The 67,659-nt window shown below is 48.5% G+C and overlaps 11 protein-coding genes across 11 annotated transcripts in view; all 11 read left to right on the top strand.

The window, feature by feature from the left end:
• Positions 1-1,051: 1,051 nt before the first annotated feature.
• On the top strand, positions 1,052-1,648 carry LOC129476773 (TATA-box binding protein associated factor 11 like protein 2-like). Its single transcript, XM_055269628.2, has one exon. It carries the CDS (start codon positions 1,052-1,054, stop codon positions 1,646-1,648), a length of 597 nt encoding a protein of 198 aa, XP_055125603.2.
• A 3,924-nt stretch (positions 1,649-5,572) lies between these two features.
• Positions 5,573-7,700, top strand: LOC134735527 (TATA-box binding protein associated factor 11 like protein 2-like). Its single transcript, XM_063630838.1, has 2 exons — positions 5,573-5,713; positions 7,110-7,700. The coding sequence occupies exons 1-2, from the start codon at positions 5,573-5,575 to the stop codon at positions 7,698-7,700; spliced, it is 732 nt and encodes a 243-aa protein (XP_063486908.1).
• A 3,925-nt stretch (positions 7,701-11,625) lies between these two features.
• On the top strand, positions 11,626-13,753 carry LOC129476737 (TATA-box binding protein associated factor 11 like protein 2-like). The gene is made up of 2 exons (XM_063630823.1): positions 11,626-11,766; positions 13,163-13,753. Exons 1-2 carry the CDS (start codon positions 11,626-11,628, stop codon positions 13,751-13,753), a joined length of 732 nt encoding a protein of 243 aa, XP_063486893.1.
• Positions 13,754-17,677: 3,924 nt separating this feature from the next.
• LOC134735523 (TATA-box binding protein associated factor 11 like protein 2-like) lies at positions 17,678-19,805 on the top strand. The gene is made up of 2 exons (XM_063630822.1): positions 17,678-17,818; positions 19,215-19,805. Exons 1-2 carry the CDS (start codon positions 17,678-17,680, stop codon positions 19,803-19,805), a joined length of 732 nt encoding a protein of 243 aa, XP_063486892.1.
• Positions 19,806-23,729: 3,924 nt separating this feature from the next.
• LOC134735522 (TATA-box binding protein associated factor 11 like protein 2-like) lies at positions 23,730-25,857 on the top strand. Its single transcript, XM_063630821.1, has 2 exons — positions 23,730-23,870; positions 25,267-25,857. The coding sequence occupies exons 1-2, from the start codon at positions 23,730-23,732 to the stop codon at positions 25,855-25,857; spliced, it is 732 nt and encodes a 243-aa protein (XP_063486891.1).
• A 3,912-nt stretch (positions 25,858-29,769) lies between these two features.
• LOC134735521 (TATA-box binding protein associated factor 11 like protein 2-like) lies at positions 29,770-31,897 on the top strand. The gene is made up of 2 exons (XM_063630820.1): positions 29,770-29,910; positions 31,307-31,897. The coding sequence occupies exons 1-2, from the start codon at positions 29,770-29,772 to the stop codon at positions 31,895-31,897; spliced, it is 732 nt and encodes a 243-aa protein (XP_063486890.1).
• A 9,976-nt stretch (positions 31,898-41,873) lies between these two features.
• LOC134735520 (TATA-box binding protein associated factor 11 like protein 2-like) lies at positions 41,874-44,001 on the top strand. Its single transcript, XM_063630819.1, has 2 exons — positions 41,874-42,014; positions 43,411-44,001. Exons 1-2 carry the CDS (start codon positions 41,874-41,876, stop codon positions 43,999-44,001), a joined length of 732 nt encoding a protein of 243 aa, XP_063486889.1.
• Positions 44,002-47,925: 3,924 nt separating this feature from the next.
• LOC134735519 (TATA-box binding protein associated factor 11 like protein 2-like) lies at positions 47,926-50,053 on the top strand. Its single transcript, XM_063630818.1, has 2 exons — positions 47,926-48,066; positions 49,463-50,053. Exons 1-2 carry the CDS (start codon positions 47,926-47,928, stop codon positions 50,051-50,053), a joined length of 732 nt encoding a protein of 243 aa, XP_063486888.1.
• A 3,924-nt stretch (positions 50,054-53,977) lies between these two features.
• On the top strand, positions 53,978-56,105 carry LOC134735518 (TATA-box binding protein associated factor 11 like protein 2-like). Its single transcript, XM_063630817.1, has 2 exons — positions 53,978-54,118; positions 55,515-56,105. Exons 1-2 carry the CDS (start codon positions 53,978-53,980, stop codon positions 56,103-56,105), a joined length of 732 nt encoding a protein of 243 aa, XP_063486887.1.
• Positions 56,106-60,029: 3,924 nt separating this feature from the next.
• Positions 60,030-62,157, top strand: LOC134735517 (TATA-box binding protein associated factor 11 like protein 2-like). The gene is made up of 2 exons (XM_063630816.1): positions 60,030-60,170; positions 61,567-62,157. The coding sequence occupies exons 1-2, from the start codon at positions 60,030-60,032 to the stop codon at positions 62,155-62,157; spliced, it is 732 nt and encodes a 243-aa protein (XP_063486886.1).
• Positions 62,158-66,081: 3,924 nt separating this feature from the next.
• LOC134735516 (TATA-box binding protein associated factor 11 like protein 2-like) overlaps positions 66,082-67,659 on the top strand; it is a 2,128-nt gene continuing 550 nt past the window's right edge. The window contains exons 1-2 of the mRNA XM_063630814.1: positions 66,082-66,222; positions 67,619-67,659. The exon at positions 67,619-67,659 is cut by the window's right edge and continues 550 nt beyond it. Of these exons, the coding sequence (XP_063486884.1) occupies positions 66,082-66,222; positions 67,619-67,659 (182 nt within the window). The remainder of the gene's footprint in view (positions 66,223-67,618) is intronic.

Genomic DNA, 67,659 nt, shown 5'->3' with positions numbered 1-67,659 from the left:
TACAATACAATACAATACGATAAAATTGAAATAATATTTTCATATTCCCGTCACCCAGCCCAGTCTATTTTCGGAGTATCAGATAAACCACTTGTTTCCCTGTGAGTCACAGATTGTTTTCTCTGACGTTTAAGATTTCTAACGTGCAACTTCATAAGATGTCTCATTTTTACTGTCAATGTTTTCTTCACTGTTGTGAAATGTGAAATTTGCGATTCAGTGAGGAAGACAGAATTCTGAAATGCCCGCTGCATTTTCCGTCCCCCCACCCCGAGAGCCTAGCCCTGACCCTGACCCTCCCTTGGGTGTGGGCGGAAACTTGAATTGAGGAGCCCGCCCAAACCCCTGATTAGATTAGGAATACCCAGAAACGATGGCTGTTATGGGCTGGGTCAACTTCAATCATCTGAGTTGTCTATAAGGGACTGAACCTCCCTGAGATTCCATTCCCCTGTGGGTGATTCCTCAGCACTGGCTGTGCAGACCCAGGGAGCTGCACAGCCCAGACCTGGGCAACACCTGTTGGAGCTCAGAGCGTCCTCCCGGCAGCTGGCAGAACAAACAAGTGGGCCTGGGTTTCAGAACCCTGAGGCATTGAATCCTGCCACGAACTCGAATCAGGTCGAAGCCAGACCCTCCTCAGGTGAAGGCAACGGCCACACAGACAGACCCATCCTGGAGGTCCCTCGTGTGACTCTGAGCACGACGCAGTCACTTTTCCTAGGAGAACTTCTGACCTGTGAGCTGGGGTTTGTTTGCAATACCCAAAATTTGTGAGAATTTATTCTGCGTTGATCTAAAACTAATCTACTCTCCATCCACAAGTTTCTCCACGTTGTGGAAGTGGGAAAACCCAGTGTGTGTGTTTGCGTGGGGGAAGGGGAGGCAGGGAGCTGTGCCCAGTTGTGCGTAAACTACGGCTCGCCGGAAACATAGCAGCCAAAATCTTGGAAAGGTTCTCAAAATCTCATTTGGGATCCATAATCAAACCACCCCAGCTGGAACTTCTGCCGCTACAGCTGCTGTCACGGAGCAGACCTGAATCTCACCCATGGAGACAGGCAGGCAAACAGGCGTGTCTGCTGAGATGTTCGCCATGCCCCAAGGTCTGACGGGCAGCAACAAGGATGGGCACCCTGCGGAACTAGATGGGCACTTGGAAGAACCCAGAGGTCAGGAAGGTGAGCTCAGCCGTCAGGATATCATGGACCTCACAGAAGGTGACAATGAAGGCTCAGCCTCAGCTCCTCCTGCAGCCAAAAGACGGAAAAGAGACACCAAAGGAAAGAAGGACAGGAAGCCCGCCGTGGATGCGGAGGAGGCTCAGAGGATGGCAACCCTGCTGTCTGCCATGTCTGAGGAGCAGCTGGCCCGCTACGAAGTGTTTCGCCGGTCAGCTTTCCCAAAAGCACGCATTGCAGGTCTGATGCAGTCTATCACTGGCAGATCGGTGCCTGAGAACGTGGCCATTGCCATGGCTGGAATAGCCAAGGTCTTCGTCGGAGAGGTGCTGGAGGAGGCCCTGGACGTGTGTGAGATGTGGGGAGAAACGCCCCCACTGCAGCCCAAGCATTTAAGGGAGGCTGTCCGCAGGTTAAAGCCCAAGGGCCTCTTCCCCAACAGCAGCTACCAAAAAATCATGTTCTAGGCCCACGGCCAGAGGGAGGGCTCTGTTGGTGCAGGCATAGTTACTGCATTCGTCTTCCAGTGACAGGACTGCGTTGGCTGGAGCTTCTGCATCTCAGTCTACCCTGGATTTACCCACGATCTTAGCGTCTTCAAATGTCAAGCTGACCTTACCTGGATGAAGACAGCAGATTGTTGCATAGTGGCCTTGGCTAAAGGCTTGGGCCTCCGACGTCACGTTGAGGCATTTTTGTATGTCTTTCTAGTTGGAAGAAGATAGGTGCCTGGGCCTTGAGCATCCTGTGGACAGGAAGCTGCATTCGGAGAGGGAAGCCCTTTCCGAGAGATTTCTGCGGTTTCGTGCTGAAGCCTGCTGTTGCCGTGCCTTAGCTTGTATGCCTATGTCTGGGTTTCAGTAAGGGAAGCCTCCAGAGATGTTTCCCAGTTGTGGTCCTGTGTGTTCCTCATGCTCATATCTATTTCTGTGAGTCATCACAAAAACAGTTAAACGCTTCTCCAAACTGCAGAAATAAAAATCACATCACGAAGCATTTTTTTCTCTCAGTTGACCCTTCTCTTATTAATGCCTACTGTGCTTTACGCCAGCAAGTGACCCTTTCCTGTTTTAGGACGTAACGTAGTGTAGATGCATCGTAGAAGTCTAGAGAGCAGCCAATTCCAAAACCACCTTTCCTTCGACGACATTTCTCATGAACCTGTATGTAGTTTCAAAGGCGTGGAGACAGCCTATTGATACTTCAGGGTTGCCACACACGGTGATATCGCCAGTGATTCCAGAGACACTGAAATTTAGTTCAAAACCTTGCTTTACCGTGTTCCTGATTTTATTCATTCTAACGATGATCCACTCCGGAAATCAAACACGAGTACAGAGACATGGGAGAATGTACTAAAATATCGGACCAAGTGGGTTCATCACGAGTGACAAAGTTATTCCACACTCTACCTGCACATGCTCTGCTGTACGTTTAGGATGCAAATGAGTAATTTTTCATTATAGAGTAAAGACCCGAGATTTATTACCGAATCACTGTGAAGCTTCCCGGCACAGCTCACAGATATCCCTGGTGCCTTTTCAGTCTGTTTACGTCTGCCATGTGCCCCCTGAATCACAGAGCATGAGCCAAAAGAATCCAAGAGACCCCATTGATCTGCTCCAATACTGAAAGGAGAATAACATGTTCTCTTTCCTCCTGAAGCAAAATATACCCCCATACGACATAGTTGTATTTCCTCATACACTCAGTTTTTCCTCTTAAAATAGGACTACTTAAAATAGTACGTAGAATCTGCCTTTGGGTATTACACAAATTTCTTATTTATTTATTTATTATTTATTTATTTATTATAATTTAGCTTTTAGGGTACATGTGCACAATGTGCAGGTTTGTTACATATGTATCCATGTGCCATGTTGATTTCCTGCACCCATTAACTCGTCATTTAGCATCAGCTATATCTCCTAATGCTGTCCCTCCCCCCTCCCCCCACCCCCCAACTGTCCCCGGAATGTGATGTTCCCCTTCCTGTGTCCATGGGTTCTCATTCTTCAATTCCCACCTATGAGTGAGAACGTGCGGTGTTTGGTTTTTTGTCCTTGCGATAGTTTACTGAGAATGATGTTTTCCAGTTTCATCCGTGTCCCTACAAAGGACACGAACTCATCAGTTTTTATGGCTGCATAGTATTCCATGGTGTATCTGTGCCACATTTTCTTAATCCAGTCTATCGTTGTTGGACATTTGGGTTGGTTCCAACTCTTTGCTATTGTGAATAGTGCCGCAATAATCATACGTGGGCATGTGTCTTTATAGCAGCATGATTTACAGAACTTTGGGTATACACCCAGTGCTGGGATGGCTGGGTCAAATGGTATTTCTGGTTCTAGATCCCTGAGGAATCGCCACACTGACTTCCACAATGTTTGAACTAGTTTACAGTCCCACCAACAGTGTAAAAGTGTTCTTATTTCTCCACATCCTCTCCAGCACCTGTTGTTTCCTGCTTTTTTAATCATGGCCGTTCTAACTGGCGTGAGATGGTATCTCACTGTGGTTTTGATTTGCATTTCTCTGATGGCCAGATTACACCAATTTCTAAACCTTACCAAGAATGGGGAAATTCTGTTTCATACCTCCATAATCTGGCCAGCTTTAGCTTTCCTTTTATTCTGCCAACTTTCTCGTAAAGGCGTACAACAAGTTAGACCGGTGCGTCTTAGAGACACAAGGAGGGTACAGGTTCTCGGCAGAACTGATGGAGACGGGAGGGCTCCCTGAAGAATCAGAGTGCTTGAGCTCCCAAAAGAAGGAAGCCCCAAGAGACTCATTACCTCCCAGTCTGTAGATGGCTCTCAGCTCCACACACAAGCTTAGAACATTTGTCATGCCCCTCGTAGAACTCAATACGTTGAGTGGGGTCTGAGTATGGCTGAACTGCTGAAGACAGAAACAAGTTCCCTTCAAGGTCTCAGAGGTCAGCTCAGGAGCAGGAACACAGCCTTGTTCTCTCAGAGAGGAAAATTGGATTAGCTGAGTGAGTTCAGTGTCCCTTCGCATTTTTTTTTGTTTTTTTTTTTCCCCTTAAGCTGTGGGATACTTGTGCAGAACGTGCAGGTTTGTTACCGAGGAATACACGTGCCATAGCGGTTTGCTGCACCAATCAACCCACCATCTGGGCTTTAAGCCCCACCTGCGTCGTTGGGTGTTTGCCCTAGTGCTCTCCTTTCCCTTGCCTCCCACCCCGCGACAGGCCACGGGGTGTGATGTTCCACTGTCTCTGTCCATGTGTTCTCACTCATCAACTCCCGCTTATGAGTGAGAACATGTGGTGTGTGGTTTTCCGTTCCTGTGTTGGTTTGCTGAGAATGATGGTCTCCCGTGTCATCCATGTCACCGCAAAGAACACGAACTCATTCTTTTTTTATGGCTACATAGTATTCCCTGGTGTATATACCGCACATATTCTTTATCCAGTCTATCACCGATGGGCATCTGGCATGGTTCCAGGTCGTTGCTCTTGTAAACTGTGCCGCAATGAACGTAGCTGTGCACGTGTCCTTACGGTAGGATCAATGACGATCCTTTGGGTATATACCCGGTAACGAGAGAGCCGGGTCCAGTGGTATTTCTGGTTCTAGATCCTTGAGGACTCGCCACACTGTCTTCCACAATGGTTGAACTGATCTGCACTCTCACAGACATTGTAAAAGTCTTTCAATATCTTGACAGCCTTGCCAGCATCTGTTGTTTCCTGACTTTTTAAAAATCGCATACGAAATCTTCTCAGTACATAATATCACATAGCCACGGCTCTCAAGGAAGAAAACTGTAGAAAGTGGTACCTCTCCAGGAGAAAGCTTCGACAGCTTTCACGGCTGACTGTATTACACGTTAACGACAATGAGGTGTTACCTGGAGCTTCACTGCTATTCTTGAAGTCTATCTCATACTGTACATCTGGAGACTTCCTCGAGAAATGTGGGCTCCGACTGGTGCTTTTAAAGTGGTGACCAGATATCTAACAAATAAAGTGACTGTACTTGACTATTTTCCCATATTTACTGTTTTGTGATAACCTGAACATCCTCACTGCCTGCCTTTGCCCTCACAAGTAATTAGCATATGCCTCAATAAAGTTTCAGCCAGCTGGCTCCACTATTCCAAGCAGATACTGTCTAGGGTCTAGTCTCTAGAAGCATAAAGTACAAAGCTTACAAGTACAACTGCACGAAAAGTTGTACCCAAGCTAGAAAGGCTTAAACGGTCCATTGATGGATTGTGTTTCCTCTGGAAGAGGGTACAAAGCAGAGCGCTAGTACACATCTATAGGGGAGAAGAGGGCAGGGCATTTATGGATGGCACACGGCTAGGTGTCTTCAAAGAGGTGCACCAGGGAAGCCTCACTGGGCTCCTGTGGGGCGCCAATGGCCGCGCTCTGGAAGCGCACGTCCCGGATGATGACCTGCGCGATGTTGCGCATCAGGCGCTGGAAGGGCAGCTTGAGGAGGAGCAGCTGCGTGGACTTCGGCTACTTTCTGAGTTTGCGCAGTGCCAGGCCTGTAGCGGTGAGGCTTCTTGATCCCTCCCGTAGGCGGCGCCCTTCTGCCGGCGGCCGCATTGGCCGGGCGTCTTCGTGGCGCCGGCCAGGCGGTGGCTTTCCCTGGCCAAGATGGTGAAACCTGCTCTCTGCTTTAAGAAATGCAAATTTCTCCCGGCGCGCTGGCGTGCACACTTAGTCCCAGCTACTCTGGAGGCGGAGTCAGGGGAGTTGCTTGGACCCAGGAGGCAGAGGCTGCAGACAGCTTACAGCAGGGCGCTGCAATCCAGCCTGGGGGACAGAGCCAGACTCTGTCTCCAAAATAAATAAATAAAACGCGATACAATACAATTCAATACAATACAATGCAATACAATACAATACGATAAAATTGAAATAATATTTTCGTATTCCCGTCACACAGCCCAGTCTATTTTTGGAGTATCACATAAACCACTTGTTTCCCTGTGAGTCAGAGATTGTTTTCTCTGACGTTTAAGTTTTCTAACGTGCAACTTCATAAGATGTCTCATTTTTACTGTCAATGTTTTCTTCACTGTTGTGAAATGTGAAATTTGCGATTCAGTGAGGAAGAGAGAATTCTGAAATGCCCGCTGCAGTTTCCGTCCCCCCACCCCGAGAGCCGAGCCCTGCCTCTGACCCTCCCTTGGGTGTGGGCGGAACCTTGAATTGAGGAGCCCGCCCAAACCCCTGATTAGATTAGGAATACCCAGAAAGGATGGCTGTTATGGGCTGGGTCAACTTCAATCATCTGAGTTGTCTATAAGGGACTGAACCTCCCTGAGATTCCATTCCCCTGTGGGTGATTCCTCAGCACTGGCTGTGCAGACCCAGGGAGCTGCCACAGCCCAGACCTGGGCAACACCTGTTGGAGCTCAGAGCGTCCTCCCGGCAGCTGGCAGAACAAACAAGTGGGCCTGGGTTTCACAACCCTGAGGCATTGAATCCTGCCACGAACTCGAATCAGGTCGAAGCCAGACCCTCCTCAGGTGAAGGCAACGGCCACACAGACAGACCCATCCTGGAGGTCCCTCGTGTGACTCTGAGCACGAGGCAGTCACTTTTCCTTGGAGAACTTCTGACCTGTGAGCTGGGGTTTGTTTGCAATACCCAAAATTTGTGAGAATTTATTCTGCGTTGATCTAAAACTAATCTACTCTCCATCCACAAGTTTCTTCACGTTGTGGAAGTGGGAAAACCCAGTGTGTGTGTTTGCGTGGGGGAAGGGGTGGCAGGGAGCTGTGCCCAGTTGTGGGTAAACTACGGCTCGCCGGAAACATAGCAGCCAAAATCTTTGAAAGGTTCTCAAAATCTCATTTGGGATCCATAATCAAACCACCCCAGCTGGAACTTCTGCTGCTACAGCTGCTGTCACGGAGCAGACCTGAATCTCACCCGTGGAGACAGGCAGGCAAACAGGCGTGTCTGCTGAGATGTTCGCCATGCCCCAAGGTCTGACGGGCAGCAACAAGGATGGGCACCCTGCGGACCTAGATGGGCACTTGGAAGAACCCAGAGGTCAGGAAGGTGAGCTCAGCCGTCAGGATGTCATGGACCTCACAGAAGGTGACAATGAAGCCTCAGCCTCAGCTCCTCCTGCAGCCAAAAGACGGAAAAGAGACACCAAAGGAAAGAAGGACAGGAAGCCCGCCGTGGATGCGGAGGAGGCTCAGAGGATGGCAACCCTGCTGTCTGCCATGTCTGAGGAGCAGCTGGCCCGCTACGAAGTGTTTCGCCGGTCAGCTTTCCCAAAAGCACGCATTGCAGGTCTGATGCAGTCTATCACTGGCAGATCGGTGCCTGAGAACGTGGCCATTGCCATGGCTGGAATAGCCAAGGTCTTCGTCGGAGAGGTGCTGGAGGAGGCCCTGGACGTGTGTGAGATGTGGGGAGAAACGCCCCCACTGCAGCCCAAGCATTTAAGGGAGGCTGTCCGCAGGTTAAAGCCCAAGGGCCTCTTCCCCAACAGCAGCTACCAAAAAATCATGTTCTAGGCCCACGGCCAGAGGGAGGGCTCTGTTGGTGCAGGCATAGTTACTGCATTCGTCTTCCAGTGACAGGACTGCGTTGGCTGGAGCTTCTGCATCTCAGTCTACCCTGGATTTACCCACGATCTTAGCGTCTTCAAATGTCAAGCTGACCTTACCTGGATGAAGACAGCAGATTGTTGCATAGTGGCCTTGGCTAAAGGCTTGGGCCTCCGACGTCACGTTGAGGCATTTTTGTATGTCTTTCTAGTTGGAAGAAGATAGGTGCCTGGGCCTTGAGCATCCTGTGGACAGGAAGCTGCATTCGGAGAGGGAAGCCCTTTCCGAGAGATTTCTGCGGTTTCGTGCTGAAGCCTGCTGTTGCCGTGTCTTAGCTTGTATGCCTATGTCTGGGTTTCAGTAAGGGAAGCCTCCAGAGATGTTTCCCAGTTGTGGTCCTGTGTGTTCCTCATGCTCATATCTATTTCTGTGAGTCATCACAAAAACAGTTAAACGCTTCTCCAAACTGCAGAAATAAAAATCACATCACGAAGCATTTTTTTCTCTCAGTTGACCCTTCTCTTATTAATGCCTACTGTGCTTTACGCCAGCAAGTGACCCTTTCCTGTTTTAGGACGTAACGTAGTGTAGATGCATCGTAGAAGTCTAGAGAGCAGCCAATTCCAAAACCACCTTTCCTTCGACGACATTTCTCATGAACCTGTATGTAGTTTCAAAGGCGTGGAGACAGCCTATTGATACTTCAGGGTTGCCACACACGGTGATATCGCCAGTGATTCCAGAGACACTGAAATTTAGTTCAAAACCTTGCTTTACCGTGTTCCTGATTTTATTCATTCTAACGATGATCCACTCCGGAAATCAAACACGAGTACAGAGACATGGGAGAATGTACTAAAATATCGGACCAAGTGGGTTCATCACGAGTGACAAAGTTATTCCACACTCTACCTGCACATGCTCTGCTGTACGTTTAGGATGCAAATGAGTAATTTTTCATTATAGAGTAAAGACCCGAGATTTATTACCGAATCACTGTGAAGCTTCCCGGCACAGCTCACAGATATCCCTGGTGCCTTTTCAGTCTGTTTACGTCTGCCATGTGCCCCCTGAATCACAGAGCATGAGCCAAAAGAATCCAAGAGACCCCATTGATCTGCTCCAATACTGAAAGGAGAATAACATGTTCTCTTTCCTCCTGAAGCAAAATATACCCCCATACGACATAGTTGTATTTCCTCATACACTCAGTTTTTCCTCTTAAAATAGGACTACTTAAAATAGTACGTAGAATCTGCCTTTGGGTATTACACAAATTTCTTATTTATTTATTTATTATTTATTTATTTATTATAATTTAGCTTTTACGGTACATGTGCACAATGTGCAGGTTTGTTACATATGTATCCATGTGCCAGGTTGATTTCCTGCACCCATTAACTCGTCATTTAGCATCAGCTATATCTCCTAATGCTGTCCCTCCCCCCTCCCCCCACCCCCCAACTGTCCCCGGAATGTGATGTTCCCCTTCCTGTGTCCATGGGTTCTCATTCTTCAATTCCCACCTATGAGTGAGAACGTGCGGTGTTTGGTTTTTTGTCCTTGCGATAGTTTACTGAGAATGATGTTTTCCAGTTTCATCCGTGTCCCTACAAAGGACACGAACTCATCAGTTTTTATGGCTGCATAGTATTCCATGGTGTATCTGTGCCACATTTTCTTAATCCAGTCTATCGTTGTTGGACATTTGGGTTGGTTCCAACTCTTTGCTATTGTGAATAGTGCCGCAATAATCATACGTGGGCATGTGTCTTTATAGCAGCATGATTTATAGAACTTTGGGTATACACCCAGTGCTGGGATGGCTGGGTCAAATGGTATTTCTGGTTCTAGATCCCTGAGGAATCGCCACACTGACTTCCACAATGTTTGAACTAGTTTACAGTCCCACCAACAGTGTAAAAGTGTTCTTATTTCTCCACATCCTCTCCAGCACCTGTTGTTTCCTGCTTTTTTAATCATGGCCGTTCTAACTGGCGTGAGATGGTATCTCACTGTGGTTTTGATTTGCATTTCTCTGATGGCCAGATTACACAAATTTCTAAACCTTACCAAGAATGGGGAAATTCTGTTTCATACCTCCATAATCTGGCCTGCTTTAGCTTTCCTTTTATTCTGCCAACTTTCTCGTAAAGGCGTACAACAAGTTAGACCGGTGCGTCTTAGAGACACAAGGAGGGTACAGGTTCTCGGCAGAACTGATGGAGACGGGAGGGCTCCCTGAGGAATCAGAGTGCTTGAGCTCCCAAAAGAAGGAAGCCCCAAGAGACTCATTACCTCCCAGTCTGTAGATGGCTCTCAGCTCCACACACAAGCTTAGAACATTTGTCATGCCCCTCGTAGAACTCAATACGTTGAGTGGGGTCTGAGTAAGGCTGAACTGCTGAAGACAGAAACAAGTTCCCTTCAAGGTCTCAGAGGTCAGCTCAGGAGCAGGAACACAGCCTTGTTCTCTCAGAGAGGAAAATTGGATTAGCTGAGTGAGTTCAGTGTCCCTTCGCATTTTTTTTTGTTTTTTTTTTTTCCCCTTAAGCTGTGGGATACTTGTGCAGAACGTGCAGGTTTGTTACCGAGGAATACACGTGCCATAGCGGTTTGCTGCACCAATCAACCCACCATCTGGGCTTTAAGCCCCACCTGCGTCGTTGGGTGTTTGCCCTAGTGCTCTCCTTTCCCTTGCCTCCCACCCCGCGACAGGCCACGGGGTGTGATGTTCCACTGTCTCTGTCCATGTGTTCTCACTCATCAACTCCCGCTTATGAGTGAGAACATGTGGTGTGTGGTTTTCCGTTCCTGTGTTGGTTTGCTGAGAATGATGGTCTCCCGTGTCATCCATGTCACCGCAAAGAACACGAACTCATTCTTTTTTTATGGCTACATAGTATTCCCTGGTGTATATACCGCACATATTCTTTATCCAGTCTATCACCGATGGGCATCTGGCATGGTTCCAGGTCGTTGCTCTTGTAAACTGTGCCGCAATGAACGTAGCTGTGCACGTGTCCTTACGGTAGGATCAATGACGATCCTTTGGGTATATACCCGGTAACGAGAGAGCCGGGTCCAGTGGTATTTCTGGTTCTAGATCCTTGAGGACTCGCCACACTGTCTTCCACAATGGTTGAACTGATCTGCACTCTCACAGACATTGTAAAAGTCTTTCAATATCTTGACAGCCTTGCCAGCATCTGTTGTTTCCTGACTTTTTAAAAATCGCATACGAAATCTTCTCAGTACATAATATCACATAGCCACGGCTCTCAAGGAAGAAAACTGTAGAAAGTGGTACCTCTCCAGGAGAAAGCTTCGACAGCTTTCACGGCTGACTGTATTACACGTTAACGACAATGAGGTGTTACCTGGAGCTTCACTGCTATTCTTGAAGTCTATCTCATACTGTACATCTGGAGACTTCCTCGAGAAATGTGGGCTCCGACTGGTGCTTTTAAAGTGGTGACCAGATATCTAACAAATAAAGTGACTGTACTTGACTATTTTCCCATATTTACTGTTTTGTGATAACCTGAACATCCTCACTGCCTGCCTTTGCCCTCACAAGTAATTAGCATATGCCTCAATAAAGTTTCAGCCAGCTGGCTCCACTATTCCAAGCAGATACTGTCTAGGGTCTAGTCTCTAGAAGCATAAAGTACAAAGCTTACAAGTACAACTGCACGAAAAGTTGTACCCAAGCTAGAAAGGCTTAAACGGTCCATTGATGGATTGTGTTTCCTCTGGAAGAGGGTACAAGGCAGAGCGCTAGTACACATCTATAGGGGAGAAGAGGGCAGGGCATTTATGGATGGCACACGGCTAGGTGTCTTCAAAGAGGTGCACCAGGGAAGCCTCACTGGGCTCCTGTGGGGCGCCAATGGCCGCGCTCTGGAAGCGCACGTCCCGGATGATGACCTGCGCGATGTTGCGCATCAGGCGCTGGAAGGGCAGCTTGAGGAGGAGCAGCTGCGTGGACTTCGGCTACTTTCTGAGTTTGCGCAGTGCCAGGCCTGTAGCGGTGAGGCTTCTTGATCCCTCCCGTAGGCGGCGCCCTTCTGCCGGCGGCTGCATTGGCCGGGCGTCTTCGTGGCGCCGGCCAGGCGGTGGCTTTCCCTGGCCAAGATGGTGAAACCTGCTCTCTGCTTTAAGAAATGCAAATTTCTCCCGGCGCGCTGGCGTGCACACTTAGTCCCAGCTACTCTGGAGGCGGAGTCAGGGGAGTTGCTTGGACCCAGGAGGCAGAGGCTGCAGACAGCTTACAGCAGGGCACTGCAATCCAGCCTGGGGGACAGAGCCAGACTCTGTCTCCAAAATAAATAAATAAAACGCGATACAATACAATTCAATACAATACAATGCAATACAATACAATACGATAAAATTGAAATAATATTTTCGTATTCCCGTCACACAGCCCAGTCTATTTTTGGAGTATCACATAAACCACTTGTTTCCCTGTGAGTCAGAGATTGTTTTCTCTGACGTTTAAGTTTTCTAACGTGCAACTTCATAAGATGTCTCATTTTTACTGTCAATGTTTTCTTCACTGTTGTGAAATGTGAAATTTGCGATTCAGTGAGGAAGAGAGAATTCTGAAATGCCCGCTGCAGTTTCCGTCCCCCCACCCCGAGAGCCGAGCCCTGCCTCTGACCCTCCCTTGGGTGTGGGCGGAACCTTGAATTGAGGAGCCCGCCCAAACCCCTGATTAGATTAGGAATACCCAGAAACGATGGCTGTTATGGGCTGGGTCAACTTCAATCATCTGAGTTGTCTATAAGGGACTGAACCTCCCTGAGATTCCATTCCCCTGTGGGTGATTCCTCAGCACTGGCTGTGCAGACCCAGGGAGCTGCCACAGCCCAGACCTGGGCAACACCTGTTGGAGCTCAGAGCGTCCTCCCGGCAGCTGGCAGAACAAACAAGTGGGCCTGGGTTTCACAACCCTGAGGCATTGAATCCTGCCACGAACTCGAATCAGGTCGAAGCCAGACCCTCCTCAGGTGAAGGCAACGGCCACACAGACAGACCCATCCTGGAGGTCCCTCGTGTGACTCTGAGCACGAGGCAGTCACTTTTCCTTGGAGAACTTCTGACCTGTGAGCTGGGGTTTGTTTGCAATACCCAAAATTTGTGAGAATTTATTCTGCGTTGATCTAAAACTAATCTACTCTCCATCCACAAGTTTCTCCACGTTGTGGAAGTGGGAAAACCCAGTGTGTGTGTTTGCGTGGGGGAAGGGGTGGCAGGGAGCTGTGCCCAGTTGTGGGTAAACTACGGCTCGCCGGAAACATAGCAGCCAAAATCTTTGAAAGGTTCTCAAAATCTCATTTGGGATCCATAATCAAACCACCCCAGCTGGAACTTCTGCTGCTACAGCTGCTGTCACGGAGCAGACCTGAATCTCACCCGTGGAGACAGGCAGGCAAACAGGTGTGTCTGCTGAGATGTTCGCCATGCCCCAAGGTCTGACGGGCAGCAACAAGGATGGGCACCCTGCGGACCTAGATGGGCACTTGGAAGAACCCAGAGGTCAGGAAGGTGAGCTCAGCCGTCAGGATGTCATGGACCTCACAGAAGGTGACAATGAAGCCTCAGCCTCAGCTCCTCCTGCAGCCAAAAGACGGAAAAGAGACACCAAAGGAAAGAAGGACAGGAAGCCCGCCGTGGATGCGGAGGAGGCTCAGAGGATGGCAACCCTGCTGTCTGCCATGTCTGAGGAGCAGCTGGCCCGCTACGAAGTGTTTCGCCGGTCAGCTTTCCCAAAAGCACGCATTGCAGGTCTGATGCAGTCTATCACTGGCAGATCGGTGCCTGAGAACGTGGCCATTGCCATGGCTGGAATAGCCAAGGTCTTCGTCGGAGAGGTGCTGGAGGAGGCCCTGGACGTGTGTGAGATGTGGGGAGAAACGCCCCCACTGCAGCCCAAGCATTTAAGGGAGGCTGTCCGCAGGTTAAAGCCCAAGGGCCTCTTCCCCAACAGCAGCTACCAAAAAATCATGTTCTAGGCCCACGGCCAGAGGGAGGGCTCTGTTGGTGCAGGCATAGTTACTGCATTCGTCTTCCAGTGACAGGACTGCGTTGGCTGGAGCTTCTGCATCTCAGTCTACCCTGGATTTACCCACGATCTTAGCGTCTTCAAATGTCAAGCTGACCTTACCTGGATGAAGACAGCAGATTGTTGCATAGTGGCCTTGGCTAAAGGCTTGGGCCTCCGACGTCACGTTGAGGCATTTTTGTATGTCTTTCTAGTTGGAAGAAGATAGGTGCCTGGGCCTTGAGCATCCTGTGGACAGGAAGCTGCATTCGGAGAGGGAAGCCCTTTCCGAGAGATTTCTGCGGTTTCGTGCTGAAGCCTGCTGTTGCCGTGTCTTAGCTTGTATGCCTATGTCTGGGTTTCAGTAAGGGAAGCCTCCAGAGATGTTTCCCAGTTGTGGTCCTGTGTGTTCCTCATGCTCATATCTATTTCTGTGAGTCATCACAAAAACAGTTAAACGCTTCTCCAAACTGCAGAAATAAAAATCACATCACGAAGCATTTTTTTCTCTCAGTTGACCCTTCTCTTATTAATGCCTACTGTGCTTTACGCCAGCAAGTGACCCTTTCCTGTTTTAGGACGTAACGTAGTGTAGATGCATCGTAGAAGTCTAGAGAGCAGCCAATTCCAAAACCACCTTTCCTTCGACGACATTTCTCATGAACCTGTATGTAGTTTCAAAGGCGTGGAGACAGCCTATTGATACTTCAGGGTTGCCACACACGGTGATATCGCCAGTGATTCCAGAGACACTGAAATTTAGTTCAAAACCTTGCTTTACCGTGTTCCTGATTTTATTCATTCTAACGATGATCCACTCCGGAAATCAAACACGAGTACAGAGACATGGGAGAATGTACTAAAATATCGGACCAAGTGGGTTCATCACGAGTGACAAAGTTATTCCACACCCTACCTGCACATGCTCTGCTGTACGTTTAGGATGCAAATGAGTAATTTTTCATTATAGAGTAAAGACCCGAGATTTATTACCGAATCACTGTGAAGCTTCCCGGCACAGCTCACAGATATCCCTGGTGCCTTTTCAGTCTGTTTACGTCTGCCATGTGCCCCCTGAATCACAGAGCATGAGCCAAAAGAATCCAAGAGACCCCATTGATCGGCTCCAATACTGAAAGGAGAATAACATGTTCTCTTTCCTCCTGAAGCAAAATATACCCCCATACGACATAGTTGTATTTCCTCATACACTCAGTTTTTCCTCTTAAAATAGGACTACTTAAAATAGTACGTAGAATCTGCCTTTGGGTATTACACAAATTTCTTATTTATTTATTTATTATTTATTTATTTATTATAATTTAGCTTTTAGGGTACATGTGCACAATGTGCAGGTTTGTTACATATGTATCCATGTGCCAGGTTGATTTCCTGCACCCATTAACTCGTCATTTAGCATCAGCTATATCTCCTAATGCTGTCCCTCCCCCCTCCCCCCACCCCCCAACTGTCCCCGGAATGTGATGTTCCCCTTCCTGTGTCCATGGGTTCTCATTCTTCAATTCCCACCTATGAGTGAGAACGTGCGGTGTTTGGTTTTTTGTCCTTGCGATAGTTTACTGAGAATGATGTTTTCCAGTTTCATCCGTGTCCCTACAAAGGACACGAACTCATCAGTTTTTATGGCTGCATAGTATTCCATGGTGTATCTGTGCCACATTTTCTTAATCCAGTCTATCGTTGTTGGACATTTGGGTTGGTTCCAACTCTTTGCTATTGTGAATAGTGCCGCAATAATCATACGTGGGCATGTGTCTTTATAGCAGCATGATTTATAGAAGTTTGGGTATACACCCAGTGCTGGGATGGCTGGGTCAAATGGTATTTCTGGTTCTAGATCCCTGAGGAATCGCCACACTGACTTCCACAATGTTTGAACTAGTTTACAGTCCCACCAACAGTGTAAAAGTGTTCTTATTTCTCCACATCCTCTCCAGCACCTGTTGTTTCCTGCTTTTTTAATCATGGCCGTTCTAACTGGCGTGAGATGGTATCTCACTGTGGTTTTGATTTGCATTTCTCTGATGGCCAGATTACACAAATTTCTAAACCTTACCAAGAATGGGGAAATTCTGTTTCATACCTCCATAATCTGGCCTGCTTTAGCTTTCCTTTTATTCTGCCAACTTTCTCGTAAAGGCGTACAACAAGTTAGACCGGTGCGTCTTAGAGACACAAGGAGGGTACAGGTTCTCGGCAGAACTGATGGAGACGGGAGGGCTCCCTGAGGAATCAGAGTGCTTGAGCTCCCAAAAGAAGGAAGCCCCAAGAGACTCATTACCTCCCAGTCTGTAGATGGCTCTCAGCTCCACACACAAGCTTAGAACATTTGTCATGCCCCTCGTAGAACTCAATACGTTGAGTGGGGTCTGAGTAAGGCTGAACTGCTGAAGACAGAAACAAGTTCCCTTCAAGGTCTCAGAGGTCAGCTCAGGAGCAGGAACACAGCCTTGTTCTCTCAGAGAGGAAAATTGGATTAGCTGAGTGAGTTCAGTGTCCCTTCGCATTTTTTTTTGTTTTTTTTTTTCCCCTTAAGCTGTGGGATACTTGTGCAGAACGTGCAGGTGTGTTACCGAGGAATACACGTGCCATAGCGGTTTGCTGCACCAATCAACCCACCATCTGGGCTTTAAGCCCCACCTGCGTCGTTGGGTGTTTGCCCTAGTGCTCTCCTTTCCCTTGCCTCCCACCCCGCGACAGGCCACGGGGTGTGATGTTCCACTGTCTCTGTCCATGTGTTCTCACTCATCAACTCCCGCTTATGAGTGAGAACATGTGGTGTGTGGTTTTCCGTTCCTGTGTTGGTTTGCTGAGAATGATGGTCTCCCGTGTCATCCATGTCACCGCAAAGAACACGAACTCATTCTTTTTTTATGGCTACATAGTATTCCCTGGTGTATATACCGCACATATTCTTTATCCAGTCTATCACCGATGGGCATCTGGCATGGTTCCAGGTCGTTGCTCTTGTAAACTGTGCCGCAATGAACGTAGCTGTGCACGTGTCCTTACGGTAGGATCAATGACGATCCTTTGGGTATATACCCGGTAACGAGAGAGCCGGGTCCAGTGGTATTTCTGGTTCTAGATCCTTGAGGACTCGCCACACTGTCTTCCACAATGGTTGAACTGATCTGCACTCTCACAGACATTGTAAAAGTCTTTCAATATCTTGACAGCCTTGCCAGCATCTGTTGTTTCCTGACTTTTTAAAAATCGCATACGAAATCTTCTCAGTACATAATATCACATAGCCACGGCTCTCAAGGAAGAAAACTGTAGAAAGTGGTACCTCTCCAGGAGAAAGCTTCGACAGCTTTCACGGCTGACTGTATTACACGTTAACGACAATGAGGTGTTACCTGGAGCTTCACTGCTATTCTTGAAGTCTATCTCATACTGTACATCTGGAGACTTCCTCGAGAAATGTGGGCTCCGACTGGTGCTTTTAAAGTGGTGACCAGATATCTAACAAATAAAGTGACTGTACTTGACTATTTTCCCATATTTACTGTTTTGTGATAACCTGAACATCCTCACTGCCTGCCTTTGCCCTCACAAGTAATTAGCATATGCCTCAATAAAGTTTCAGCCAGCTGGCTCCACTATTCCAAGCAGATACTGTCTAGGGTCTAGTCTCTAGAAGCATAAAGTACAAAGCTTACAAGTACAACTGCACGAAAAGTTGTACCCAAGCTAGAAAGGCTTAAACGGTCCATTGATGGATTGTGTTTCCTCTGGAAGAGGGTACAAAGCAGAGCGCTAGTACACATCTATAGGGGAGAAGAGGGCAGGGCATTTATGGATGGCACACGGCTAGGTGTCTTCAAAGAGGTGCACCAGGGAAGCCTCACTGGGCTCCTGTGGGGCGCCAATGGCCGCGCTCTGGAAGCGCACGTCCCGGATGATGACCTGCGCGATGTTGCGCATCAGGCGCTGGAAGGGCAGCTTGAGGAGGAGCAGCTGCGTGGACTTCGGCTACTTTCTGAGTTTGCGCAGTGCCAGGCCTGTAGCGGTGAGGCTTCTTGATCCCTCCCGTAGGCGGCGCCCTTCTGCCGGCGGCCGCATTGGCCGGGCGTCTTCGTGGCGCCGGCCAGGCGGTGGCTTTCCCTGGCCAAGATGGTGAAACCTGCTCTCTGCTTTAAGAAATGCAAATTTCTCCCGGCGCGCTGGCGTGCACACTTAGTCCCAGCTACTCTGGAGGCGGAGTCAGGGGAGTTGCTTGGACCCAGGAGGCAGAGGCTGCAGACAGCTTACAGCAGGGCGCTGCAATCCAGCCTGGGGGACAGAGCCAGACTCTGTCTCCAAAATAAATAAATAAAACGCGATACAATACAATTCAATACAATACAATGCAATACAATACAATACGATAAAATTGAAATAATATTTTCGTATTCCCGTCACACAGCCCAGTCTATTTTTGGAGTATCACATAAACCACTTGTTTCCCTGTGAGTCAGAGATTGTTTTCTCTGACGTTTAAGTTTTCTAACGTGCAACTTCATAAGATGTCTCATTTTTACTGTCAATGTTTTCTTCACTGTTGTGAAATGTGAAATTTGCGATTCAGTGAGGAAGAGAGAATTCTGAAATGCCCGCTGCAGTTTCCGTCCCCCCACCCCGAGAGCCGAGCCCTGCCTCTGACCCTCCCTTGGGTGTGGGCGGAACCTTGAATTGAGGAGCCCGCCCAAACCCCTGATTAGATTAGGAATACCCAGAAACGATGGCTGTTATGGGCTGGGTCAACTTCAATCATCTGAGTTGTCTATAAGGGACTGAACCTCCCTGAGATTCCATTCCCCTGTGGGTGATTCCTCAGCACTGGCTGTGCAGACCCAGGGAGCTGCCACAGCCCAGACCTGGGCAACACCTGTTGGAGCTCAGAGCGTCCTCCCGGCAGCTGGCAGAACAAACAAGTGGGCCTGGGTTTCACAACCCTGAGGCATTGAATCCTGCCACGAACTCGAATCAGGTCGAAGCCAGACCCTCCTCAGGTGAAGGCAACGGCCACACAGACAGACCCATCCTGGAGGTCCCTCGTGTGACTCTGAGCACGAGGCAGTCACTTTTCCTTGGAGAACTTCTGACCTGTGAGCTGGGGTTTGTTTGCAATACCCAAAATTTGTGAGAATTTATTCTGCGTTGATCTAAAACTAATCTACTCTCCATCCACAAGTTTCTCCACGTTGTGGAAGTGGGAAAACCCAGTGTGTGTGTTTGCGTGGGGGAAGGGGTGGCAGGGAGCTGTGCCCAGTTGTGGGTAAACTACGGCTCGCCGGAAACATAGCAGCCAAAATCTTTGAAAGGTTCTCAAAATCTCATTTGGGATCCATAATCAAACCACCCCAGCTGGAACTTCTGCTGCTACAGCTGCTGTCACGGAGCAGACCTGAATCTCACCCGTGGAGACAGGCAGGCAAACAGGTGTGTCTGCTGAGATGTTCGCCATGCCCCAAGGTCTGACGGGCAGCAACAAGGATGGGCACCCTGCGGACCTAGATGGGCACTTGGAAGAACCCAGAGGTCAGGAAGGTGAGCTCAGCCGTCAGGATGTCATGGACCTCACAGAAGGTGACAATGAAGCCTCAGCCTCAGCTCCTCCTGCAGCCAAAAGACGGAAAAGAGACACCAAAGGAAAGAAGGACAGGAAGCCCGCCGTGGATGCGGAGGAGGCTCAGAGGATGGCAACCCTGCTGTCTGCCATGTCTGAGGAGCAGCTGGCCCGCTACGAAGTGTTTCGCCGGTCAGCTTTCCCAAAAGCACGCATTGCAGGTCTGATGCAGTCTATCACTGGCAGATCGGTGCCTGAGAACGTGGCCATTGCCATGGCTGGAATAGCCAAGGTCTTCGTCGGAGAGGTGCTGGAGGAGGCCCTGGACGTGTGTGAGATGTGGGGAGAAACGCCCCCACTGCAGCCCAAGCATTTAAGGGAGGCTGTCCGCAGGTTAAAGCCCAAGGGCCTCTTCCCCAACAGCAGCTACCAAAAAATCATGTTCTAGGCCCACGGCCAGAGGGAGGGCTCTGTTGGTGCAGGCATAGTTACTGCATTCGTCTTCCAGTGACAGGACTGCGTTGGCTGGAGCTTCTGCATCTCAGTCTACCCTGGATTTACCCACGATCTTAGCGTCTTCAAATGTCAAGCTGACCTTACCTGGATGAAGACAGCAGATTGTTGCATAGTGGCCTTGGCTAAAGGCTTGGGCCTCCGACGTCACGTTGAGGCATTTTTGTATGTCTTTCTAGTTGGAAGAAGATAGGTGCCTGGGCCTTGAGCATCCTGTGGACAGGAAGCTGCATTCGGAGAGGGAAGCCCTTTCCGAGAGATTTCTGCGGTTTCGTGCTGAAGCCTGCTGTTGCCGTGTCTTAGCTTGTATGCCTATGTCTGGGTTTCAGTAAGGGAAGCCTCCAGAGATGTTTCCCAGTTGTGGTCCTGTGTGTTCCTCATGCTCATATCTATTTCTGTGAGTCATCACAAAAACAGTTAAACGCTTCTCCAAACTGCAGAAATAAAAATCACATCACGAAGCATTTTTTTCTCTCAGTTGACCCTTCTCTTATTAATGCCTACTGTGCTTTACGCCAGCAAGTGACCCTTTCCTGTTTTAGGACGTAACGTAGTGTAGATGCATCGTAGAAGTCTAGAGAGCAGCCAATTCCAAAACCACCTTTCCTTCGACGACATTTCTCATGAACCTGTATGTAGTTTCAAAGGCGTGGAGACAGCCTATTGATACTTCAGGGTTGCCACACACGGTGATATCGCCAGTGATTCCAGAGACACTGAAATTTAGTTCAAAACCTTGCTTTACCGTGTTCCTGATTTTATTCATTCTAACGATGATCCACTCCGGAAATCAAACACGAGTACAGAGACATGGGAGAATGTACTAAAATATCGGACCAAGTGGGTTCATCACGAGTGACAAAGTTATTCCACACCCTACCTGCACATGCTCTGCTGTACGTTTAGGATGCAAATGAGTAATTTTTCATTATAGAGTAAAGACCCGAGATTTATTACCGAATCACTGTGAAGCTTCCCGGCACAGCTCACAGATATCCCTGGTGCCTTTTCAGTCTGTTTACGTCTGCCATGTGCCCCCTGAATCACAGAGCATGAGCCAAAAGAATCCAAGAGACCCCATTGATCTGCTCCAATACTGAAAGGAGAATAACATGTTCTCTTTCCTCCTGAAGCAAAATATACCCCCATACGACATAGTTGTATTTCCTCATACACTCAGTTTTTCCTCTTAAAATAGGACTACTTAAAATAGTACGTAGAATCTGCCTTTGGGTATTACACAAATTTCTTATTTATTTATTTATTATTTATTTATTTATTATAATTTAGCTTTTAGGGTACATGTGCACAATGTGCAGGTTTGTTACATATGTATCCATGTGCCAGGTTGATTTCCTGCACCCATTAACTCGTCATTTAGCATCAGCTATATCTCCTAATGCTGTCCCTCCCCCCTCCCCCCACCCCCCAACTGTCCCCGGAATGTGATGTTCCCCTTCCTGTGTCCATGGGTTCTCATTCTTCAATTCCCACCTATGAGTGAGAACGTGCGGTGTTTGGTTTTTTGTCCTTGCGATAGTTTACTGAGAATGATGTTTTCCAGTTTCATCCGTGTCCCTACAAAGGACACGAACTCATCATTTTTTATGGCTGCATAGTATTCCATGGTGTATCTGTGCCACATTTTCTTAATCCAGTCTATCGTTGTTGGACATTTGGGTTGGTTCCAACTCTTTGCTATTGTGAATAGTGCCGCAATAATCATACGTGGGCATGTGTCTTTATAGCAGCATGATTTATAGAAGTTTGGGTATACACCCAGTGCTGGGATGGCTGGGTCAAATGGTATTTCTGGTTCTAGATCCCTGAGGAATCGCCACACTGACTTCCACAATGTTTGAACTAGTTTACAGTCCCACCAACAGTGTAAAAGTGTTCTTATTTCTCCACATCCTCTCCAGCACCTGTTGTTTCCTGCTTTTTTAATCATGGCCGTTCTAACTGGCGTGAGATGGTATCTCACTGTGGTTTTGATTTGCATTTCTCTGATGGCCAGATTACACAAATTTCTAAACCTTACCAAGAATGGGGAAATTCTGTTTCATACCTCCATAATCTGGCCTGCTTTAGCTTTCCTTTTATTCTGCCAACTTTCTCGTAAAGGCGTACAACAAGTTAGACCGGTGCGTCTTAGAGACACAAGGAGGGTACAGGTTCTCGGCAGAACTGATGGAGACGGGAGGGCTCCCTGAGGAATCAGAGTGCTTGAGCTCCCAAAAGAAGGAAGCCCCAAGAGACTCATTACCTCCCAGTCTGTAGATGGCTCTCAGCTCCACACACAAGCTTAGAACATTTGTCATGCCCCTCGTAGAACTCAATACGTTGAGTGGGGTCTGAGTAAGGCTGAACTGCTGAAGACAGAAACAAGTTCCCTTCAAGGTCTCAGAGGTCAGCTCAGGAGCAGGAACACAGCCTTGTTCTCTCAGAGAGGAAAATTGGATTAGCTGAGTGAGTTCAGTGTCCCTTCGCATTTTTTTTTGTTTTTTTTTTTCCCCTTAAGCTGTGGGATACTTGTGCAGAACGTGCAGGTGTGTTACCGAGGAATACACGTGCCATAGCGGTTTGCTGCACCAATCAACCCACCATCTGGGCTTTAAGCCCCACCTGCGTCGTTGGGTGTTTGCCCTAGTGCTCTCCTTTCCCTTGCCTCCCACCCCGCGACAGGCCACGGGGTGTGATGTTCCACTGTCTCTGTCCATGTGTTCTCACTCATCAACTCCCGCTTATGAGTGAGAACATGTGGTGTGTGGTTTTCCGTTCCTGTGTTGGTTTGCTGAGAATGATGGTCTCCCGTGTCATCCATGTCACCGCAAAGAACACGAACTCATTCTTTTTTTATGGCTACATAGTATTCCCTGGTGTATATACCGCACATATTCTTTATCCAGTCTATCACCGATGGGCATCTGGCATGGTTCCAGGTCGTTGCTCTTGTAAACTGTGCCGCAATGAACGTAGCTGTGCACGTGTCCTTACGGTAGGATCAATGACGATCCTTTGGGTATATACCCGGTAACGAGAGAGCCGGGTCCAGTGGTATTTCTGGTTCTAGATCCTTGAGGACTCGCCACACTGTCTTCCACAATGGTTGAACTGATCTGCACTCTCACAGACATTGTAAAAGTCTTTCAATATCTTGACAGCCTTGCCAGCATCTGTTGTTTCCTGACTTTTTAAAAATCGCATACGAAATCTTCTCAGTACATAATATCACATAGCCACGGCTCTCAAGGAAGAAAACTGTAGAAAGTGGTACCTCTCCAGGAGAAAGCTTCGACAGCTTTCACGGCTGACTGTATTACACGTTAACGACAATGAGGTGTTACCTGGAGCTTCACTGCTATTCTTGAAGTCTATCTCATACTGTACATCTGGAGACTTCCTCGAGAAATGTGGGCTCCGACTGGTGCTTTTAAAGTGGTGACCAGATATCTAACAAATAAAGTGACTGTACTTGACTATTTTCCCATATTTACTGTTTTGTGATAACCTGAACATCCTCACTGCCTGCCTTTGCCCTCACAAGTAATTAGCATATGCCTCAATAAAGTTTCAGCCAGCTGGCTCCACTATTCCAAGCAGATACTGTCTAGGGTCTAGTCTCTAGAAGCATAAAGTACAAAGCTTACAAGTACAACTGCACGAAAAGTTGTACCCAAGCTAGAAAGGCTTAAACGGTCCATTGATGGATTGTGTTTCCTCTGGAAGAGGGTACAAGGCAGAGCGCTAGTACACATCTATAGGGGAGAAGAGGGCAGGGCATTTATGGATGGCACACGGCTAGGTGTCTTCAAAGAGGTGCACCAGGGAAGCCTCACTGGGCTCCTGTGGGGCGCCAATGGCCGCGCTCTGGAAGCGCACGTCCCGGATGATGACCTGCGCGATGTTGCGCATCAGGCGCTGGAAGGGCAGCTTGAGGAGGAGCAGCTGCGTGGACTTCGGCTACTTTCTGAGTTTGCGCAGTGCCAGGCCTGTAGCGGTGAGGCTTCTTGATCCCTCCCGTAGGCGGCGCCCTTCTGCCGGCGGCCGCATTGGCCGGGCGTCTTCGTGGCGCCGGCCAGGCGGTGGCTTTCCCTGGCCAAGATGGTGAAACCTGCTCTCTGCTTTAAGAAATGCAAATTTCTCCCGGCGCGCTGGCGTGCACACTTAGTCCCAGCTACTCTGGAGGCGGAGTCAGGGGAGTTGCTTGGACCCAGGAGGCAGAGGCTGCAGACAGCTTACAGCAGGGCGCTGCAATCCAGCCTGGGGGACAGAGCCAGACTCTGTCTCCAAAATAAATAAATAAAACGCGATACAATACAATTCAATACAATACAATGCAATACAATACAATACGATAAAATTGAAATAATATTTTCGTATTCCCGTCACACAGCCCAGTCTATTTTTGGAGTATCACATAAACCACTTGTTTCCCTGTGAGTCAGAGATTGTTTTCTCTGACGTTTAAGTTTTCTAACGTGCAACTTCATAAGATGTCTCATTTTTACTGTCAATGTTTTCTTCACTGTTGTGAAATGTGAAATTTGCGATTCAGTGAGGAAGAGAGAATTCTGAAATGCCCGCTGCAGTTTCCGTCCCCCCACCCCGAGAGCCGAGCCCTGCCTCTGACCCTCCCTTGGGTGTGGGCGGAACCTTGAATTGAGGAGCCCGCCCAAACCCCTGATTAGATTAGGAATACCCAGAAAGGATGGCTGTTATGGGCTGGGTCAACTTCAATCATCTGAGTTGTCTATAAGGGACTGAACCTCCCTGAGATTCCATTCCCCTGTGGGTGATTCCTCAGCACTGGCTGTGCAGACCCAGGGAGCTGCCACAGCCCAGACCTGGGCAACACCTGTTGGAGCTCAGAGCGTCCTCCCGGCAGCTGGCAGAACAAACAAGTGGGCCTGGGTTTCACAACCCTGAGGCATTGAATCCTGCCACGAAGTCGAATCAGGTCGAAGCCAGACCCTCCTCAGGTGAAGGCAACGGCCACACAGACAGACCCATCCTGGAGGTCCCTCGTGTGACTCTGAGCACGAGGCAGTCACTTTTCCTTGGAGAACTTCTGACCTGTGAGCTGGGGTTTGTTTGCAATACCCAAAATTTGTGAGAATTTATTCTGCGTTGATCTAAAACTAATCTACTCTCCATCCACAAGTTTCTCCACGTTGTGGAAGTGGGAAAACCCAGTGTGTGTGTTTGCGTGGGGGAAGGGGTGGCAGGGAGCTGTGCCCAGTTGTGGGTAAACTACGGCTCGCCGGAAACATAGCAGCCAAAATCTTTGAAAGGTTCTCAAAATCTCATTTGGGATCCATAATCAAACCACCCCAGCTGGAACTTCTGCTGCTACAGCTGCTGTCACGGAGCAGACCTGAATCTCACCCGTGGAGACAGGCAGGCAAACAGGTGTGTCTGCTGAGATGTTCGCCATGCCCCAAGGTCTGACGGGCAGCAACAAGGATGGGCACCCTGCGGACCTAGATGGGCACTTGGAAGAACCCAGAGGTCAGGAAGGTGAGCTCAGCCGTCAGGATGTCATGGACCTCACAGAAGGTGACAATGAAGCCTCAGCCTCAGCTCCTCCTGCAGCCAAAAGACGGAAAAGAGACACCAAAGGAAAGAAGGACAGGAAGCCCGCCGTGGATGCGGAGGAGGCTCAGAGGATGGCAACCCTGCTGTCTGCCATGTCTGAGGAGCAGCTGGCCCGCTACGAAGTGTTTCGCCGGTCAGCTTTCCCAAAAGCACGCATTGCAGGTCTGATGCAGTCTATCACTGGCAGATCGGTGCCTGAGAACGTGGCCATTGCCATGGCTGGAATAGCCAAGGTCTTCGTCGGAGAGGTGCTGGAGGAGGCCCTGGACGTGTGTGAGATGTGGGGAGAAACGCCCCCACTGCAGCCCAAGCATTTAAGGGAGGCTGTCCGCAGGTTAAAGCCCAAGGGCCTCTTCCCCAACAGCAGCTACCAAAAAATCATGTTCTAGGCCCACGGCCAGAGGGAGGGCTCTGTTGGTGCAGGCATAGTTACTGCATTCGTCTTCCAGTGACAGGACTGCGTTGGCTGGAGCTTCTGCATCTCAGTCTACCCTGGATTTACCCACGATCTTAGCGTCTTCAAATGTCAAGCTGACCTTACCTGGATGAAGACAGCAGATTGTTGCATAGTGGCCTTGGCTAAAGGCTTGGGCCTCCGACGTCACGTTGAGGCATTTTTGTATGTCTTTCTAGTTGGAAGAAGATAGGTGCCTGGGCCTTGAGCATCCTGTGGACAGGAAGCTGCATTCGGAGAGGGAAGCCCTTTCCGAGAGATTTCTGCGGTTTCGTGCTGAAGCCTGCTGTTGCCGTGTCTTAGCTTGTATGCCTATGTCTGGGTTTCAGTAAGGGAAGCCTCCAGAGATGTTTCCCAGTTGTGGTCCTGTGTGTTCCTCATGCTCATATCTATTTCTGTGAGTCATCACAAAAACAGTTAAACGCTTCTCCAAACTGCAGAAATAAAAATCACATCACGAAGCATTTTTTTCTCTCAGTTGACCCTTCTCTTATTAATGCCTACTGTGCTTTACGCCAGCAAGTGACCCTTTCCTGTTTTAGGACGTAACGTAGTGTAGATGCATCGTAGAAGTCTAGAGAGCAGCCAATTCCAAAACCACCTTTCCTTCGACGACATTTCTCATGAACCTGTATGTAGTTTCAAAGGCGTGGAGACAGCCTATTGATACTTCAGGGTTGCCACACACGGTGATATCGCCAGTGATTCCAGAGACACTGAAATTTAGTTCAAAACCTTGCTTTACCGTGTTCCTGATTTTATTCATTCTAACGATGATCCACTCCGGAAATCAAACACGAGTACAGAGACATGGGAGAATGTACTAAAATATCGGACCAAGTGGGTTCATCACGAGTGACAAAGTTATTCCACACCCTACCTGCACATGCTCTGCTGTACGTTTAGGATGCAAATGAGTAATTTTTCATTATAGAGTAAAGACCCGAGATTTATTACCGAATCACTGTGAAGCTTCCCGGCACAGCTCACAGATATCCCTGGTGCCTTTTCAGTCTGTTTACGTCTGCCATGTGCCCCCTGAATCACAGAGCATGAGCCAAAAGAATCCAAGAGACCCCATTGATCTGCTCCAATACTGAAAGGAGAATAACATGTTCTCTTTCCTCCTGAAGCAAAATATACCCCCATACGACATAGTTGTATTTCCTCATACACTCAGTTTTTCCTCTTAAAATAGGACTACTTAAAATAGTACGTAGAATCTGCCTTTGGGTATTACACAAATTTCTTATTTATTTATTTATTATTTATTTATTTATTATAATTTAGCTTTTAGGGTACATGTGCACAATGTGCAGGTTTGTTACATATGTATCCATGTGCCAGGTTGATTTCCTGCACCCATTAACTCGTCATTTAGCATCAGCTATATCTCCTAATGCTGTCCCTCCCCCCTCCCCCCACCCCCCAACTGTCCCCGGAATGTGATGTTCCCCTTCCTGTGTCCATGGGTTCTCATTCTTCAATTCCCACCTATGAGTGAGAACGTGCGGTGTTTGGTTTTTTGTCCTTGCGATAGTTTACTGAGAATGATGTTTTCCAGTTTCATCCGTGTCCCTACAAAGGACACGAACTCATCATTTTTTATGGCTGCATAGTATTCCATGGTGTATCTGTGCCACATTTTCTTAATCCAGTCTATCGTTGTTGGACATTTGGGTTGGTTCCAACTCTTTGCTATTGTGAATAGTGCCGCAATAATCATACGTGGGCATGTGTCTTTATAGCAGCATGATTTATAGAACTTTGGGTATACACCCAGTGCTGGGATGGCTGGGTCAAATGGTATTTCTGGTTCTAGATCCCTGAGGAATCGCCACACTGACTTCCACAATGTTTGAACTAGTTTACAGTCCCACCAACAGTGTAAAAGTGTTCTTATTTCTCCACATCCTCTCCAGCACCTGTTGTTTCCTGCTTTTTTAATCATGGCCGTTCTAACTGGCGTGAGATGGTATCTCACTGTGGTTTTGATTTGCATTTCTCTGATGGCCAGATTACACAAATTTCTAAACCTTACCAAGAATGGGGAAATTCCGTTTCATACCTCCATAATCTGGCCTGCTTTAGCTTTCCTTTTATTCTGCCAACTTTCTCGTAAAGGCGTACAACAAGTTAGACCGGTGCGTCTTAGAGACACAAGGAGGGTACAGGTTCTCGGCAGAACTGATGGAGACGGGAGGGCTCCATGAGGAATCAGAGTGCTTGAGCTCCCAAAAGAAGGAAGCCCCAAGAGACTCATTACCTCCCAGTCTGTAGATGGCTCTCAGCTCCACACACAAGCTTAGAACATTTGTCATGCCCCTCGTAGAACTCAGTACGTTGAGTGGGGTCTGAGTAAGGCTGAACTGCTGAAGACAGAAACAAGTTCCCATCAAGGTCTCAGAGGTCACCTCAGGAGCAGGAACACAGCGTTGTTCTCTCAGAGAGGAAAATTGGATTAGCTGAGTGAGTTCAGTGTCCCTACGCATTTTTTTTTTTTTTCCCCTGAAACTCTGGGATACTTGTGCAGAACGTGCAGGTTTGTTACCGAGGAATACACGTGCCATAGCGGTTTGCTGTACCAATCAACCCACCATCTGGGCTTTAAGCCCCACCTGCGTTGGCTGTTTGCCCTAGTGCTTTCCTTTCCCTTGCCTTCCACCCCACGACAGGGAACGGGGTGTGATGTTCCACTGTCTCTGTCCATGTGTTCTCACTCATCAACTCCCGGTTATGAGTGAGAACATGTGGTGGGTGGCTTTCCGTTCCTCTGTTGGTTTGCTGAGAATGATGGTCTCCCGTGTCATCCATGTCACCGCAAAGAACCCGAACTCATTCTTTTTTATGGCTACATAGTATTCCCTGGTGTATGTACCGCACATATTCTTTATCCAGTCTATCACCGATGGGCTCTGGGATGGTTCCAGGTCTTTGCTCTTGTAAACTGTGCCGCAATGAACGTCGCTGTGCACGTGTCCTTACGGTAGGATCAATGACGATCCTTTGGGTATATACAAGGTAACGAGAGAGCCGGGTCCAATGGTATTTCTGGTTCTAGAACCTTGAGGACTCGCCACACTGTCTTCCACAATGGTTGAACTGATCTGCACTCTCACAGACCTTGTGAAAGTCTTTCAATATCTTGACAGCCTTGCCAGCATCTGTTGTTTCCTGACTTTTTAAAAATCGCGTACGAAATCTTCTCAGTACATAATATCACGTAGCCACGGCTCTCAAGGAAGAAAACTGTAGAAAGTGGTACCTCTCCAGGAGAAAGCTTCGACAGCTTTCACGGCTGACTGTATTACACGTTAACGACAATGAGGTGTTACCTGGAGCTTCACTGCTATTCTTGAAGTCTATCTCGTACTGTACATCTGGAGACTTCCTCGAGAAATGTGGGCTCCGACTGGTGCTTTTAAAGTGGTGAACAGATATCTAACAAATAAAGTGACTGTACTTGACTATTTTCCCATATTTACTGTTTTGTGATAACCTGAACATTCTCACTGCCTGCCTTTGCCCTCACAAGTAATTAGCATATGCCTCAATAAAGTTTCAGCCAGCTGGCTCCACTATTCCAAGCAGATACTGTCTAGGGTCTAGTCTCTAGAAGCATAAAGTACAAAGCTTACAAGTACAACTGCACGAAAAGTTGTACCCAAGCTAGAAAGGCTTAAACGGTCCATTGATGGATTGTGTTTCCTCTGGAAGAGGGTACAAAGCAGAGCGCTAGTACACATCTATAGGGGAGAAGAGGGCAGGGCATTTATGGATGGCACACGGCTAGGTGTCTTCAAAGAGGTGCACCAGGGAAGCCTCACTGGGCTCCTGTGGGGCGCCAATGGCCGCGCTCTGGAAGCGCACGTCCCGGATGATGACCTGCGCGATGTTGCGCATCAGGCGCTGGAAGGGCAGCTTGAGGAGGAGCAGCTGCGTGGACTTCGGCTACTTTCTGAGTTTGCGCAGTGCCAGGCCTGTAGCGGTGAGGCTTCTTGATCCCTCCCGTAGGCGGCGCCCTTCTGCCGGCGGCTGCATTGGCCGGGCGTCTTCGTGGCGCCGGCCAGGCGGTGGCTTTCCCTGGCCAAGATGGTGAAACCTGCTCTCTGCTTTAAGAAATGCAAATTTCTCCCGGCGCGCTGGCGTGCACACTTAGTCCCAGCTACTCTGGAGGCGGAGTCAGGGGAGTTGCTTGGACCCAGGAGGCAGAGGCTGCAGACAGCTTACAGCAGGGCACTGCAATCCAGCCTGGGGGACAGAGCCAGACTCTGTCTCCAAAATAAATAAATAAATCGCGATACAATACAATTCAATACAATACAATGCAATACAATACAATACGATAAAATTGAAATAATATTTTCGTATTCCCGTCACACAGCCCAGTCTATTTTTGGAGTATCACATAAACCACTTGTTTCCCTGTGAGTCAGAGATTGTTTTCTCTGACGTTTAAGTTTTCTAACGTGCAACTTCATAAGATGTCTCATTTTTACTGTCAATGTTTTCTTCACTGTTGTGAAATGTGAAATTTGCGATTCAGTGAGGAAGAGAGAATTCTGAAATGCCCGCTGCAGTTTCCGTCCCCCCACCCCGAGAGCCGAGCCCTGCCTCTGACCCTCCCTTGGGTGTGGGCGGAACCTTGAATTGAGGAGCCCGCCCAAACCCCTGATTAGATTAGGAATACCCAGAAAGGATGGCTGTTATGGGCTGGGTCAACTTCAATCATCTGAGTTGTCTATAAGGGACTGAACCTCCCTGAGATTCCATTCCCCTGTGGGTGATTCCTCAGCACTGGCTGTGCAGACCCAGGGAGCTGCCACAGCCCAGACCTGGGCAACACCTGTTGGAGCTCAGAGCGTCCTCCCGGCAGCTGGCAGAACAAACAAGTGGGCCTGGGTTTCACAACCCTGAGGCATTGAATCCTGCCACGAACTCGAATCAGGTCGAAGCCAGACCCTCCTCAGGTGAAGGCAACGGCCACACAGACAGACCCATCCTGGAGGTCCCTCGTGTGACTCTGAGCACGAGGCAGTCACTTTTCCTTGGAGAACTTCTGACCTGTGAGCTGGGGTTTGTTTGCAATACCCAAAATTTGTGAGAATTTATTCTGCGTTGATCTAAAACTAATCTACTCTCCATCCACAAGTTTCTCCACGTTGTGGAAGTGGGAAAACCCAGTGTGTGTGTTTGCGTGGGGGAAGGGGTGGCAGGGAGCTGTGCCCAGTTGTGGGTAAACTACGGCTCGCCGGAAACATAGCAGCCAAAATCTTTGAAAGGTTCTCAAAATCTCATTTGGGATCTATAATCAAACCACCCCAGCTGGAACTTCTGCTGCTACAGCTGCTGTCACGGAGCAGACCTGAATCTCACCCGTGGAGACAGGCAGGCAAACAGGTGTGTCTGCTGAGATGTTCGCCATGCCCCAAGGTCTGACGGGCAGCAACAAGGATGGGCACCCTGCGGACCTAGATGGGCACTTGGAAGAACCCAGAGGTCAGGAAGGTGAGCTCAGCCGTCAGGATGTCATGGACCTCACAGAAGGTGACAATGAAGCCTCAGCCTCAGCTCCTCCTGCAGCCAAAAGACGGAAAAGAGACACCAAAGGAAAGAAGGACAGGAAGCCCGCCGTGGATGCGGAGGAGGCTCAGAGGATGGCAACCCTGCTGTCTGCCATGTCTGAGGAGCAGCTGGCCCGCTACGAAGTGTTTCGCCGGTCAGCTTTCCCAAAAGCACGCATTGCAGGTCTGATGCAGTCTATCACTGGCAGATCGGTGCCTGAGAACGTGGCCATTGCCATGGCTGGAATAGCCAAGGTCTTCGTCGGAGAGGTGCTGGAGGAGGCCCTGGACGTGTGTGAGATGTGGGGAGAAACGCCCCCACTGCAGCCCAAGCATTTAAGGGAGGCTGTCCGCAGGTTAAAGCCCAAGGGCCTCTTCCCCAACAGCAGCTACCAAAAAATCATGTTCTAGGCCCACGGCCAGAGGGAGGGCTCTGTTGGTGCAGGCATAGTTACTGCATTCGTCTTCCAGTGACAGGACTGCGTTGGCTGGAGCTTCTGCATCTCAGTCTACCCTGGATTTACCCACGATCTTAGCGTCTTCAAATGTCAAGCTGACCTTACCTGGATGAAGACAGCAGATTGTTGCATAGTGGCCTTGGCTAAAGGCTTGGGCCTCCGACGTCACGTTGAGGCATTTTTGTATGTCTTTCTAGTTGGAAGAAGATAGGTGCCTGGGCCTTGAGCATCCTGTGGACAGGAAGCTGCATTCGGAGAGGGAAGCCCTTTCCGAGAGATTTCTGCGGTTTCGTGCTGAAGCCTGCTGTTGCCGTGTCTTAGCTTGTATGCCTATGTCTGGGTTTCAGTAAGGGAAGCCTCCAGAGATGTTTCCCAGTTGTGGTCCTGTGTGTTCCTCATGCTCATATCTATTTCTGTGAGTCATCACAAAAACAGTTAAACGCTTCTCCAAACTGCAGAAATAAAAATCACATCACGAAGCATTTTTTTCTCTCAGTTGACCCTTCTCTTATTAATGCCTACTGTGCTTTACGCCAGCAAGTGACCCTTTCCTGTTTTAGGACGTAACGTAGTGTAGATGCATCGTAGAAGTCTAGAGAGCAGCCAATTCCAAAACCACCTTTCCTTCGACGACATTTCTCATGAACCTGTATGTAGTTTCAAAGGCGTGGAGACAGCCTATTGATACTTCAGGGTTGCCACACACGGTGATATCGCCAGTGATTCCAGAGACACTGAAATTTAGTTCAAAACCTTGCTTTACCGTGTTCCTGATTTTATTCATTCTAACGATGATCCACTCCGGAAATCAAACACGAGTACAGAGACATGGGAGAATGTACTAAAATATCGGACCAAGTGGGTTCATCACGAGTGACAAAGTTATTCCACACCCTACCTGCACATGCTCTGCTGTACGTTTAGGATGCAAATGAGTAATTTTTCATTATAGAGTAAAGACCCGAGATTTATTACCGAATCACTGTGAAGCTTCCCGGCACAGCTCACAGATATCCCTGGTGCCTTTTCAGTCTGTTTACGTCTGCCATGTGCCCCCTGAATCACAGAGCATGAGCCAAAAGAATCCAAGAGACCCCATTGATCGGCTCCAATACTGAAAGGAGAATAACATGTTCTCTTTCCTCCTGAAGCAAAATATACCCCCATACGACATAGTTGTATTTCCTCATACACTCAGTTTTTCCTCTTAAAATAGGACTACTTAAAATAGTACGTAGAATCTGCCTTTGGGTATTACACAAATTTCTTATTTATTTATTTATTATTTATTTATTTATTATAATTTAGCTTTTAGGGTACATGTGCACAATGTGCAGGTTTGTTACATATGTATCCATGTGCCATGTTGATTTCCTGCACCCATTAACTCGTCATTTAGCATCAGCTATATCTCCTAATGCTGTCCCTCCCCCCTCCCCCCACCCCCCAACTGTCCCCGGAATGTGATGTTCCCCTTCCTGTGTCCATGGGTTCTCATTCTTCAATTCCCACCTATGAGTGAGAACGTGCGGTGTTTGGTTTTTTGTCCTTGCGATAGTTTACTGAGAATGTTGTTTTCCAGTTTCATCCGTGTCCCTACAAAGGACACGAACTCATCATTTTTTATGGCTGCATAGTATTCCATGGTGTATCTGTGCCACATTTTCTTAATCCAGTCTATCGTTGTTGGACATTTGGGTTGGTTCCAACTCTTTGCTATTGTGAATAGTGCCGCAATAATCATACGTGGGCATGTGTCTTTATAGCAGCATGATTTATAGAAGTTTGGGTATACACCCAGTGCTGGGATGGCTGGGTCAAATGGTATTTCTGGTTCTAGATCCCTGAGGAATCGCCACACTGACTTCCACAATGTTTGAACTAGTTTACAGTCCCACCAACAGTGTAAAAGTGTTCTTATTTCTCCACATCCTCTCCAGCACCTGTTGTTTCCTGCTTTTTTAATCATGGCCGTTCTAACTGGCGTGAGATGGTATCTCACTGTGGTTTTGATTTGCATTTCTCTGATGGCCAGATTACACAAATTTCTAAACCTTACCAAGAATGGGGAAATTCTGTTTCATACCTCCATAATCTGGCCTGCTTTAGCTTTCCTTTTATTCTGCCAACTTTCTCGTAAAGGCGTACAACAAGTTAGACCGGTGCGTCTTAGAGACACAAGGAGGGTACAGGTTCTCGGCAGAACTGATGGAGACGGGAGGGCTCCCTGAGGAATCAGAGTGCTTGAGCTCCCAAAAGAAGGAAGCCCCAAGAGACTCATTACCTCCCAGTCTGTAGATGGCTCTCAGCTCCACACACAAGCTTAGAACATTTGTCATGCCCCTCGTAGAACTCAATACGTTGAGTGGGGTCTGAGTAAGGCTGAACTGCTGAAGACAGAAACAAGTTCCCTTCAAGGTCTCAGAGGTCAGCTCAGGAGCAGGAACACAGCCTTGTTCTCTCAGAGAGGAAAATTGGATTAGCTGAGTGAGTTCAGTGTCCCTTCGCATTTTTTTTTGTTTTTTTTTTTCCCCTTAAGCTGTGGGATACTTGTGCAGAACGTGCAGGTGTGTTACCGAGGAATACACGTGCCATAGCGGTTTGCTTCACCAATCAACCCACCATCTGGGCTTTAAGCCCCACCTGCGTCGTTGGGTGTTTGCCCTAGTGCTCTCCTTTCCCTTGCCTCCCACCCCGCGACAGGCCACGGGGTGTGATGTTCCACTGTCTCTGTCCATGTGTTCTCACTCATCAACTCCCGCTTATGAGTGAGAACATGTGGTGTGTGGTTTTCCGTTCCTGTGTTGGTTTGCTGAGAATGATGGTCTCCCGTGTCATCCATGTCACCGCAAAGAACACGAACTCATTCTTTTTTTATGGCTACATAGTATTCCCTGGTGTATATACCGCACATATTCTTTATCCAGTCTATCACCGATGGGCATCTGGCATGGTTCCAGGTCGTTGCTCTTGTAAACTGTGCCACAATGAACGTAGCTGTGCACGTGTCCTTACGGTAGGATCAATGACGATCCTTTGGGTATATACCCGGTAACGAGAGAGCCGGGTCCAGTGGTATTTCTGGTTCTAGATCCTTGAGGACTCGCCACACTGTCTTCCACAATGGTTGAACTGATCTGCACTCTCACAGACATTGTAAAAGTCTTTCAATATCTTGACAGCCTTGCCAGCATCTGTTGTTTCCTGACTTTTTAAAAATCGCATACGAAATCTTCTCAGTACATAATATCACATAGCCACGGCTCTCAAGGAAGAAAACTGTAGAAAGTGGTACCTCTCCAGGAGAAAGCTTCGACAGCTTTCACGGCTGACTGTATTACACGTTAACGACAATGAGGTGTTACCTGGAGCTTCACTGCTATTCTTGAAGTCTATCTCATACTGTACATCTGGAGACTTCCTCGAGAAATGTGGGCTCCGACTGGTGCTTTTAAAGTGGTGACCAGATATCTAACAAATAAAGTGACTGTACTTGACTATTTTCCCATATTTACTGTTTTGTGATAACCTGAACATCCTCACTGCCTGCCTTTGCCCTCACAAGTAATTAGCATATGCCTCAATAAAGTTTCAGCCAGCTGGCTCCACTATTCCAAGCAGATACTGTCTAGGGTCTAGTCTCTAGAAGCATAAAGTACAAAGCTTACAAGTACAACTGCACGAAAAGTTGTACCCAAGCTAGAAAGGCTTAAACGGTCCATTGATGGATTGTGTTTCCTCTGGAAGAGGGTACAAGGCAGAGCGCTAGTACACATCTATAGGGGAGAAGAGGGCAGGGCATTTATGGATGGCACACGGCCAGGTGTCTTCAAAGAGGTGCACCAGGCAAGCCTCACTGGGCTCCTGTGGGGCGCCAATGGCCGCGCTCTGGAAGCGCACGTCCCGGATGATGACCTGCGCGATGTTGCGCATCAGGCGCTGGAAGGGCAGCTTGAGGAGGAGCAGCTGCGTGGACTTCGGCTACTTTCTGAGTTTGCGCAGTGCCAGGCCTGTAGCGGTGAGGCTTCTTGATCCCTCCCGTAGGCGGCGCCCTTCTGCCGGCGGCTGCATTGGCCGGGCGTCTTCGTGGCGCCGGCCAGGCGGTGGCTTTCCCTGGCCAAGATGGTGAAACCTGCTCTCTGCTTTAAGAAATGCAAATTTCTCCCGGCGCGGTGGCGTGCACACTTAGTCCCAGCTACTCTGGAGGCGGAGTCAGGGGAGTTGCTTGGACCCAGGAGGCAGAGGCTGCAGACAGCTTACAGCAGGGCACTGCAATCCAGCCTGGGGGACAGAGCCAGACTCTGTCTCCAAAATAAATAAATAAAACGCGATACAATACAATTCAATACAATACAATGCAATACAATACAATACGATAAAATTGAAATAATATTTTCGTATTCCCGTCACACAGCCCAGTCTATTTTTGGAGTATCACATAAACCACTTGTTTCCCTGTGAGTCAGAGATTGTTTTCTCTGACGTTTAAGTTTTCTAACGTGCAACTTCATAAGATGTCTCATTTTTACTGTCAATGTTTTCTTCACTGTTGTGAAATGTGAAATTTGCGATTCAGTGAGGAAGAGAGAATTCTGAAATGCCCGCTGCAGTTTCCGTCCCCCCACCCCGAGAGCCGAGCCCTGCCTCTGACCCTCCCTTGGGTGTGGGCGGAACCTTGAATTGAGGAGCCCGCCCAAACCCCTGATTAGATTAGGAATACCCAGAAACGATGGCTGTTATGGGCTGGGTCAACTTCAATCATCTGAGTTGTCTATAAGGGACTGAACCTCCCTGAGATTCCATTCCCCTGTGGGTGATTCCTCAGCACTGGCTGTGCAGACCCAGGGAGCTGCCACAGCCCAGACCTGGGCAACACCTGTTGGAGCTCAGAGCGTCCTCCCGGCAGCTGGCAGAACAAACAAGTGGGCCTGGGTTTCACAACCCTGAGGCATTGAATCCTGCCACGAACTCGAATCAGGTCGAAGCCAGACCCTCCTCAGGTGAAGGCAACGGCCACACAGACAGACCCATCCTGGAGGTCCCTCGTGTGACTCTGAGCACGAGGCAGTCACTTTTCCTTGGAGAACTTCTGACCTGTGAGCTGGGGTTTGTTTGCAATACCCAAAATTTGTGAGAATTTATTCTGCGTTGATCTAAAACTAATCTACTCTCCATCCACAAGTTTCTCCACGTTGTGGAAGTGGGAAAACCCAGTGTGTGTGTTTGCGTGGGGGAAGGGGTGGCAGGGAGCTGTGCCCAGTTGTGGGTAAACTACGGCTCGCCGGAAACATAGCAGCCAAAATCTTTGAAAGGTTCTCAAAATCTCATTTGGGATCCATAATCAAACCACCCCAGCTGGAACTTCTGCTGCTACAGCTGCTGTCACGGAGCAGACCTGAATCTCACCCGTGGAGACAGGCAGGCAAACAGGTGTGTCTGCTGAGATGTTCGCCATGCCCCAAGGTCTGACGGGCAGCAACAAGGATGGGCACCCTGCGGACCTAGATGGGCACTTGGAAGAACCCAGAGGTCAGGAAGGTGAGCTCAGCCGTCAGGATGTCATGGACCTCACAGAAGGTGACAATGAAGCCTCAGCCTCAGCTCCTCCTGCAGCCAAAAGACGGAAAAGAGACACCAAAGGAAAGAAGGACAGGAAGCCCGCCGTGGATGCGGAGGAGGCTCAGAGGATGGCAACCCTGCTGTCTGCCATGTCTGAGGAGCAGCTGGCCCGCTACGAAGTGTTTCGCCGGTCAGCTTTCCCAAAAGCACGCATTGCAGGTCTGATGCAGTCTATCACTGGCAGATCGGTGCCTGAGAACGTGGCCATTGCCATGGCTGGAATAGCCAAGGTCTTCGTCGGAGAGGGGCTGGAGGAGGCCCTGGACGTGTGTGAGATGTGGGGAGAAACGCCCCCACTGCAGCCCAAGCATTTAAGGGAGGCTGTCCGCAGGTTAAAGCCCAAGGGCCTCTTCCCCAACAGCAGCTACCAAAAAATCATGTTCTAGGCCCACGGCCAGAGGGAGGGCTCTGTTGGTGCAGGCATAGTTACTGCATTCGTCTTCCAGTGACAGGACTGCGTTGGCTGGAGCTTCTGCATCTCAGTCTACCCTGGATTTACCCACGATCTTAGCGTCTTCAAATGTCAAGCTGACCTTACCTGGATGAAGACAGCAGATTGTTGCATAGTGGCCTTGGCTAAAGGCTTGGGCCTCCGACGTCACGTTGAGGCATTTTTGTATGTCTTTCTAGTTGGAAGAAGATAGGTGCCTGGGCCTTGAGCATCCTGTGGACAGGAAGCTGCATTCGGAGAGGGAAGCCCTTTCCGAGAGATTTCTGCGGTTTCGTGCTGAAGCCTGCTGTTGCCGTGTCTTAGCTTGTATGCCTATGTCTGGGTTTCAGTAAGGGAAGCCTCCAGAGATGTTTCCCAGTTGTGGTCCTGTGTGTTCCTCATGCTCATATCTATTTCTGTGAGTCATCACAAAAACAGTTAAACGCTTCTCCAAACTGCAGAAATAAAAATCACATCACGAAGCATTTTTTTCTCTCAGTTGACCCTTCTCTTATTAATGCCTACTGTGCTTTACGCCAGCAAGTGACCCTTTCCTGTTTTAGGACGTAACGTAGTGTAGATGCATCGTAGAAGTCTAGAGAGCAGCCAATTCCAAAACCACCTTTCCTTCGACGACATTTCTCATGAACCTGTATGTAGTTTCAAAGGCGTGGAGACAGCCTATTGATACTTCAGGGTTGCCACACACGGTGATATCGCCAGTGATTCCAGAGACACTGAAATTTAGTTCAAAACCTTGCTTTACCGTGTTCCTGATTTTATTCATTCTAACGATGATCCACTCCGGAAATCAAACACGAGTACAGAGACATGGGAGAATGTACTAAAATATCGGACCAAGTGGGTTCATCACGAGTGACAAAGTTATTCCACACTCTACCTGCACATGCTCTGCTGTACGTTTAGGATGCAAATGAGTAATTTTTCATTATAGAGTAAAGACCCGAGATTTATTACCGAATCACTGTGAAGCTTCCCGGCACAGCTCACAGATATCCCTGGTGCCTTTTCAGTCTGTTTACGTCTGCCATGTGCCCCCTGAATCACAGAGCATGAGCCAAAAGAATCCAAGAGACCCCATTGATCGGCTCCAATACTGAAAGGAGAATAACATGTTCTCTTTCCTCCTGAAGCAAAATATACCCCCATACGACATAGTTGTATTTCCTCATACACTCAGTTTTTCCTCTTAAAATAGGACTACTTAAAATAGTACGTAGAATCTGCCTTTGGGTATTACACAAATTTCTTATTTATTTATTTATTATTTATTTATTTATTATAATTTAGCTTTTAGGGTACATGTGCACAATGTGCAGGTTTGTTACATATGTATCCATGTGCCAGGTTGATTTCCTGCACCCATTAACTCGTCATTTAGCATCAGCTATATCTCCTAATGCTGTCCCTCCCCCCTCCCCCCACCCCCCAACTGTCCCCGGAATGTGATGTTCCCCTTCCTGTGTCCATGGGTTCTCATTCTTCAATTCCCACCTATGAGTGAGAACGTGCGGTGTTTGGTTTTTTGTCCTTGCGATAGTTTACTGAGAATGATGTTTTCCAGTTTCATCCGTGTCCCTACAAAGGACACGAACTCATCATTTTTTATGGCTGCATAGTATTCCATGGTGTATCTGTGCCACATTTTCTTAATCCAGTCTATCGTTGTTGGACATTTGGGTTGGTTCCAACTCTTTGCTATTGTGAATAGTGCCGCAATAATCATACGTGGGCATGTGTCTTTATAGCAGCATGATTTATAGAAGTTTGGGTATACACCCAGTGCTGGGATGGCTGGGTCAAATGGTATTTCTGGTTCTAGATCCCTGAGGAATCGCCACACTGACTTCCACAATGTTTGAACTAGTTTACAGTCCCACCAACAGTGTAAAAGTGTTCTTATTTCTCCACATCCTCTCCAGCACCTGTTGTTTCCTGCTTTTTTAATCATGGCCGTTCTAACTGGCGTGAGATGGTATCTCACTGTGGTTTTGATTTGCATTTCTCTGATGGCCAGATTACACAAATTTCTAAACCTTACCAAGAATGGGGAAATTCTGTTTCATACCTCCATAATCTGGCCTGCTTTAGCTTTCCTTTTATTCTGCCAACTTTCTCGTAAAGGCGTACAACAAGTTAGACCGGTGCGTCTTAGAGACACAAGGAGGGTACAGGTTCTCGGCAGAACTGATGGAGACGGGAGGGCTCCCTGAGGAATCAGAGTGCTTGAGCTCCCAAAAGAAGGAAGCCCCAAGAGACTCATTACCTCCCAGTCTGTAGATGGCTCTCAGCTCCACACACAAGCTTAGAACATTTGTCATGCCCCTCGTAGAACTCAATACGTTGAGTGGGGTCTGAGTAAGGCTGAACTGCTGAAGACAGAAACAAGTTCCCTTCAAGGTCTCAGAGGTCAGCTCAGGAGCAGGAACACAGCCTTGTTCTCTCAGAGAGGAAAATTGGATTAGCTGAGTGAGTTCAGTGTCCCTTCGCATTTTTTTTTGTTTTTTTTTTTCCCCTTAAGCTGTGGGATACTTGTGCAGAACGTGCAGGTGTGTTACCGAGGAATACACGTGCCATAGCGGTTTGCTGCACCAATCAACCCACCATCTGGGCTTTAAGCCCCACCTGCGTCGTTGGGTGTTTGCCCTAGTGCTCTCCTTTCCCTTGCCTCCCACCCCGCGACAGGCCACGGGGTGTGATGTTCCACTGTCTCTGTCCATGTGTTCTCACTCATCAACTCCCGCTTATGAGTGAGAACATGTGGTGTGTGGTTTTCCCTTCCTGTGTTGGTTTGCTGAGAATGATGGTCTCCCGTGTCATCCATGTCACCGCAAAGAACACGAACTCATTCTTTTTTTATGGCTACATAGTATTCCCTGGTGTATATACCGCACATATTCTTTATCCAGTCTATCACCGATGGGCATCTGGCATGGTTCCAGGTCGTTGCTCTTGTAAACTGTGCCGCAATGAACGTAGCTGTGCACGTGTCCTTACGGTAGGATCAATGACGATCCTTTGGGTATATACCCGGTAACGAGAGAGCCGGGTCCAGTGGTATTTCTGGTTCTAGATCCTTGAGGACTCGCCACACTGTCTTCCACAATGGTTGAACTGATCTGCACTCTCACAGACATTGTAAAAGTCTTTCAATATCTTGACAGCCTTGCCAGCATCTGTTGTTTCCTGACTTTTTAAAAATCGCATACGAAATCTTCTCAGTACATAATATCACATAGCCACGGCTCTCAAGGAAGAAAACTGTAGAAAGTGGTACCTCTCCAGGAGAAAGCTTCGACAGCTTTCACGGCTGACTGTATTACACGTTAACGACAATGAGGTGTTACCTGGAGCTTCACTGCTATTCTTGAAGTCTATCTCATACTGTACATCTGGAGACTTCCTCGAGAAATGTGGGCTCCGACTGGTGCTTTTAAAGTGGTGACCAGATATCTAACAAATAAAGTGACTGTACTTGACTATTTTCCCATATTTACTGTTTTGTGATAACCTGAACATCCTCACTGCCTGCCTTTGCCCTCACAAGTAATTAGCATATGCCTCAATAAAGTTTCAGCCAGCTGGCTCCACTATTCCAAGCAGATACTGTCTAGGGTCTAGTCTCTAGAAGCATAAAGTACAAAGCTTACAAGTACAACTGCACGAAAAGTTGTACCCAAGCTAGAAAGGCTTAAACGGTCCATTGATGGATTGTGTTTCCTCTGGAAGAGGGTACAAGGCAGAGCGCTAGTACACATCTATAGGGGAGAAGAGGGCAGGGCATTTATGGATGGCACACGGCTAGGTGTCTTCAAAGAGGTGCACCAGGGAAGCCTCACTGGGCTCCTGTGGGGCGCCAATGGCCGCGCTCTGGAAGCGCACGTCCCGGATGATGACCTGCGCGATGTTGCGCATCAGGCGCTGGAAGGGCAGCTTGAGGAGGAGCAGCTGCGTGGACTTCGGCTACTTTCTGAGTTTGCGCAGTGCCAGGCCTGTAGCGGTGAGGCTTCTTGATCCCTCCCGTAGGCGGCGCCCTTCTGCCGGCGGCCGCATTGGCCGGGCGTCTTCGTGGCGCCGGCCAGGCGGTGGCTTTCCCTGGCCAAGATGGTGAAACCTGCTCTCTGCTTTAAGAAATGCAAATTTCTCCCGGCGCGCTGGCGTGCACACTTAGTCCCAGCTACTCTGGAGGCGGAGTCAGGGGAGTTGCTTGGACCCAGGAGGCAGAGGCTGCAGACAGCTTACAGCAGGGCGCTGCAATCCAGCCTGGGGGACAGAGCCAGACTCTGTCTCCAAAATAAATAAATAAAACGCGATACAATACAATTCAATACAATACAATGCAATACAATACAATACGATAAAATTGAAATAATATTTTCGTATTCCCGTCACACAGCCCAGTCTATTTTTGGAGTATCACATAAACCACTTGTTTCCCTGTGAGTCAGAGATTGTTTTCTCTGACGTTTAAGTTTTCTAACGTGCAACTTCATAAGATGTCTCATTTTTACTGTCAATGTTTTCTTCACTGTTGTGAAATGTGAAATTTGCGATTCAGTGAGGAAGAGAGAATTCTGAAATGCCCGCTGCAGTTTCCGTCCCCCCACCCCGAGAGCCGAGCCCTGCCTCTGACCCTCCCTTGGGTGTGGGCGGAACCTTGAATTGAGGAGCCCGCCCAAACCCCTGATTAGATTAGGAATACCCAGAAAGGATGGCTGTTATGGGCTGGGTCAACTTCAATCATCTGAGTTGTCTATAAGGGACTGAACCTCCCTGAGATTCCATTCCCCTGTGGGTGATTCCTCAGCACTGGCTGTGCAGACCCAGGGAGCTGCCACAGCCCAGACCTGGGCAACACCTGTTGGAGCTCAGAGCGTCCTCCCGGCAGCTGGCAGAACAAACAAGTGGGCCTGGGTTTCACAACCCTGAGGCATTGAATCCTGCCACGAACTCGAATCAGGTCGAAGCCAGACCCTCCTCAGGTGAAGGCAACGGCCACACAGACAGACCCATCCTGGAGGTCCCTCGTGTGACTCTGAGCACGAGGCAGTCACTTTTCCTTGGAGAACTTCTGACCTGTGAGCTGGGGTTTGTTTGCAATACCCAAAATTTGTGAGAATTTATTCTGCGTTGATCTAAAACTAATCTACTCTCCATCCACAAGTTTCTCCACGTTGTGGAAGTGGGAAAACCCAGTGTGTGTGTTTGCGTGGGGGAAGGGGTGGCAGGGAGCTGTGCCCAGTTGTGGGTAAACTACGGCTCGCCGGAAACATAGCAGCCAAAATCTTTGAAAGGTTCTCAAAATCTCATTTGGGATCCATAATCAAACCACCCCAGCTGGAACTTCTGCTGCTACAGCTGCTGTCACGGAGCAGACCTGAATCTCACCCGTGGAGACAGGCAGGCAAACAGGTGTGTCTGCTGAGATGTTCGCCATGCCCCAAGGTCTGACGGGCAGCAACAAGGATGGGCACCCTGCGGACCTAGATGGGCACTTGGAAGAACCCAGAGGTCAGGAAGGTGAGCTCAGCCGTCAGGATGTCATGGACCTCACAGAAGGTGACAATGAAGCCTCAGCCTCAGCTCCTCCTGCAGCCAAAAGACGGAAAAGAGACACCAAAGGAAAGAAGGACAGGAAGCCCGCCGTGGATGCGGAGGAGGCTCAGAGGATGGCAACCCTGCTGTCTGCCATGTCTGAGGAGCAGCTGGCCCGCTACGAAGTGTTTCGCCGGTCAGCTTTCCCAAAAGCACGCATTGCAGGTCTGATGCAGTCTATCACTGGCAGATCGGTGCCTGAGAACGTGGCCATTGCCATGGCTGGAATAGCCAAGGTCTTCGTCGGAGAGGTGCTGGAGGAGGCCCTGGACGTGTGTGAGATGTGGGGAGAAACGCCCCCACTGCAGCCCAAGCATTTAAGGGAGGCTGTCCGCAGGTTAAAGCCCAAGGGCCTCTTCCCCAACAGCAGCTACCAAAAAATCATGTTCTAGGCCCACGGCCAGAGGGAGGGCTCTGTTGGTGCAGGCATAGTTACTGCATTCGTCTTCCAGTGACAGGACTGCGTTGGCTGGAGCTTCTGCATCTCAGTCTACCCTGGATTTACCCACGATCTTAGCGTCTTCAAATGTCAAGCTGACCTTACCTGGATGAAGACAGCAGATTGTTGCATAGTGGCCTTGGCTAAAGGCTTGGGCCTCCGACGTCACGTTGAGGCATTTTTGTATGTCTTTCTAGTTGGAAGAAGATAGGTGCCTGGGCCTTGAGCATCCTGTGGACAGGAAGCTGCATTCGGAGAGGGAAGCCCTTTCCGAGAGATTTCTGCGGTTTCGTGCTGAAGCCTGCTGTTGCCGTGTCTTAGCTTGTATGCCTATGTCTGGGTTTCAGTAAGGGAAGCCTCCAGAGATGTTTCCCAGTTGTGGTCCTGTGTGTTCCTCATGCTCATATCTATTTCTGTGAGTCATCACAAAAACAGTTAAACGCTTCTCCAAACTGCAGAAATAAAAATCACATCACGAAGCGTTTTTTTCTCTCAGTTGACCCTTCTCTTATTAATGCCTACTGTGCTTTACGCCAGCAAGTGACCCTTTCCTGTTTTAGGACGTAACGTAGTGTAGATGCATCGTAGAAGTCTAGAGAGCAGCCAATTCCAAAACCACCTTTCCTTCGACGACATTTCTCATGAACCTGTATGTAGTTTCAAAGGCGTGGAGACAGCCTATTGATACTTCAGGGTTGCCACACACGGTGATATCGCCAGTGATTCCAGAGACACTGAAATTTAGTTCAAAACCTTGCTTTACCGTGTTCCTGATTTTATTCATTCTAACGATGATCCACTCCGGAAATCAAACACGAGTACAGAGACATGGGAGAATGTACTAAAATATCGGACCAAGTGGGTTCATCACGAGTGACAAAGTTATTCCACACCCTACCTGCACATGCTCTGCTGTACGTTTAGGATGCAAATGAGTAATTTTTCATTATAGAGTAAAGACCCGAGATTTATTACCGAATCACTGTGAAGCTTCCCGGCACAGCTCACAGATATCCCTGGTGCCTTTTCAGTCTGTTTACGTCTGCCATGTGCCCCCTGAATCACAGAGCATGAGCCAAAAGAATCCAAGAGACCCCATTGATCTGCTCCAATACTGAAAGGAGAATAACATGTTCTCTTTCCTCCTGAAGCAAAATATACCCCCATACGACATAGTTGTATTTCCTCATACACTCAGTTTTTCCTCTTAAAATAGGACTACTTAAAATAGTACGTAGAATCTGCCTTTGGGTATTACACAAATTTCTTATTTATTTATTTATTATTTATTTATTTATTATAATTTAGCTTTTAGGGTACATGTGCACAATGTGCAGGTTTGTTACATATGTATCCATGTGCCAGGTTGATTTCCTGCACCCATTAACTCGTCATTTAGCATCAGCTATATCTCCTAATGCTGTCCCTCCCCCCTCCCCCCACCCCCCAACTGTCCCCGGAATGTGATGTTCCCCTTCCTGTGTCCATGGGTTCTCATTCTTCAATTCCCACCTATGAGTGAGAACGTGCGGTGTTTGGTTTTTTGTCCTTGCGATAGTTTACTGAGAATGATGTTTTCCAGTTTCATCCGTGTCCCTACAAAGGACACGAACTCATCAGTTTTTATGGCTGCATAGTATTCCATGGTGTATCTGTGCCACATTTTCTTAATCCAGTCTATCGTTGTTGGACATTTGGGTTGGTTCCAACTCTTTGCTATTGTGAATAGTGCCGCAATAATCATACGTGGGCATGTGTCTTTATAGCAGCATGATTTATAGAACTTTGGGTATACACCCAGTGCTGGGATGGCTGGGTCAAATGGTATTTCTGGTTCTAGATCCCTGAGGAATCGCCACACTGACTTCCACAATGTTTGAACTAGTTTACAGTCCCACCAACAGTGTAAAAGTGTTCTTATTTCTCCACATCCTCTCCAGCACCTGTTGTTTCCTGCTTTTTTAATCATGGCCGTTCTAACTGGCGTGAGATGGTATCTCACTGTGGTTTTGATTTGCATTTCTCTGATGGCCAGATTACACAAATTTCTAAACCTTACCAAGAATGGGGAAATTCTGTTTCATACCTCCATAATCTGGCCTGCTTTAGCTTTCCTTTTATTCTGCCAACTTTCTCGTAAAGGCGTACAACAAGTTAGACCGGTGCGTCTTAGAGACACAAGGAGGGTACAGGTTCTCGGCAGAACTGATGGAGACGGGAGGGCTCCCTGAGGAATCAGAGTGCTTGAGCTCCAAAAAGAAGGAAGCCCCAAGAGACTCATTACCTCCCAGTCTGTAGATGGCTCTCAGCTCCACACACAAGCTTAGAACATTTGTCATGCCCCTCGTAGAACTCAATACGTTGAGTGGGGTCTGAGTAAGGCTGAACTGCTGAAGACAGAAACAAGTTCCCTTCAAGGTCTCAGAGGTCAGCTCAGGAGCAGGAACACAGCCTTGTTCTCTCAGAGAGGAAAATTGGATTAGCTGAGTGAGTTCAGTGTCCCTTCGCATTTTTTTTTGTTTTTTTTTTTCCCCTTAAGCTGTGGGATACTTGTGCAGAACGTGCAGGTGTGTTACCGAGGAATACACGTGCCATAGCGGTTTGCTGCACCAATCAACCCACCATCTGGGCTTTAAGCCCCACCTGCGTCGTTGGGTGTTTGCCCTAGTGCTCTCCTTTCCCTTGCCTCCCACCCCGCGACAGGCCACGGGGTGTGATGTTCCACTGTCTCTGTCCGTGTGTTCTCACTCATCAACTCCCGCTTATGAGTGAGAACATGTGGTGTGTGGTTTTCCGTTCCTGTGTTGGTTTGCTGAGAATGATGGTCTCCCGTGTCATCCATGTCACCGCAAAGAACACGAACTCATTCTTTTTTTATGGCTACATAGTATTCCCTGGTGTATATACCGCACATATTCTTTATCCAGTCTATCACCGATGGGCATCTGGCATGGTTCCAGGTCGTTGCTCTTGTAAACTGTGCCGCAATGAACGTAGCTGTGCACGTGTCCTTACGGTAGGATCAATGACGATCCTTTGGGTATATACCCGGTAACGAGAGAGCCGGGTCCAGTGGTATTTCTGGTTCTAGATCCTTGAGGACTCGCCACACTGTCTTCCACAATGGTTGAACTGATCTGCACTCTCACAGACATTGTAAAAGTCTTTCAATATCTTGACAGCCTTGCCAGCATCTGTTGTTTCCTGACTTTTTAAAAATCGCATACGAAATCTTCTCAGTACATAATATCACATAGCCACGGCTCTCAAGGAAGAAAACTGTAGAAAGTGGTACCTCTCCAGGAGAAAGCTTCGACAGCTTTCACGGCTGACTGTATTACACGTTAACGACAATGAGGTGTTACCTGGAGCTTCACTGCTATTCTTGAAGTCTATCTCATACTGTACATCTGGAGACTTCCTCGAGAAATGTGGGCTCCGACTGGTGCTTTTAAAGTGGTGACCAGATATCTAACAAATAAAGTGACTGTACTTGACTATTTTCCCATATTTACTGTTTTGTGATAACCTGAACATCCTCACTGCCTGCCTTTGCCCTCACAAGTAATTAGCATATGCCTCAATAAAGTTTCAGCCAGCTGGCTCCACTATTCCAAGCAGATACTGTCTAGGGTCTAGTCTCTAGAAGCATAAAGTACAAAGCTTACAAGTACAACTGCACGAAAAGTTGTACCCAAGCTAGAAAGGCTTAAACGGTCCATTGATGGATTGTGTTTCCTCTGGAAGAGGGTACAAAGCAGAGCGCTAGTACACATCTATAGGGGAGAAGAGGGCAGGGCATTTATGGATGGCACACGGCTAGGTGTCTTCAAAGAGGTGCACCAGGGAAGCCTCACTGGGCTCCTGTGGGGCGCCAATGGCCGCGCTCTGGAAGCGCACGTCCCGGATGATGACCTGCGCGATGTTGCGCATCAGGCGCTGGAAGGGCAGCTTGAGGAGGAGCAGCTGCGTGGACTTCGGCTACTTTCTGAGTTTGCGCAGTGCCAGGCCTGTAGCGGTGAGGCTTCTTGATCCCTCCCGTAGGCGGCGCCCTTCTGCCGGCGGCTGCATTGGCCGGGCGTCTTCGTGGCGCCGGCCAGGCGGTGGCTTTCCCTGGCCAAGATGGTGAAACCTGCTCTCTGCTTTAAGAAATGCAAATTTCTCCCGGCGCGCTGGCGTGCACACTTAGTCCCAGCTACTCTGGAGGCGGAGTCAGGGGAGTTGCTTGGACCCAGGAGGCAGAGGCTGCAGACAGCTTACAGCAGGGCACTGCAATCCAGCCTGGGGGACAGAGCCAGACTCTGTCTCCAAAATAAATAAATAAAACGCGATACAATACAATTCAATACAATACAATGCAATACAATACAATACGATAAAATTGAAATAATATTTTCGTATTCCCGTCACACAGCCCAGTCTATTTTTGGAGTATCACATAAACCACTTGTTTCCCTGTGAGTCAGAGATTGTTTTCTCTGACGTTTAAGTTTTCTAACGTGCAACTTCATAAGATGTCTCATTTTTACTGTCAATGTTTTCTTCACTGTTGTGAAATGTGAAATTTGCGATTCAGTGAGGAAGAGAGAATTCTGAAATGCCCGCTGCAGTTTCCGTCCCCCCACCCCGAGAGCCGAGCCCTGCCTCTGACCCTCCCTTGGGTGTGGGCGGAACCTTGAATTGAGGAGCCCGCCCAAACCCCTGATTAGATTAGGAATACCCAGAAAGGATGGCTGTTATGGGCTGGGTCAACTTCAATCATCTGAGTTGTCTATAAGGGACTGAACCTCCCTGAGATTCCATTCCCCTGTGGGTGATTCCTCAGCACTGGCTGTGCAGACCCAGGGAGCTGCCACAGCCCAGACCTGGGCAACACCTGTTGGAGCTCAGAGCGTCCTCCCGGCAGCTGGCAGAACAAACAAGTGGGCCTGGGTTTCACAACCCTGAGGCATTGAATCCTGCCACGAACTCGAATCAGGTCGAAGCCAGACCCTCCTCAGGTGAAGGCAACGGCCACACAGACAGACCCATCCTGGAGGTCCCTCGTGTGACTCTGAGCACGAGGCAGTCACTTTTCCTTGGAGAACTTCTGACCTGTGAGCTGGGGTTTGTTTGCAATACACAAAATTTGTGAGAATTTATTCTGCGTTGATCTAAAACTAATCTACTCTCCATCCACAAGTTTCTCCACGTTGTGGAAGTGGGAAAACCCAGTGTGTGTGTTTGCGTGGGGGAAGGGGTGGCAGGGAGCTGTGCCCAGTTGTGGGTAAACTACGGCTCGCCGGAAACATAGCAGCCAAAATCTTTGAAAGGTTCTCAAAATCTCATTTGGGATCCATAATCACACCACCCCAGCTGGAACTTCTGCTGCTACAGCTGCTGTCACGGAGCAGACCTGAATCTCACCCGTGGAGACAGGCAGGCAAACAGGTGTGTCTGCTGAGATGTTCGCCATGCCCCAAGGTCTGACGGGCAGCAACAAGGATGGGCAACCTGCGGACCTAGATGGGCACTTGGAAGAACCCAGAGGTCAGGAAGGTGAGCTCAGCCGTCAGGATGTCATGGACCTCACAGAAGGTGACAATGAAGCCTCAGCCTCAGCTCCTCCTGCAGCCAAAAGACGGAAAAGAGACACCAAAGGAAAGAAGGACAGGAAGCCCGCCGTGGATGCGGAGGAGGCTCAGAGGATGGCAACCCTGCTGTCTGCCATGTCTGAGGAGCAGCTGGCCCGCTACGAAGTGTTTCGCCGGTCAGCTTTCCCAAAAGCACGCATTGCAGGTCTGATGCAGTCTATCACTGGCAGATCGGTGCCTGAGAACGTGGCCATTGCCATGGCTGGAATAGCCAAGGTCTTCGTCGGAGAGGTGCTGGAGGAGGCCCTGGACGTGTGTGAGATGTGGGGAGAAACGCCCCCACTGCAGCCCAAGCATTTAAGGGAGGCTGTCCGCAGGTTAAAGCCCAAGGGCCTCTTCCCCAACAGCAGCTACCAAAAAATCATGTTCTAGGCCCACGGCCAGAGGGAGGGCTCTGTTGGTGCAGGCATAGTTACTGCATTCGTCTTCCAGTGACAGGACTGCGTTGGCTGGAGCTTCTGCATCTCAGTCTACCCTGGATTTACCCACGATCTTAGCGTCTTCAAATGTCAAGCTGACCTTACCTGGATGAAGACAGCAGATTGTTGCATAGTGGCCTTGGCTAAAGGCTTGGGCCTCCGACGTCACGTTGAGGCATTTTTGTATGTCTTTCTAGTTGGAAGAAGATAGGTGCCTGGGCCTTGAGCATCCTGTGGACAGGAAGCTGCATTCGGAGAGGGAAGCCCTTTCCGAGAGATTTCTGCGGTTTCGTGCTGAAGCCTGCTGTTGCCGTGTCTTAGCTTGTATGCCTATGTCTGGGTTTCAGTAAGGGAAGCCTCCAGAGATGTTTCCCAGTTGTGGTCCTGTGTGTTCCTCATGCTCATATCTATTTCTGTGAGTCATCACAAAAACAGTTAAACGCTTCTCCAAACTGCAGAAATAAAAATCACATCACGAAGCATTTTTTTCTCTCAGTTGACCCTTCTCTTATTAATGCCTACTGTGCTTTACGCCAGCAAGTGACCCTTTCCTGTTTTAGGACGTAACGTAGTGTAGATGCATCGTAGAAGTCTAGAGAGCAGCCAATTCCAAAACCACCTTTCCTTCGACGACATTTCTCATGAACCTGTATGTAGTTTCAAAGGCGTGGAGACAGCCTATTGATACTTCAGGGTTGCCACACACGGTGATATCGCCAGTGATTCCAGAGACACTGAAATTTAGTTCAAAACCTTGCTTTACCGTGTTCCTGATTTTATTCATTCTAACGATGATCCACTCCGGAAATCAAACACGAGTACAGAGACATGGGAGAATGTACTAAAATATCGGACCAAGTGGGTTCATCACGAGTGACAAAGTTATTCCACACCCTACCTGCACATGCTCTGCTGTACGTTTAGGATGCAAATGAGTAATTTTTCATTATAGAGTAAAGACCCGAGATTTATTACCGAATCACTGTGAAGCTTCCCGGCACAGCTCACAGATATCCCTGGTGCCTTTTCAGTCTGTTTACGTCTGCCATGTGCCCCCTGAATCACAGAGCATGAGCCAAAAGAATCCAAGAGACCCCATTGATCTGCTCCAATACTGAAAGGAGAATAACATGTTCTCTTTCCTCCTGAAGCAAAATATACCCCCATACGACATAGTTGTATTTCCTCATACACTCAGTTTTTCCTCTTAAAATAGGACTACTTAAAATAGTACGTAGAATCTGCCTTTGGGTATTACACAAATTTCTTATTTATTTATTTATTATTTATTTATTTATTATAATTTAGCTTTTAGGGTACATGTGCACAATGTGCAGGTTTGTTACATATGTATCCATGTGCCAGGTTGATTTCCTGCACCCATTAACTCGTCATTTAGCATCAGCTATATCTCCTAATGCTGTCCCTCCCCCCTCCCCCCACCCCCCAACTGTCCCCGGAATGTGATGTTCCCCTTCCTGTGTCCATGGGTTCTCATTCTTCAATTCCCACCTATGAGTGAGAACGTGCGGTGTTTGGTTTTTTGTCCTTGCGATAGTTTACTGAGAATGATGTTTTCCAGTTTCATCCGTGTCCCTACAAAGGACACGAACTCATCAGTTTTTATGGCTGCATAGTATTCCATGGTGTATCTGTGCCACATTTTCTTAATCCAGTCTATCGTTGTTGGACATTTGGGTTGGTTCCAACTCTTTGCTATTGTGAATAGTGCCGCAATAATCATACGTGGGCATGTGTCTTTATAGCAGCATGATTTATAGAACTTTGGGTATACACCCAGTGCTGGGATGGCTGGGTCAAATGGTATTTCTGGTTCTAGATCCCTGAGGAATCGCCACACTGACTTCCACAATGTTTGAACTAGTTTACAGTCCCACCAACAGTGTAAAAGTGTTCTTATTTCTCCACATCCTCTCCAGCACCTGTTGTTTCCTGCTTTTTTAATCATGGCCGTTCTAACTGGCGTGAGATGGTATCTCACTGTGGTTTTGATTTGCATTTCTCTGATGGCCAGATTACACAAATTTCTAAACCTTACCAAGAATGGGGAAATTCTGTTTCATACCTCCATAATCTGGCCTGCTTTAGCTTTCCTTTTATTCTGCCAACTTTCTCGTAAAGGCGTACAACAAGTTAGACCGGTGCGTCTTAGAGACACAAGGAGGGTACAGGTTCTCGGCAGAACTGATGGAGACGGGAGGGCTCCCTGAGGAATCAGAGTGCTTGAGCTCCAAAAAGAAGGAAGCCCCAAGAGACTCATTACCTCCCAGTCTGTAGATGGCTCTCAGCTCCACACACAAGCTTAGAACATTTGTCATGCCCCTCGTAGAACTCAATACGTTGAGTGGGGTCTGAGTAAGGCTGAACTGCTGAAGACAGAAACAAGTTCCCTTCAAGGTCTCAGAGGTCAGCTCAGGAGCAGGAACACAGCCTTGTTCTCTCAGAGAGGAAAATTGGATTAGCTGAGTGAGTTCAGTGTCCCTTCGCATTTTTTTTTGTTTTTTTTTTTCCCCTTAAGCTGTGGGATACTTGTGCAGAACGTGCAGGTGTGTTACCGAGGAATACACGTGCCATAGCGGTTTGCTGCACCAATCAACCCACCATCTGGGCTTTAAGCCCCACCTGCGTCGTTGGGTGTTTGCCCTAGTGCTCTCCTTTCCCTTGCCTCCCACCCCGCGACAGGCCACGGGGTGTGATGTTCCACTGTCTCTGTCCGTGTGTTCTCACTCATCAACTCCCGCTTATGAGTGAGAACATGTGGTGTGTGGTTTTCCGTTCCTGTGTTGGTTTGCTGAGAATGATGGTCTCCCGTGTCATCCATGTCACCGCAAAGAACACGAACTCATTCTTTTTTTATGGCTACATAGTATTCCCTGGTGTATATACCGCACATATTCTTTATCCAGTCTATCACCGATGGGCATCTGGCATGGTTCCAGGTCGTTGCTCTTGTAAACTGTGCCGCAATGAACGTAGCTGTGCACGTGTCCTTACGGTAGGATCAATGACGATCCTTTGGGTATATACCCGGTAACGAGAGAGCCGGGTCCAGTGGTATTTCTGGTTCTAGATCCTTGAGGACTCGCCACACTGTCTTCCACAATGGTTGAACTGATCTGCACTCTCACAGACATTGTAAAAGTCTTTCAATATCTTGACAGCCTTGCCAGCATCTGTTGTTTCCTGACTTTTTAAAAATCGCATACGAAATCTTCTCAGTACATAATATCACATAGCCACGGCTCTCAAGGAAGAAAACTGTAGAAAGTGGTACCTCTCCAGGAGAAAGCTTCGACAGCTTTCACGGCTGACTGTATTACACGTTAACGACAATGAGGTGTTACCTGGAGCTTCACTGCTATTCTTGAAGTCTATCTCATACTGTACATCTGGAGACTTCCTCGAGAAATGTGGGCTCCGACTGGTGCTTTTAAAGTGGTGACCAGATATCTAACAAATAAAGTGACTGTACTTGACTATTTTCCCATATTTACTGTTTTGTGATAACCTGAACATCCTCACTGCCTGCCTTTGCCCTCACAAGTAATTAGCATATGCCTCAATAAAGTTTCAGCCAGCTGGCTCCACTATTCCAAGCAGATACTGTCTAGGGTCTAGTCTCTAGAAGCATAAAGTACAAAGCTTACAAGTACAACTGCACGAAAAGTTGTACCCAAGCTAGAAAGGCTTAAACGGTCCATTGATGGATTGTGTTTCCTCTGGAAGAGGGTACAAAGCAGAGCGCTAGTACACATCTATAGGGGAGAAGAGGGCAGGGCATTTATGGATGGCACACGGCTAGGTGTCTTCAAAGAGGTGCACCAGGGAAGCCTCACTGGGCTCCTGTGGGGCGCCAATGGCCGCGCTCTGGAAGCGCACGTCCCGGATGATGACCTGCGCGATGTTGCGCATCAGGCGCTGGAAGGGCAGCTTGAGGAGGAGCAGCTGCGTGGACTTCGGCTACTTTCTGAGTTTGCGCAGTGCCAGGCCTGTAGCGGTGAGGCTTCTTGATCCCTCCCGTAGGCGGCGCCCTTCTGCCGGCGGCTGCATTGGCCGGGCGTCTTCGTGGCGCCGGCCAGGCGGTGGCTTTCCCTGGCCAAGATGGTGAAACCTGCTCTCTGCTTTAAGAAATGCAAATTTCTCCCGGCGCGCTGGCGTGCACACTTAGTCCCAGCTACTCTGGAGGCGGAGTCAGGGGAGTTGCTTGGACCCAGGAGGCAGAGGCTGCAGACAGCTTACAGCAGGGCACTGCAATCCAGCCTGGGGGACAGAGCCAGACTCTGTCTCCAAAATAAATAAATAAAACGCGATACAATACAATTCAATACAATACAATGCAATACAATACAATACGATAAAATTGAAATAATATTTTCGTATTCCCGTCACACAGCCCAGTCTATTTTTGGAGTATCACATAAACCACTTGTTTCCCTGTGAGTCAGAGATTGTTTTCTCTGACGTTTAAGTTTTCTAACGTGCAACTTCATAAGATGTCTCATTTTTACTGTCAATGTTTTCTTCACTGTTGTGAAATGTGAAATTTGCGATTCAGTGAGGAAGAGAGAATTCTGAAATGCCCGCTGCAGTTTCCGTCCCCCCACCCCGAGAGCCGAGCCCTGCCTCTGACCCTCCCTTGGGTGTGGGCGGAACCTTGAATTGAGGAGCCCGCCCAAACCCCTGATTAGATTAGGAATACCCAGAAAGGATGGCTGTTATGGGCTGGGTCAACTTCAATCATCTGAGTTGTCTATAAGGGACTGAACCTCCCTGAGATTCCATTCCCCTGTGGGTGATTCCTCAGCACTGGCTGTGCAGACCCAGGGAGCTGCCACAGCCCAGACCTGGGCAACACCTGTTGGAGCTCAGAGCGTCCTCCCGGCAGCTGGCAGAACAAACAAGTGGGCCTGGGTTTCACAACCCTGAGGCATTGAATCCTGCCACGAACTCGAATCAGGTCGAAGCCAGACCCTCCTCAGGTGAAGGCAACGGCCACACAGACAGACCCATCCTGGAGGTCCCTCGTGTGACTCTGAGCACGAGGCAGTCACTTTTCCTTGGAGAACTTCTGACCTGTGAGCTGGGGTTTGTTTGCAATACACAAAATTTGTGAGAATTTATTCTGCGTTGATCTAAAACTAATCTACTCTCCATCCACAAGTTTCTCCACGTTGTGGAAGTGGGAAAACCCAGTGTGTGTGTTTGCGTGGGGGAAGGGGTGGCAGGGAGCTGTGCCCAGTTGTGGGTAAACTACGGCTCGCCGGAAACATAGCAGCCAAAATCTTTGAAAGGTTCTCAAAATCTCATTTGGGATCCATAATCAAACCACCCCAGCTGGAACTTCTGCTGCTACAGCTGCTGTCACGGAGCAGACCTGAATCTCACCCGTGGAGACAGGCAGGCAAACAGGTGTGTCTGCTGAGATGTTCGCCATGCCCCAAGGTCTGACGGGCAGCAACAAGGATGGGCAACCTGCGGACCTAGATGGGCACTTGGAAGAACCCAGAGGTCAGGAAGGTGAGCTCAGCCGTCAGGATGTCATGGACCTCACAGAAGGTGACAATGAAGCCTCAGCCTCAGCTCCTCCTGCAGCCAAAAGACGGAAAAGAGACACCAAAGGAAAGAAGGACAGGAAGCCCGCCGTGGATGCGGAGGAGGCTCAGAGGATGGCAACCCTGCTGTCTGCCATGTCTGAGGAGCAGCTGGCCCGCTACGAAGTGTTTCGCCGGTCAGCTTTCCCAAAAGCACGCATTGCAGGTCTGATGCAGTCTATCACTGGCAGATCGGTGCCTGAGAACGTGGCCATTGCCATGGCTGGAATAGCCAAGGTCTTCGTCGGAGAGGTGCTGGAGGAGGCCCTGGACGTGTGTGAGATGTGGGGAGAAACGCCCCCACTGCAGCCCAAGCATTTAAGGGAGGCTGTCCGCAGGTTAAAGCCCAAGGGCCTCTTCCCCAACAGCAGCTACCAAAAAATCATGTTCTAGGCCCACGGCCAGAGGGAGGGCTCTGTTGGTGCAGGCATAGTTACTGCATTCGTCTTCCAGTGACAGGACTGCGTTGGCTGGAGCTTCTGCATCTCAGTCTACCCTGGATTTACCCACGATCTTAGCGTCTTCAAATGTCAAGCTGACCTTACCTGGATGAAGACAGCAGATTGTTGCATAGTGGCCTTGGCTAAAGGCTTGGGCCTCCGACGTCACGTTGAGGCATTTTTGTATGTCTTTCTAGTTGGAAGAAGATAGGTGCCTGGGCCTTGAGCATCCTGTGGACAGGAAGCTGCATTCGGAGAGGGAAGCCCTTTCCGAGAGATTTCTGCGGTTTCGTGCTGAAGCCTGCTGTTGCCGTGTCTTAGCTTGTATGCCTATGTCTGGGTTTCAGTAAGGGAAGCCTCCAGAGATGTTTCCCAGTTGTGGTCCTGTGTGTTCCTCATGCTCATATCTATTTCTGTGAGTCATCACAAAAACAGTTAAACGCTTCTCCAAACTGCAGAAATAAAAATCACATCACGAAGCATTTTTTTCTCTCAGTTGACCCTTCTCTTATTAATGCCTACTGTGCTTTACGCCAGCAAGTGACCCTTTCCTGTTTTAGGACGTAACGTAGTGTAGATGCATCGTAGAAGTCTAGAGAGCAGCCAATTCCAAAACCACCTTTCCTTCGACGACATTTCTCATGAACCTGTATGTAGTTTCAAAGGCGTGGAGACAGCCTATTGATACTTCAGGGTTGCCACACACGGTGATATCGCCAGTGATTCCAGAGACACTGAAATTTAGTTCAAAACCTTGCTTTACCGTGTTCCTGATTTTATTCATTCTAACGATGATCCACTCCGGAAATCAAACACGAGTACAGAGACATGGGAGAATGTACTAAAATATCGGACCAAGTGGGTTCATCACGAGTGACAAAGTTATTCCACACCCTACCTGCACATGCTCTGCTGTACGTTTAGGATGCAAATGAGTAATTTTTCATTATAGAGTAAAGACCCGAGATTTATTACCGAATCACTGTGAAGCTTCCCGGCACAGCTCACAGATATCCCTGGTGCCTTTTCAGTCTGTTTACGTCTGCCATGTGCCCCCTGAATCACAGAGCATGAGCCAAAAGAATCCAAGAGACCCCATTGATCTGCTCCAATACTGAAAGGAGAATAACATGTTCTCTTTCCTCCTGAAGCAAAATATACCCCCATACGACATAGTTGTATTTCCTCATACACTCAGTTTTTCCTCTTAAAATAGGACTACTTAAAATAGTACGTAGAATCTGCCTTTGGGTATTACACAAATTTCTTATTTATTTATTTATTATTTATTTATTTATTATAATTTAGCTTTTAGGGTACATGTGCACAATGTGCAGGTTTGTTACATATGTATCCATGTGCCAGGTTGATTTCCTGCACCCATTAACTCGTCATTTAGCATCAGCTATATCTCCTAATGCTGTCCCTCCCCCCTCCCCCCACCCCCCAACTGTCCCCGGAATGTGATGTTCCCCTTCCTGTGTCCATGGGTTCTCATTCTTCAATTCCCACCTATGAGTGAGAACGTGCGGTGTTTGGTTTTTTGTCCTTGCGATAGTTTACTGAGAATGATGTTTTCCAGTTTCATCCGTGTCCCTACAAAGGACACGAACTCATCAGTTTTTATGGCTGCATAGTATTCCATGGTGTATCTGTGCCACATTTTCTTAATCCAGTCTATCGTTGTTGGACATTTGGGTTGGTTCCAACTCTTTGCTATTGTGAATAGTGCCGCAATAATCATACGTGGGCATGTGTCTTTATAGCAGCATGATTTATAGAACTTTGGGTATACACCCAGTGCTGGGATGGCTGGGTCAAATGGTATTTCTGGTTCTAGATCCCTGAGGAATCGCCACACTGACTTCCACAATGTTTGAACTAGTTTACAGTCCCACCAACAGTGTAAAAGTGTTCTTATTTCTCCACATCCTCTCCAGCACCTGTTGTTTCCTGCTTTTTTAATCATGGCCGTTCTAACTGGCGTGAGATGGTATCTCACTGTGGTTTTGATTTGCATTTCTCTGATGGCCAGATTACACAAATTTCTAAACCTTACCAAGAATGGGGAAATTCTGTTTCATACCTCCATAATCTGGCCTGCTTTAGCTTTCCTTTTATTCTGCCAACTTTCTCGTAAAGGCGTACAACAAGTTAGACCGGTGCGTCTTAGAGACACAAGGAGGGTACAGGTTCTCGGCAGAACTGATGGAGACGGGAGGGCTCCCTGAGGAATCAGAGTGCTTGAGCTCCAAAAAGAAGGAAGCCCCAAGAGACTCATTACCTCCCAGTCTGTAGATGGCTCTCAGCTCCACACACAAGCTTAGAACATTTGTCATGCCCCTCGTAGAACTCAATACGTTGAGTGGGGTCTGAGTAAGGCTGAACTGCTGAAGACAGAAACAAGTTCCCTTCAAGGTCTCAGAGGTCAGCTCAGGAGCAGGAACACAGCCTTGTTCTCTCAGAGAGGAAAATTGGATTAGCTGAGTGAGTTCAGTGTCCCTTCGCATTTTTTTTTGTTTTTTTTTTTCCCCTTAAGCTGTGGGATACTTGTGCAGAACGTGCAGGTGTGTTACCGAGGAATACACGTGCCATAGCGGTTTGCTGCACCAATCAACCCACCATCTGGGCTTTAAGCCCCACCTGCGTCGTTGGGTGTTTGCCCTAGTGCTCTCCTTTCCCTTGCCTCCCACCCCGCGACAGGCCACGGGGTGTGATGTTCCACTGTCTCTGTCCGTGTGTTCTCACTCATCAACTCCCGCTTATGAGTGAGAACATGTGGTGTGTGGTTTTCCCTTCCTGTGTTGGTTTGCTGAGAATGATGGTCTCCCGTGTCATCCATGTCACCGCAAAGAACACGAACTCATTCTTTTTTTATGGCTACATAGTATTCCCTGGTGTATATACCGCACATATTCTTTATCCAGTCTATCACCGATGGGCATCTGGCATGGTTCCAGGTCGTTGCTCTTGTAAACTGTGCCGCAATGAACGTAGCTGTGCACGTGTCCTTACGGTAGGATCAATGACGATCCTTTGGGTATATACCCGGTAACGAGAGAGCCGGGTCCAGTGGTATTTCTGGTTCTAGATCCTTGAGGACTCGCCACACTGTCTTCCACAATGGTTGAACTGATCTGCACTCTCACAGACATTGTAAAAGTCTTTCAATATCTTGACAGCCTTGCCAGCATCTGTTGTTTCCTGACTTTTTAAAAATCGCATACGAAATCTTCTCAGTACATAATATCACATAGCCACGGCTCTCAAGGAAGAAAACTGTAGAAAGTGGTACCTCTCCAGGAGAAAGCTTCGACAGCTTTCACGGCTGACTGTATTACACGTTAACGACAATGAGGTGTTACCTGGAGCTTCACTGCTATTCTTGAAGTCTATCTCATACTGTACATCTGGAGACTTCCTCGAGAAATGTGGGCTCCGACTGGTGCTTTTAAAGTGGTGACCAGATATCTAACAAATAAAGTGACTGTACTTGACTATTTTCCCATATTTACTGTTTTGTGATAACCTGAACATCCTCACTGCCTGCCTTTGCCCTCACAAGTAATTAGCATATGCCTCAATAAAGTTTCAGCCAGCTGGCTCCACTATTCCAAGCAGATACTGTCTAGGGTCTAGTCTCTAGAAGCATAAAGTACAAAGCTTACAAGTACAACTGCACGAAAAGTTGTACCCAAGCTAGAAAGGCTTAAACGGTCCATTGATGGATTGTGTTTCCTCTGGAAGAGGGTACAAGGCAGAGCGCTAGTACACATCTATAGGGGAGAAGAGGGCAGGGCATTTATGGATGGCACACGGCTAGGTGTCTTCAAAGAGGTGCACCAGGGAAGCCTCACTGGGCTCCTGTGGGGCGCCAATGGCCGCGCTCTGGAAGCGCACGTCCCGGATGATGACCTGCGCGATGTTGCGCATCAGGCGCTGGAAGGGCAGCTTGAGGAGGAGCAGCTGCGTGGACTTCGGCTACTTTCTGAGTTTGCGCAGTGCCAGGCCTGTAGCGGTGAGGCTTCTTGATCCCTCCCGTAGGCGGCGCCCTTCTGCCGGCGGCTGCATTGGCCGGGCGTCTTCGTGGCGCCGGCCAGGCGGTGGCTTTCCCTGGCCAAGATGGTGAAACCTGCTCTCTGCTTTAAGAAATGCAAATTTCTCCCGGCGCGCTGGCGTGCACACTTAGTCCCAGCTACTCTGGAGGCGGAGTCAGGGGAGTTGCTTGGACCCAGGAGGCAGAGGCTGCAGACAGCTTACAGCAGGGCACTGCAATCCAGCCTGGGGGACAGAGCCAGACTCTGTCTCCAAAATAAATAAATAAAACGCGATACAATACAATTCAATACAATACAATGCAATACAATACAATACGATAAAATTGAAATAATATTTTCGTATTCCCGTCACACAGCCCAGTCTATTTTTGGAGTATCACATAAACCACTTGTTTCCCTGTGAGTCAGAGATTGTTTTCTCTGACGTTTAAGGTTTCTAACGTGCAACTTCATAAGATGTCTCATTTTTACTGTCAATGTTTTCTTCACTGTTGTGAAATGTGAAATTTGCGATTCAGTGAGGAAGAGAGAATTCTGAAATGCCCGCTGCAGTTTCCGTCCCCCCACCCCGAGAGCCGAGCCCTGCCTCTGACCCTCCCTTGGGTGTGGGCGGAACCTTGAATTGAGGAGCCCGCCCAAACCCCTGATTAGATTAGGAATACCCAGAAAGGATGGCTGTTATGGGCTGGGTCAACTTCAATCATCTGAGTTGTCTATAAGGGACTGAACCTCCCTGAGATTCCATTCCCCTGTGGGTGATTCCTCAGCACTGGCTGTGCAGACCCAGGGAGCTGCCACAGCCCAGACCTGGGCAACACCTGTTGGAGCTCAGAGCGTCCTCCCGGCAGCTGGCAGAACAAACAAGTGGGCCTGGGTTTCACAACCCTGAGGCATTGAATCCTGCCACGAACTCGAATCAGGTCGAAGCCAGACCCTCCTCAGGTGAAGGCAACGGCCACACAGACAGACCCATCCTGGAGGTCCCTCGTGTGACTCTGAGCACGAGGCAGTCACTTTTCCTTGGAGAACTTCTGACCTGTGAGCTGGGGTTTGTTTGCAATACCCAAAATTTGTGAGAATTTATTCTGCGTTGATCTAAAACTAATCTACTCTCCATCCACAAGTTTCTCCACGTTGTGGAAGTGGGAAAACCCAGTGTGTGTGTTTGCGTGGGGGAAGGGGTGGCAGGGAGCTGTGCCCAGTTGTGGGTAAACTACGGCTCGCCGGAAACATAGCAGCCAAAATCTTTGAAAGGTTCTCAAAATCTCATTTGGGATCTATAATCAAACCACCCCAGCTGGAACTTCTGCTGCTACAGCTGCTGTCACGGAGCAGACCTGAATCTCACCCGTGGAGACAGGCAGGCAAACAGGTGTGTCTGCTGAGATGTTCGCCATGCCCCAAGGTCTGACGGGCAGCAACAAGGATGGGCACCCTGCGGACCTAGATGGGCACTTGGAAGAACCCAGAGGTCAGGAAGGTGAGCTCAGCCGTCAGGATGTCATGGACCTCACAGAAGGTGACAATGAAGCCTCAGCCTCAGCTCCTCCTGCAGCCAAAAGACGGAAAAGAGACACCAAAGGAAAGAAGGACAGGAAGCCCGCCGTGGATGCGGAGGAGGCTCAGAGGATGGCAACCCTGCTGTCTGCCATGTCTGAGGAGCAGCTGGCCCGCTACGAAGTGTTTCGCCGGTCAGCTTTCCCAAAAGCACGCATTGCAGGTCTGATGCAGTCTATCACTGGCAGATCGGTGCCTGAGAACGTGGCCATTGCCATGGCTGGAATAGCCAAGGTCTTCGTCGGAGAGGTGCTGGAGGAGGCCCTGGACGTGTGTGAGATGTGGGGAGAAACGCCCCCACTGCAGCCCAAGCATTTAAGGGAGGCTGTCCGCAGGTTAAAGCCCAAGGGCCTCTTCCCCAACAGCAGCTACCAAAAAATCATGTTCTAGGCCCACGGCCAGAGGGAGGGCTCTGTTGGTGCAGGCATAGTTACTGCATTCGTCTTCCAGTGACAGGACTGCGTTGGCTGGAGCTTCTGCATCTCAGTCTACCCTGGATTTACCCACGATCTTAGCGTCTTCAAATGTCAAGCTGACCTTACCTGGATGAAGACAGCAGATTGTTGCATAGTGGCCTTGGCTAAAGGCTTGGGCCTCCGACGTCACGTTGAGGCATTTTTGTATGTCTTTCTAGTTGGAAGAAGATAGGTGCCTGGGCCTTGAGCATCCTGTGGACAGGAAGCTGCATTCGGAGAGGGAAGCCCTTTCCGAGAGATTTCTGCGGTTTCGTGCTGAAGCCTGCTGTTGCCGTGTCTTAGCTTGTATGCCTATGTCTGGGTTTCAGTAAGGGAAGCCTCCAGAGATGTTTCCCAGTTGTGGTCCTGTGTGTTCCTCATGCTCATATCTATTTCTGTGAGTCATCACAAAAACAGTTAAACGCTTCTCCAAACTGCAGAAATAAAAATCACATCACGAAGCATTTTTTTCTCTCAGTTGACCCTTCTCTTATTAATGCCTACTGTGCTTTACGCCAGCAAGTGACCCTTTCCTGTTTTAGGACGTAACGTAGTGTAGATGCATCGTAGAAGTCTAGAGAGCAGCCAATTCCAAAACCACCTTTCCTTCGACGACATTTCTCATGAACCTGTATGTAGTTTCAAAGGCGTGGAGACAGCCTATTGATACTTCAGGGTTGCCACACACGGTGATATCGCCAGTGATTCCAGAGACACTGAAATTTAGTTCAAAACCTTGCTTTACCGTGTTCCTGATTTTATTCATTCTAACGATGATCCACTCCGGAAATCAAACACGAGTACAGAGACATGGGAGAATGTACTAAAATATCGGACCAAGTGGGTTCATCACGAGTGACAAAGTTATTCCACACCCTACCTGCACATGCTCTGCTGTACGTTTAGGATGCAAATGAGTAATTTTTCATTATAGAGTAAAGACCCGAGATTTATTACCGAATCACTGTGAAGCTTCCCGGCACAGCTCACAGATATCCCTGGTGCCTTTTCAGTCTGTTTACGTCTGCCATGTGCCCCCTGAATCACAGAGCATGAGCCAAAAGAATCCAAGAGACCCCATTGATCTGCTCCAATACTGAAAGGAGAATAACATGTTCTCTTTCCTCCTGAAGCAAAATATACCCCCATACGACATAGTTGTATTTCCTCATACACTCAGTTTTTCCTCTTAAAATAGGACTACTTAAAATAGTACGTAGAATCTGCCTTTGGGTATTACACAAATTTCTTATTTATTTATTTATTATTTATTTATTTATTATAATTTAGCTTTTAGGGTACATGTGCACAATGTGCAGGTTTGTTACATATGTATCCATGTGCCAGGTTGATTTCCTGCACCCATTAACTCGTCATTTAGCATCAGCTATATCTCCTAATGCTGTCCCTCCCCCCTCCCCCCACCCCCCAACTGTCCCCGGAATGTGATGTTCCCCTTCCTGTGTCCATGGGTTCTCATTCTTCAATTCCCACCTATGAGTGAGAACGTGCGGTGTTTGGTTTTTTGTCCTTGCGATAGTTTACTGAGAATGTTGTTTTCCAGTTTCATCCGTGTCCCTACAAAGGACACGAACTCATCATTTTTTATGGCTGCATAGTATTCCATGGTGTATCTGTGCCACATTTTCTTAATCCAGTCTATCGTTGTTGGACATTTGGGTTGGTTCCAACTCTTTGCTATTGTGAATAGTGCCGCAATAATCATACGTGGGCATGTGTCTTTATAGCAGCATGATTTATAGAAGTTTGGGTATACACCCAGTGCTGGGATGGCTGGGTCAAATGGTATTTCTGGTTCTAGATCCCTGAGGAATCGCCACACTGACTTCCACAATGTTTGAACTAGTTTACAGTCCCACCAACAGTGTAAAAGTGTTCTTATTTCTCCACATCCTCTCCAGCACCTGTTGTTTCCTGCTTTTTTAATCATGGCCGTTCTAACTGGCGTGAGATGGTATCTCACTGTGGTTTTGATTTGCATTTCTCTGATGGCCAGATTACACAAATTTCTAAACCTTACCAAGAATGGGGAAATTCTGTTTCATACCTCCATAATCTGGCCTGCTTTAGCTTTCCTTTTATTCTGCCAACTTTCTCGTAAAGGCGTACAACAAGTTAGACCGGTGCGTCTTAGAGACACAAGGAGGGTACAGGTTCTCGGCAGAACTGATGGAGACGGGAGGGCTCCCTGAGGAATCAGAGTGCTTGAGCTCCCAAAAGAAGGAAGCCCCAAGAGACTCATTACCTCCCAGTCTGTAGATGGCTCTCAGCTCCACACACAAGCTTAGAACATTTGTCATGCCCCTCGTAGAACTCAATACGTTGAGTGGGGTCTGAGTAAGGCTGAACTGCTGAAGACAGAAACAAGTTCCCTTCAAGGTCTCAGAGGTCAGCTCAGGAGCAGGAACACAGCCTTGTTCTCTCAGAGAGGAAAATTGGATTAGCTGAGTGAGTTCAGTGTCCCTTCGCATTTTTTTTTGTTTTTTTTTTTCCCCTTAAGCTGTGGGATACTTGTGCAGAACGTGCAGGTGTGTTACCGAGGAATACACGTGCCATAGCGGTTTGCTGCACCAATCAACCCACCATCTGGGCTTTAAGCCCCACCTGCGTCGTTGGGTGTTTGCCCTAGTGCTCTCCTTTCCCTTGCCTCCCACCCCGCGACAGGCCACGGGGTGTGATGTTCCACTGTCTCTGTCCATGTGTTCTCACTCATCAACTCCCGCTTATGAGTGAGAACATGTGGTGTGTGGTTTTCCCTTCCTGTGTTGGTTTGCTGAGAATGATGGTCTCCCGTGTCATCCATGTCACCGCAAAGAACACGAACTCATTCTTTTTTTATGGCTACATAGTATTCCCTGGTGTATATACCGCACATATTCTTTATCCAGTCTATCACCGATGGGCATCTGGCATGGTTCCAGGTCGTTGCTCTTGTAAACTGTGCCGCAATGAACGTAGCTGTGCACGTGTCCTTACGGTAGGATCAATGACGATCCTTTGGGTATATACCCGGTAACGAGAGAGCCGGGTCCAGTGGTATTTCTGGTTCTAGATCCTTGAGGACTCGCCACACTGTCTTCCACAATGGTTGAACTGATCTGCACTCTCACAGACATTGTAAAAGTCTTTCAATATCTTGACAGCCTTGCCAGCATCTGTTGTTTCCTGACTTTTTAAAAATCGCATACGAAATCTTCTCAGTACATAATATCACATAGCCACGGCTCTCAAGGAAGAAAACTGTAGAAAGTGGTACCTCTCCAGGAGAAAGCTTCGACAGCTTTCACGGCTGACTGTATTACACGTTAACGACAATGAGGTGTTACCTGGAGCTTCACTGCTATTCTTGAAGTCTATCTCATACTGTACATCTGGAGACTTCCTCGAGAAATGTGGGCTCCGACTGGTGCTTTTAAAGTGGTGACCAGATATCTAACAAATAAAGTGACTGTACTTGACTATTTTCCCATATTTACTGTTTTGTGATAACCTGAACATCCTCACTGCCTGCCTTTGCCCTCACAAGTAATTAGCATATGCCTCAATAAAGTTTCAGCCAGCTGGCTCCACTATTCCAAGCAGATACTGTCTAGGGTCTAGTCTCTAGAAGCATAAAGTACAAAGCTTACAAGTACAACTGCACGAAAAGTTGTACCCAAGCTAGAAAGGCTTAAACGGTCCATTGATGGATTGTGTTTCCTCTGGAAGAGGGTACAAGGCAGAGCGCTAGTACACATCTATAGGGGAGAAGAGGGCAGGGCATTTATGGATGGCACACGGCTAGGTGTCTTCAAAGAGGTGCACCAGGGAAGCCTCACTGGGCTCCTGTGGGGCGCCAATGGCCGCGCTCTGGAAGCGCACGTCCCGGATGATGACCTGCGCGATGTTGCGCATCAGGCGCTGGAAGGGCAGCTTGAGGAGGAGCAGCTGCGTGGACTTCGGCTACTTTCTGAGTTTGCGCAGTGCCAGGCCTGTAGCGGTGAGGCTTCTTGATCCCTCCCGTAGGCGGCGCCCTTCTGCCGGCGGCTGCATTGGCCGGGCGTCTTCGTGGCGCCGGCCAGGCGGTGGCTTTCCCTGGCCAAGATGGTGAAACCTGCTCTCTGCTTTAAGAAATGCAAATTTCTCCCGGCGCGGTGGCGTGCACACTTAGTCCCAGCTACTCTGGAGGCGGAGTCAGGGGAGTTGCTTGGACCCAGGAGGCAGAGGCTGCAGACAGCTTACAGCAGGGCGCTGCAATCCAGCCTGGGGGACAGAGCCAGACTCTGTCTCCAAAATAAATAAATAAAACGCGATACAATACAATTCAATACAATACAATGCAATACAATACAATACGATAAAATTGAAATAATATTTTCGTATTCCCGTCACACAGCCCAGTCTATTTTTGGAGTATCACATAAACCACTTGTTTCCCTGTGAGTCAGAGATTGTTTTCTCTGACGTTTAAGTTTTCTAACGTGCAACTTCATAAGATGTCTCATTTTTACTGTCAATGTTTTCTTCACTGTTGTGAAATGTGAAATTTGCGATTCAGTGAGGAAGAGAGAATTCTGAAATGCCCGCTGCAGTTTCCGTCCCCCCACCCCGAGAGCCGAGCCCTGCCTCTGACCCTCCCTTGGGTGTGGGCGGAACCTTGAATTGAGGAGCCCGCCCAAACCCCTGATTAGATTAGGAATACCCAGAAAGGATGGCTGTTATGGGCTGGGTCAACTTCAATCATCTGAGTTGTCTATAAGGGACTGAACCTCCCTGAGATTCCATTCCCCTGTGGGTGATTCCTCAGCACTGGCTGTGCAGACCCAGGGAGCTGCCACAGCCCAGACCTGGGCAACACCTGTTGGAGCTCAGAGCGTCCTCCCGGCAGCTGGCAGAACAAACAAGTGGGCCTGGGTTTCACAACCCTGAGGCATTGAATCCTGCCACGAACTCGAATCAGGTCGAAGCCAGACCCTCCTCAGGTGAAGGCAACGGCCACACAGACAGACCCATCCTGGAGGTCCCTCGTGTGACTCTGAGCACGAGGCAGTCACTTTTCCTTGGAGAACTTCTGACCTGTGAGCTGGGGTTTGTTTGCAATACCCAAAATTTGTGAGAATTTATTCTGCGTTGATCTAAAACTAATCTACTCTCCATCCACAAGTTTCTCCACGTTGTGGAAGTGGGAAAACCCAGTGTGTGTGTTTGCGTGGGGGAAGGGGTGGCAGGGAGCTGTGCCCAGTTGTGGGTAAACTACGGCTCGCCGGAAACATAGCAGCCAAAATCTTTGAAAGGTTCTCAAAATCTCATTTGGGATCCATAATCAAACCACCCCAGCTGGAACTTCTGCTGCTACAGCTGCTGTCACGGAGCAGACCTGAATCTCACCCGTGGAGACAGGCAGGCAAACAGGTGTGTCGGCTGAGATGTTCGCCAT

This window comes from Symphalangus syndactylus, chromosome 21 (genome assembly GCF_028878055.3).
Source record: "Symphalangus syndactylus isolate Jambi chromosome 21, NHGRI_mSymSyn1-v2.1_pri, whole genome shotgun sequence".
Classification (NCBI taxonomy): Eukaryota; Metazoa; Chordata; class Mammalia; order Primates; family Hylobatidae; genus Symphalangus; species Symphalangus syndactylus.
The sequence above is the reverse complement of the archived record's forward strand: the minus strand, read 5'-3'. Positions and strand labels throughout refer to the sequence as shown.

Excerpts from the sequence above, each read along its gene's own strand:
- LOC134735527 (XM_063630838.1), top strand. The coding sequence starts at position 5,573 with ATGGCCGCGCTCTGGAAGCGCACGTCCCGGATGATGACCTGCGCGATG. Across the intron at positions 5,714-7,109 it reads GCAGTGCCAGGCCTGTAGCG|ACAGGCAGGCAAACAGGCGT; the intron begins GTGAGGCTTCTT and ends TCACCCGTGGAG.
- LOC134735523 (XM_063630822.1), top strand. The coding sequence starts at position 17,678 with ATGGCCGCGCTCTGGAAGCGCACGTCCCGGATGATGACCTGCGCGATG. Across the intron at positions 17,819-19,214 it reads GCAGTGCCAGGCCTGTAGCG|ACAGGCAGGCAAACAGGTGT; the intron begins GTGAGGCTTCTT and ends TCACCCGTGGAG.
- LOC129476773 (XM_055269628.2), top strand. The coding sequence starts at position 1,052 with ATGGAGACAGGCAGGCAAACAGGCGTGTCTGCTGAGATGTTCGCCATG.
- LOC129476737 (XM_063630823.1), top strand. The coding sequence starts at position 11,626 with ATGGCCGCGCTCTGGAAGCGCACGTCCCGGATGATGACCTGCGCGATG. Across the intron at positions 11,767-13,162 it reads GCAGTGCCAGGCCTGTAGCG|ACAGGCAGGCAAACAGGTGT; the intron begins GTGAGGCTTCTT and ends TCACCCGTGGAG.
- LOC134735521 (XM_063630820.1), top strand. The coding sequence starts at position 29,770 with ATGGCCGCGCTCTGGAAGCGCACGTCCCGGATGATGACCTGCGCGATG. Across the intron at positions 29,911-31,306 it reads GCAGTGCCAGGCCTGTAGCG|ACAGGCAGGCAAACAGGTGT; the intron begins GTGAGGCTTCTT and ends TCACCCGTGGAG.
- LOC134735518 (XM_063630817.1), top strand. The coding sequence starts at position 53,978 with ATGGCCGCGCTCTGGAAGCGCACGTCCCGGATGATGACCTGCGCGATG. Across the intron at positions 54,119-55,514 it reads GCAGTGCCAGGCCTGTAGCG|ACAGGCAGGCAAACAGGTGT; the intron begins GTGAGGCTTCTT and ends TCACCCGTGGAG.
- LOC134735520 (XM_063630819.1), top strand. The coding sequence starts at position 41,874 with ATGGCCGCGCTCTGGAAGCGCACGTCCCGGATGATGACCTGCGCGATG. Across the intron at positions 42,015-43,410 it reads GCAGTGCCAGGCCTGTAGCG|ACAGGCAGGCAAACAGGTGT; the intron begins GTGAGGCTTCTT and ends TCACCCGTGGAG.
- LOC134735517 (XM_063630816.1), top strand. The coding sequence starts at position 60,030 with ATGGCCGCGCTCTGGAAGCGCACGTCCCGGATGATGACCTGCGCGATG. Across the intron at positions 60,171-61,566 it reads GCAGTGCCAGGCCTGTAGCG|ACAGGCAGGCAAACAGGTGT; the intron begins GTGAGGCTTCTT and ends TCACCCGTGGAG.
- LOC134735519 (XM_063630818.1), top strand. The coding sequence starts at position 47,926 with ATGGCCGCGCTCTGGAAGCGCACGTCCCGGATGATGACCTGCGCGATG. Across the intron at positions 48,067-49,462 it reads GCAGTGCCAGGCCTGTAGCG|ACAGGCAGGCAAACAGGTGT; the intron begins GTGAGGCTTCTT and ends TCACCCGTGGAG.
- LOC134735522 (XM_063630821.1), top strand. The coding sequence starts at position 23,730 with ATGGCCGCGCTCTGGAAGCGCACGTCCCGGATGATGACCTGCGCGATG. Across the intron at positions 23,871-25,266 it reads GCAGTGCCAGGCCTGTAGCG|ACAGGCAGGCAAACAGGTGT; the intron begins GTGAGGCTTCTT and ends TCACCCGTGGAG.